The sequence below is a fragment of the Henckelia pumila genome, chromosome 4 (assembly GCF_033568475.1).
Source record: "Henckelia pumila isolate YLH828 chromosome 4, ASM3356847v2, whole genome shotgun sequence".
Taxonomy (NCBI): domain Eukaryota; kingdom Viridiplantae; phylum Streptophyta; class Magnoliopsida; order Lamiales; family Gesneriaceae; genus Henckelia; species Henckelia pumila.
This window is the reverse complement of record NC_133123.1, coordinates 99,865,447-99,937,535: the sequence shown is the minus strand read 5'-3', so window position 1 is coordinate 99,937,535 and position 72,089 is coordinate 99,865,447.

Genomic DNA, 72,089 nt, shown 5'->3' with positions numbered 1-72,089 from the left:
ATCTAAAATCGAAGTATGTTGTTGTTGTATCGATTTAGACTTCTGGTTGTTTTTAGGCCTTCTGAAATCATGACTTGTTATGGCATGTTTCCCTACACCCTATTATTGCATATGTATTTGAAGGCATGTCGGACCAAGCGCGGAATCCTTTCTTTATTTTCTGCAGCCTGAGCATTTTCTGCCCAGGCCTTCCGCGCGCGGGCGAGGCGTTCCTCGCGCGCGCGCGAGGCCTCCATTGGGCCTCTGAATTGTTTGCCCGCGCACGCGCGAGCTTGGTACCTCGCGCGGGCGCGAGCCTTTGGTTGGTCTCGGTTGTTGAAGCCCGCGCACGCGCGATCTTGGTTCCTCGCGCGGGCGCGCTGCGTTTAAAAAAAAAAAAAACTTTGAATTGTTTTACTCTTGGATTCTTGTTCGCCTAATTGTTGTTTAATCCGAGATTAGTGGTTTAGAATCGAGGTCTCACATTAAGTGGTATCAGAGACTTAAGATTCTTGGTCGAACTAGAGTGAGCGGGGTAGATCGAGTCTGTGTGCAATGACTCCTCGCATGTGTTTGAATTATTTAATTGTGTACTTAATTCCATGCGAGCATGCTTTATTGTTTGAGCATTATTTGAATTACATGGTTGTGTGATTTAAATTAATAAAGCATGATCTACTTGAGATATAACTGTTTCTGTTCTCGATTGGTATTCGGTATTCCAAGCGGTTGTAAGGGCACTGTTTGTAGCGATTGAGATATCTTGTGTCCTAACCTTTGATTATCAGATGGGTCATCGTCGAGTGATAAACAGAAACCCACCGCCAGTTGTTCCTGCAACTGAACAAGCTAGTACTGAAACGATTGAGATGAATGCTACAGCGACACCGATGGAAACCTTGCTGAAGAGGTTTCAGTCTTTCAATCCGCCGTTGTTGTTGGGTTCAGAAAATCCAGTTGACTGTGAGAGTTGGTTGGATGATATGGATCAGTTGTTTGATTTCATTGACTACACAGATGACCGCCGAATCAGGTTAGTAATTCATCACCTGCGTGGTGGTGCTAAGAGCTGGTGGATCATGACAAAGAAAGCATTTGAGAGTAGAGGTACAGAGGTTACTTGGACTCTTTTTAAATCTGAGTTTTATAAGCGGTTTTTCCCTATCTCGTATCGTAAGGATAAGGGAGCAGAGTTTGCAAATCTGAGGCAAGGGAATCTGAACATTGAAGAGTACGTGGCTAAGTTCGATAGTCTGTTGCGTTTTGCACCGCTAATTGCCGGAGATGAAGAAGCTAAGGCAGATCAGTTCATCAACGAGTTGAACCCCGATGTCTTCACGTTGGTTAACACCAACAGGCCTAGCAACTTTGCGGATGCCATGAATTACGCAAAGGGAGCAGAAGCAGGCTTGTGGAGGCAAAGAGGTAATCAGGGGGCACCTCAGCAGCAGAGACAGTATCAGAACCAACCATCTCAGTACCAGAATCAGCCACCTCAACATCAGAACCAGCAGCAGAGGTATGAAGGTGGAAACAGTGGGGGAAACAGAAAGGATCAGTACAAGGCAAGAGGTAAACAGTTCAAGAGACAGGGGAACAGTTCATCCAGTTCCAGTGGTTCGAAGCAATTCGGTTCAGGACCGAGTTCTGGGTCATCATCCTTGTACTGCAGCAAGTGTGGAGGAAGACACTCACCGGATCAGTGTGTGGGAGTCTTCGGCAATTGTAACACATGTCAGCAACCGGGACACTTCTCTAAAGTGTGCCCTCAACGTAATAAAGATAGAGCTCAGAGTGGGAGTTCGTCTAGACCTGCAGCTCAGCCGGAGAGGCAGTCGTCTGCAGTGCACTCTTTCCAACCCCAGCAACAGCAGAACAGACAGGGAGGTAGCTCTAGTGCAAATTAGCCTCCAAGACAGCAAGCACGAATCTTTGCATTGACAGAGGATCAGGCTTAGGCAGCACCTGACGATGTCATAGCAGGTAACTGTTCGATTAATCGGTCATTCTGCTCATGTCTTGATAGATACAGGTGCTTCCCATTCCTTTATCTCTGAGAAATATGTGTTATTGCATGCTTTGCCAACTGAATTGTTGCCTACAGTAGTAGCTGTTACTTCACCTTTGGATGGAGGAATTGTTTCTGTCCGACTAGTCAGGAACTGTGAACTTTGTTTCGAGGGGAATTTGTTAGAATTCGACTGTATTGTGCTTGGGTTGTCAGATTTTGATTGTATTGTCGGTATAGATGCTTTGACCAAGTACAGGGCAACAGTTGATTGTTTTCTGAAAGTTGTCAGGTTCAGACCTGAAATGGCAGACGAGTGAAAATTCTTTGGTAAGGGTTCTCGATCTAGAATTCCTTTGATTTCAGTGTTATCTATGACTCATTTGTTACAGAAAGGTGCAGAAGGATTTTTGGTTTATGCGGTTGATGTACTGAAATCTAGCCCAGCTTTGGTTGACTTACCAGTGGTTAGAGATTTTGCTGATGTGTTTCCGGAAGATGTTCCTGGATTGCCACCCATTCGAGGGGTTGAATTCAGCATTGACTTAGTGCCAGGTACTCAACCTATTTCAAAAGCTCCTTATCGTATGGCACTTGTTGAATTGAGAGAGTTGAAGGAGCAGCTTGAGGATTTGATTGCCAAGGGATACATCAGACCTAGTGTATCGCCTTGGGGTGCTCCTGTTCTATTCGTTCGGAAGAAGGATGGTTCTATGCGGCTCTGTATCGACTACCGCCAATTGAATCAGGCTACAGTTAAGAACATATATCCTTTACCCCGAATAGATGACTTGTTTGATCAACTGCAGGGTTCTTCTGTCTACTCTAAGATTGATCTGAGGTCAGGCTACCATCAGCCGAGAGTGCGAGAGGAAGATGTTCCTAAGACCGCATTCAGAACGAGGTATGGTCACTTTGAGTTTATAGTCATGCCGTTCGGTTTGACTAACGCTCCAGCGGTTTTTATGGGTTTGATGAACCGTATCTTTCAGCGTTATTTAGATGAGTTCGTCATTATTTTCATCGATGATATTCTTATCTACTCGAAGAACCGTACTGACCATGCAGAGCACTTGAGAATCGTCTTGCAGATTTTGCGAGTTGAGCAGTTGTTTGCCAAGCTATCGAAATGCGAATTCTGGTTAGATCGAGTTGTCTTTCTCGGTCATATCATTTCTGGAGATGGGATTTCTGTCGATCCCAGCAAAATCGAAGCGGTTATGAATTGGCCTAGACCGACATCAGTACCTGAGATCCGAAGCTTCATGGGTTTAGCTGGTTATTACCGTCGTTTCATCGAGGGTTTCTCGTCTATTGCCAAGCCTATTACCCAGCTGACTCAGAAGAATGCGCCTTTTGTCTGGACTACAGATTGTGAGGCTAGCTTTGTTGATCTGAAGAGGAGACTGACCAGTGCTCCAATTCTTTCTATTCCGAAGGGTACTGGAGGTTTCACAGTGTATTGTGATGCTTCTAACCGAGGTTTGGGTTGTGTTCTTATGCAGCATAAGCATGTGATAGCGTATGCATCGAGGCAGCTGAAACCGCACGAGACTCGTTATCCTGTTCATGATCTTGAACTTGCAGCGATTGTATTTGCTTTGAAGATCTGGCGTCACTATCTTTATGGTGAGTCTTTCGAGATCTTTTCTGATCATAAGAGTCTTAAGTACTTGTTTTCACAGGCAGAGCTGAATATGAGACAGAGAAGATGGTTAGATCTGTTGAAGGATTTCGACTGTGAGATCAAGTATTATCCAGGGAAGTCGAATGCAGTTGCAGATGCCTTGAGCCGAAAGCTTTGTTCTTTATCTCTTTCAACTATCGGTGTTTCTCAGTTGGTCGATGATTGTTGCACTTCTGGTTTAGAGTTTGAAACAGATAGGGAGACTATCAGAGTGTTTGCTATTCAAGCCGAGCCGGAGTTGTTTGTTGCAATCAGAGAAGCACAGAAGTCTGAGCCGAGCATTCAGGTTTCAGTAGAGAAAGTCAAAATTGGGCATCAGTCAGAATTCCAGGTTAGAGATGACGTTTTATTTGTGAATAACCGTATTGTTGTGCCTGATATTTCGGAGTTGAGACAGCGTATTCTCCGAGAGGCTCATTGCAGTCGGTTTAGCATTCATCCTGGAGGTTGTAAGATGTACAATGATCTAAAGAGTCAGTTCTGGTGGAAGAGAATGAAGAGCGACATCGCGAGGTTTGTGTCACGGTGTTTGAACTGTCAGCAAGTGAAAGCAGAGCAGAAGCGACCAGGTGGTCTATTGCACAGCTTATCTGTTCCTGATTGGAAATGGGATCACATTTCTATGGATTTTGTCACGAAGCTACCACGATCCGTTCGAGGATGCGATGCCATTTGGGTAGTAATCGACCGATTGACGAAGTCAGCTTGCTTTATTCCTTACAGGATGACGTATCGTCATGATCAGATGGCTGAGCTTTATGTTAGCAATGTTGTGAGATTGCATGGGGTGCCGAAGTCGATCGTTTCAGACAGAGACCCGAGATTCACTTCGCACTTCTGGCATAGTTTGCAAGAGGCGCTTGGTACTCGATTGCATCTGAGTACAGCTTATCATCCTCAGACAGATGGACAGTCAGAGCGGACTATCCAGACGTTGGAGGATATGCTGTGAGCGGTAGTGCTAGGCTTTGGCACTAGTTGGCAGGATTCTTTGCCTCTTGTCGAGTTTTCTTACAACAACAGCTTCCAAGAGAGTATCGGTATGGCGCCTTTTGAGGCATTGTATGATAAGAAATGCCGATCTTCGTTGTTTTGGGATGATTTATCTGAGTCACCAGATTTGGGGCCGGATATGCTTCGAGATATGGCAGAACAGGTTAAGGTCATTCAGACCAGAATGAAGACAGCTCAAGATAGACAAGCAAAGTATGCGAATGTCAGACGTCGACCTCTGAGTTTTGAGCAGGGAGACCGTGTATTCCTTAAGATTTCTCCGTTCAGAGGCATCGTCAGATTCGGTAAGAGAGGAAAGTTATCTCCGAGATTCATCGGTCCGTACGAGATTCTCGAGAAGATAGGCGATCTTGCCTACAGACTTGCACTTCCTCCGTCTTTTTCTGGTATTCACGACGTTTTTCACTTCTCTATGCTGCGAAAGTATCATCCAGATCCTTCTCATATCCTTCAGCCTGACGAATACGAGTTAGACGAGACTCTGAGCTATTTTTAGCGACCGATTCAGATCCTTGATCGGAAAGAAAAGCAACTCAGGACCAAGTTGATTCTGTTAGTGAAGGTGCAGTGGAGCCGTCACGGTGTTGAGGAAGCGACTTGGGAGACAGATTCTGACATGAGACAGCGTTTTCTAGAGCTATTCGGATGACATGAGTTCTTCTTAATGTCTTTAGTTTTTTATTCTATCTTTGAGTTGTGGTTCTCGTTGATTTCGAGGACGAAATCTCTTCTTAGTTGGGGAGAATTGTGACGCCCCGTTTTTATCTTAAATGAGTTTATTTGAGTTAATCGGAGATTGCAGAGTTCACGAGCCGACTTGATTTTGATCAGGGTCCTTTTTGCAAATTTTGGAAATTTCAGGGACTAAAACGCAAATTTTGAGTTTAATATATTATCTACACTTGGAAAAGACTTGACTTAGTCTTCACTTCTCCTCCTTCTTCCTCTCCATCGATTCCTTCCAGATTCCTTCCATTAAAGCTTGAGGAAACGCTTCTTTAAGCTTTCCAAATCCAGTCCGAGCTCGATCCGTCCGTTGGAATTTATTTCTGAAGGCAGATTATCGATCACAGTAGTGAGAGCTCTGTTATATCGTAAGTTTTTCTACGATCGGATACATTCTAGTTTTTGGATGTTGTTAGAATCGTTCTAGATTCGAGTATGTTGTTCTCTACAGAGTTCTGATCGTTTATTATCTGTCAGTTTTGAAATAGTGCGACGTTCGGATTTGTTATGATTTTTGGAAGCCATTTTCGAAAATCATGGTTTTGAGATTTGTTGGGTTTGTCTTGTTGTTGTTGTATTAGCATTGAATTGAGTTGTTATCAGTATTGAACTGCTGTCTGCGTTGCCGGTTTGTTCAGTTATAGCCGTTATGCCGTCGGTTTGAGTTTTTGGAGATTTTGAACCGTTTTTGAGTTTGAACTTGGCTTGTAAGTTGATCGTGGTTATTGATCAATCATCTCTTGTATCTGAACAGATTCGTTTGGAGTTGTCAAGCCCAGAGTTAGCAGCTGTTTGATCGTTTCAAAGAATTGGACAAAGAACGGTATAAAGAGTTTTCCTTGAACCGTTGCCTTGTTGTTGTTAGATTGTGTAGTTGTTTATACAATCTCTTTTGTAGCTTATCCAGAGTTGGAGCTACTGCATTGAAAGGTAAAAGCAGTCATCGTAGCGGGATAGCATACTCGGGACTGTGGTTCTCGAGTTTTCCCTTTTGAAATCACATACTTGCATCTACACTTGTTCTAGCATGAGGAACTTGTGTATTGTTTGATTGTATTGGTTTTTGTTAAAAGGATAATATTTTATGTTTCTGTTATGCATTCATCTTGAGCCAATCTTGTTTCAGCGGGCAGAACCGCCCTTTTTGTTTAGACGTTTGGGAACTATGATTGAGTGGCCCAGGTCGTAGTCGTTTCGTCTGGTGCTAGCATACTCATTATAGTTGCTCAAAGTCTAGAGGAGTGAGATACGTGGCACCACCTCGATTGGGAGAGTCGGTGAGTTGTTACGTGATCTTATCCTCGGGATCGCAAAGGCACAGCAGCAATCCCTCGTTATCAGATTTGATATCCCTGTTTAAATACATGCATTTCATTACGATGTTATTGATTTCGTTATTGTATTGAAAGCATGTTTGTTACTTGTATTACTTGTTATGTTGCTTTTACTGGGAATGTCGTTCTCACCGGTTATCCGGCTGTTGCTTTGTTTTGTATGTGTACTTGGCAACAGGTGGGGTAGGAACAAGTCAGAAGAGGCATGGTTAGCTTCGAGGGCAAGTAGTAGAAGTGAGACTCGGTTTAGAAGTCAAACTAGCATGTTTATCTAGTTTAAGATTGAAGCATGTTAGAACTCGAACTTCATATGTTTTGTTATTCGAATTAGTTTGTATTCGGATTGTAATCTAAAATCGAAGTATGTTGTTGTATCGATTTAGACTTCTGGTTGTTTTTAGGGCCTTCTGAAAGCATGACTTGTTATGGCATGTTTCCCTATAACCTGTTATTGCATATGTATTTGAAGGCATGTCGGACCAAGCGCGGAATCCTTTCTTTATTTTCTGCAGCCTGAGCATTTTCTGCCCAGGCCTTACGCGCGCGGGCGAGGAGTTCCTCGCGTGCGCGCGAGGCCTTCGTTGGGCCTCTGAATTGTTTGCCCGCGCGCACGCGAGCTTGGTACCTCGCGCGGGCGCAAGCCTTTGGTTGGTCTCGGTTGTTGAAGCCCGCGCACGCGCAAGCTTGGTTCCTCGCGCGGGCGCGCGGCATTTAAAAAAAAAAAAAAAAACTTTGAATTGTTTTACTCTTGGATTCTTGTTCGCTTAATTGTTGTTTAATCCGAGATTAGTGGTTTAGAATCGAGGTCTCACACATGCTGCATAATAATATGACACAAAAATGCAACATATAAGCATGCAAACCCGCTAGCTATCTCAGTCAGTACTCACGTACCTTACTACAGGCAGTTCCTAGCAGTCCCGCTCTAGGTTCCAAGCCTATATCAGTTCTACAATGCAAATACCCATGCATCATTCATTAAGCTTTAAAAGCCTTAACTAAGCTATTGCATACTCCTAAATAATTTAAGGAGACCATAGCTATACCTGCATCCGTCGTCAGCCCGTTGATGGTGACTATCCCGCAACTAGGGGTACACCCCTGCTGCAGCTCCACAGCCTCGTGCACTGCTCCGCTACACGAGCACTGCTCCGCTACTATGTCATACACTATCCGACTATACTAAAATATATTTCCTACTCCAACTCTAAAATAAGAGTACCCAAAGCCCAAAATAGAGCTACTAGGGCGAAGGAGAGGAATTCGGAATTGGCAAGAAATGAGGAGCTCGGACCCTATATTTATAGACGTCGATCGAAAGTTCCGTTCCCTGATCGGAAGCTCCGAACGTGCAGATCGGAAGCTCCGTTCCTCCGATCGGAAGTTCCGATGCCACGTGTCAATCTCAACCACATGCAACCACACACCTGTCATCGACAGTCGATCGGAAGCTCCGATTGCCGAACGGAAGTTCCGATCTCCATGCTTTCGATGTGGTTCCGATTTGGTTCCGTTGTCACCAAGATCGGAAGCTCCGATCCCACTCGAGTCTTGGGGCCTTCTAAGCCATTTTCGAGTGTCTTGGATCCATTTCTGAACTCCGTTAACCCATTTGGAATTTCCTTAATCATGTTTTACTTAATCTAAACCTGATTACACGATTAATTGGCTCATTTAATCGCTAATTCTGGATACGATTTACTACATTCTCCCCCCCTTAAAAGATTTCATCCTCGAAATCTAGGGTAAAACCTCGAGAACGTACAAGAAACCTTGGCTCGAGTGTCTGGTCGAAATATCCTCCGACACACTCATACTCCCGTCGAATTCTCTGCAAGCTTCATTAATGCTGAACCGCATTAACATTTTCTCAGTTGAAAATTAATGCGCTACTGGTCGACAATCGAACATCCTTAACGCTAGCGTATCGTAACACTGATACACCTATCACTCGGACCACGATCTTCCTGATCACGAAGGATACAATGCCCGCTTGGTTAATATCATCGTCCCAAAGTAATTTTAGAATAACGAAGACCAAGTCATAACTTGACTGGTTTACGACAATCGCCGAATCACTAATCAAATTAACCATCTAATGGTTCCAAAATTTCCCGGTGCTCAACACCTTTATTTAGGAAAACACTAATCCCCAACATTGTGCTGACACATTCTAATATGAATCTCGCTTTAAGATAATCCAGTTGACTCAAGTCTTTACTTCAACGTAACTGCTCACAATGTTCCCTAGACTAGTTACCCTCCCCACTCTCCCTGTAGAACAACCGGCTTCCCAAGGAATACTGGGAATTTAAACCATCATGTCTAGTACATTCTACTGTCCATGTTTCTCAGTATAACCTCAACACTGTGCCCTGATGATAACTATCATCACTTGCAATTTATGACGCTATGTCATCTCCTAGCCATTGGCCTGCAAAATCACGCATACATTGCAATGGAAGTCATCACGCCGCTGATGATCTACATCACCTCGATCATAGGTTATTCAACTCATGAATTTCAATCGTTGGACATCCTCTTGATAGTTATACATACTCAAAATCACTGTACGCTCATCAAGACTAAGGCAAGCTCCCACCAATATGCTCAATTGGGACATTCCACAGTGCACAGACATATGGAAACGCTTCCTATTCCATCTCGAAACTCGACAGTCATTGCACCTGGTATAACTCAATTCAGAGTCTCTGATAATACCATCAGCTCATACTAACCTCTCAAGGTTGAACATAATGATCCTGGAACTAAATCCCAACAAATTCTCAATAGTCAATTCACTCCCTTGCTGAACGCATCATCCTTAGCACTGAAAAGACGAAGATTCCTGATGAACACGTCATCCCTGGAATATCGCAATTTGCTTTTTTACCAAATTACTTGTCACCTAACACACGTCCGACTATCGTCCATTGCTAAAGCGCAATATCCTTGACAAATAGTCCACACGGATGTGACTCACGTCTTGAAAAGAACAAACCTGATCCATCACGATCTTGCGAAATCTTCAATTCCCACAACAATCTTGTTGGCTACTAAGTTGAAATTCTACTATCTCTGTCATTTCATAGACACCGTTCATCACACGCTGGAAGATTAGTGACACAACCTGCTGGATCTTGAGGATCAGATCCTAGCTAATGTCACACAGATAGGACAACTGATGTTTATACAAGTACACATTTCTCGTTGGATCTCAACCCAACGGTATACTAAGACATAATCACAAAAGCACTATCCTGGGAGTTACCAATTCCTTCGTTTGTTCCTCCTGTCAAGTTAACATCTAACTCGACCGTACAAGTTAATCATAATCTTTCGATAGATTAGTCCCTGGCAACCTAGAGACCCTAAATCATCCGAATTGTCAAATGCTCTGAGATAGTATTCAGTACTCATCCCATAAGCATTACTTGAAAAAATACTATCCCAAGTATTTCTTAATTGCTACATCCTGATCAACTCTGATTGGCTCAACTAATCGAACTCGTCGATCTACTTAAGCTCGCACACATCTCGTCAGACGACCACTGATCATTCAACCTGCATGGCTTGGTCAATAACTATGACTCAGCTGTCATAAAGAACCATTTCCAAATGGCGTCAGATCATGGTATATAAGTAGTTTACTTGGCACAAGTCCTGCGCCTTTTCAGCATTACTAATTGTTGCTTCGTATTCTGAACTTAATCTTCCTAACTCTGACAGAGTTACCCAATAACCACTAGTAGTCACTAGCACAGATCCCGCGCCACTTTAGTACTACCAATCGTTGTCTTGTTCACCCAAGGCAAAAATAAACTAAGCCCATTCCATCTCATGAAAAATCCTATGCTCAAATTCTGAAAATATCAGACAGTACTTAGCGCAACCACTGGACTCACTATCCTTACCTTGTTCATTCAGAATGAACACCACGGCTCGTCAAGTCCAAGAAGAATAACTAAAGAATCCCAAAGATTTTCACAATCTTCGAACACTCTCCTGATCATATCCCTTGTTAAGATTGTGCAATAGTTCAAGACTAAGGTAGCTTACCTCAATAACCCAATTGGACAACCACCAAGGTTTCACGATCATAGGCCATGCTTCCCTCACATCTCAAATAGTCATGTACAATCTTCAACTTCTGATATAATCCAATACTGATGAAGCCAATCATCAAGGAGTAGTCCTCGTTATTCGAGTCAAAGTCTTGAAACAACATTCCATCCAGTATCTTGGATAATTCCTATCACAAGGAAATTCTAACCACAACTTTGATGATAACCCATAGCCATCGCTGGTAGAATCCATCCACCTACTAGATCCACACATCTAGCAGTAACCCAAAGGTTAAAATCTAACTGCTCAGAATACACACTTATCAAGGAAATCCCTCCAAGACTAGTTCCCACAGCAGAACACTCAAACTATATCTCTGGCACACTAGATGATATCGAACCATTGATATCAAACCTGATATCTAATCCAAGGTCATACCCTGTCGTGACTGTCACCAAATCCCTTGACTGAGTAGCCTTCCCACCGCCATCTCCTGAAGCACGAAGGCTCCCAGGTAACACTGGCATAGGGTTGCGCCCCCTCACGTCTAGTCCTGGTCATAGTCCACAACTCTCGGCATACACTGGACCTGGTATTCCTGATAAAAACTCATCATCACAAGCCTCAACCTAACAAAGGTCAGACAGCCTACTATTCTAAGGAAACAATCTTAGAATGAAGCCTAAACGTTCTAAACCGAACAATACCCTTATGCCCCTAGATGAGTCCACTCATCGCTGGCACTAACATAGTCCACTGACTAACGAGGTCAATCCTAGGAAAACGCCTAGACTAACCACAAGTCAAACCGTCACAGTCGGCCCACTCAAATCCCATGATCTACAGCAGTTGAACACTAATCAACTAAAACAATGCCAATCCTAGCAAAATCACTTGCAATCATTCACGAATTGCTGGATAAATAAAACATGTATCATTGCTTCCATTTATGTACAATTTCTCAATTACAATTCCATGTAATACATACAGTATTCAAAATACAATGAAATGTACAATCAAACTTGAAATGATACAACCAAAGTATGATGATTCATTACAACTGAAACACTGTTTTCAACTACAACAATATAGTATCATCGTACTAGTCTTCGTTTCTTGAGCATGAAGCTTCTCATCGACACACGCATCGATACAAGCATATTCCCGACCAAGTCTCTCTACATGTCCTCCTACGAAGAACTCTGGAGAAATGGCTCGTGATAGCTAACCAGCTATGCTCTGCGTCAGTGCATGTCAGTCGACCCCTTCTGCTCACGATCTACCATCAGCCTTCTTCTTGTAACCAAATCATGCTTCTGAACATGAAGTTTCCCGTGTGCCGACCAAAAGCATCGATACAAGCATACCGGCAAAACCATGTTCTACATGAGGTTAAAGACCTCACACTCGAAACCTGTCATGCTTTAGGCACTCGAGGCATTTTTTGGTGAAGGTCTATCTGACAATATCTCCATCTACGACTGGAGAATCTTCAGAGTAGTGTCATCATGGTATGGACGATACAGATGCAAGCATCAAGTGCATCCCATCCAATGCTCTGCCACTGCCTCTGGCATCCGGTACTCGATCCAAAACTAGGATCCATATGAGTAGAAGTCTTGAGAACTCGGACACGATCCATCACTCCTGTCCGCACTTGCTGGAATCCCATAAGCCAATTCTTCAGAAATCCTGCCGATGATGATAGTCTCTGGCAAACTAATTGCCGCATCATCGCCTCTTCCAAGGTCTCATCAATCCTATAAGGATAACCCAAAGTCTCAATACTATATCCCAAGTCTTTTGCATGCATATGCTCTTATACCAATAAATGTAGTGACCCTAACCGGATCCACTACCTAATCAGAGTTAAGAGCATAATTAAACATGCATTAAATAAATCGCTGCGGAAGACTTAAATAAAAACAGAGCGGCAGAATACAATCGGTTAAATAAATTCGATTATACAACCCAATCGAATAAATAAACCCTAAAGGCAAAAACATACAGCTAATCCTGTTGTCTTCACTGGTCACTGGCTACTCCAAGATCCTGGTGCTCAATCCTGCACCTACACCTGTCCCGTCGAATGGGGTGTCCAGATATACAGAAAAGACTGGACGTGAGCTCTAAGCTCAATACGAAAGCACTGGGTAAAACATACAAATATGATGCATGCAAATGATAGGGTATCCATATCTGTGATAAATGTATATAACTGCTCAGTAATGGCGCCTAGGATATGAGTGGTACAACCCGGGGAGCAAACCCTGCGTACACTGCTCATTCCTACAGGACGTGGACTGTGTCCCCCGATGCTAACTACCCATGACCCGTCAGTCACTGAGCACTAGACATCAACCGTCCAGACAGGGCTGAGCGGCCCTACATGGCTCATCTCTCAAGATGGACAGGAACAATATGATATGCACATGCTGCATAATAATATGACACACAAATGCAACATATAAGCATGCAAACCCACTGGCTATCTCAATCAGTACTCACGTACCTTACTACAGGCAGTTCCTAGCAGTCCCGCTCTATGTTCCAAGCCTATATCAGTTCTACAATGCAAATACCCATGCATCATTCATTAAGCTTTAAAAGCCTTAACTAAGCTATTGCATACTCCTAAATAATTTAAGGAGACCATAGCTATACCTGCGTCTGTCATCAGCCCGTTGATGGCGACTATCCCGCAACTAGGGGTACACCCCTGCTGCAGCTCCACAACCTCGAGCACTGCTCCGCTACTATGTCAAACACTGTCCGACTATACTAAAATATATTTCCTACTCCAACTCTAAAATAAGAGTACTCAAAGCCCAAAATAGAGCTACTAGGGCAAAGGAGAGGAATTCGGAATTGGCAAGAAATGAGGAGCTCGGACCCTATATTTATAGACATCAATCGGAAGTTCCGTTCCCTGATCGGAAGCTCCGAACGTGCAGATCGGAAGCTCCGTTCCTCCGATCTGATGTTCCGATGCCACGTGTCAATCTCAACCACATGCAACTACACATCTGTCACGGACAGTCGATCGGAAGCTCCGATTGCTGATCGGAAGTTCCGATCTCCTTGCTTCCGATGTGGTTCCGATTTGGTTCAGATGTCACCAAGATCGGAAGCTCCGATCCTAGATCGGTGGTTCTGATCCCACTCGAGTATTGGGGCCTTCTAAGCCATTTTCGAGTGTCCTGGATCCATTTCTGAACTCCATTTACCCATTTGGAATTTCCTTAATCATGTTTTACTTAATCTAAACCTGATTACATGATTAATATGCTCATTTAATCGCTAATTTTGGATACGGGTTACTACAAGCATCAACTTCCTTCTCCTTGACTTTCAACTCCTTCCCATTCCTTAGAGTAATTACACTTGCGTTCTCCCTTGGGTTCGGAATTGTTTGAGATGGTAGAGCATTGGAATGTTGTGCTTCCAACTTGTTGATTGCAGTGGCGAGCTGTCCCATCTGGTTATTCATGTTCTAGATACTTGCTCGGGTTTTCTGTTGGAAATTCAGTATTAGTTGCAAGATCCTTAACTATATTCTCAAGAAACTCACCTGGCGCTGTAATCTGAGGACGCTTCTATTCTGGAGGATACTGTGGCCTGTAAGCTTGATTATGCGGCTGTGCCTAAGGTCCAGGTTGATTCTCTTGAGTGTTTCTGTATCTAAGATTTGGATGATCCTTCCAGCCTGGATTGTATGTGTTGGAATATGGATCATACTTCCGCTGTGGTGGTCCAGGAAATCCGCCAGTAGAATTCACCTGTTCAACCGAATCCTCTTGAAGTATGGGACACATGTCAGTAGCATGTCCCACTGCAGCGCAAATACCACATTACTTTGCAGTATGTCCATTCCCTACAGCAATTTTACGCACAAGAGACGTCAGTTCAACCAATTTTTGCTCAAGAGAAGAGACATTTACCTCATTATTCTTCTTAGGTGCACGATCACTTCTGTCGGTGCCAAATTGTTGAGAATTGACAGCCATGTTCTCGATCAAATTCCTCGCTTGTATTGGAGTTTTGTCTACGAAAACTCCTCCACTGGCCGCATCTAGCATACTCCTGTCATGGGGTAACAAAACTTCATAGCAATATTGAATTAACAGGTTTTCACTTATCTGATGTTGCATAAAGCTAGAACATAGCTTTTTGAACCGCTCCCAGTATTCGTGAAGTGATTCCCTCCTTAAATTTTTTGATTCCATATATCTCCTTCCTGATATTTTCTACTCTAGAATATGGGAAATATTTCTCCAAAAAAATCCTCTTCATTTCATTCTAGGTTGTAATGGATCCAGAGGGTAGATACTATAGCCAATCCTTTGCAGCACTATTCAAAGAGAAAGGAAAAGCTCTCAGATGGATCTGCTCCTCTGTTACTCCATTGGGTTTCATACTCATGTATGCCACATGTAATTCCATCAAATTCTTGTGAGGATCATAACCTATGAGACCATGAAAGGAAGGGAGTAAGTGAATTAATCCGGATTTTAATTCAAATGTAGCATTATTTTCTAGAGTAGGAAAAATAATGCATAAAGGCTGTTGATTTAGATCTGGAGTGCCCAATTGTCTCAGGCTCAGATTTGCGTTGGCAGCCATCTCTTCCTTAGGAATTTCAGTCTCAATTTCATCCTCTTCTTGTCTTCTATGAGCTTCTCTCCTTTGCCTATGCAAAGTTCTTTCTATCTCCGGGTCGTATGGAAATTCTTCTTCAAAAGAGTCACCTGAAAGAATGAACGACTGAAGAAGTACTAAAAACAAAGAAAATAAAATAAAATGAGATTAAATAAAATAAAATAAACAGAACACAATAAATTAATCATCGTTCCCTGGCAACGGAGCCAAAATTTGGTAACTCTTAGTCGTGTCGCGTCCAAATTACCCGACTCAACTCAGATAAATAAAATATGCAATAGTGATAGTAGGGATCGTTCCCATGAGGAAAGTAAAATTTATTGTGTTCTAAAATAAAATAAATGGGGGTTTGAGTTTTGAAGTTAACTACTAAAAATTTAAATCAATTTAAAATTAAATTTTTCACTAGCATGCAATATTAAAAATATGAAAAATCAATAGAGTAACAAGCATTGGTATCGATCGACTACACCTTTGAAGTTATTCTCTCGATCATCGATTCCCTAAAAATAATTAATTCTCATTGAATATTCATCATTGAAAATTTAATTCATATCTCACCTTAATTTTAGTTAATTAGACACAAGAGTTCTAAATTAACCCTTACCTATAAATCAACCAGGATACAAGCGATCAACATTTAAACCTATGGTAGCATTCAAACTAGTGAGACTGATGAATCTAGACAACACAAGCACAAGCGGTTGTATTTAATCTAGTCAATTGTTGTTTCTACAATTTAATAAACTCACAAGCGGACGATTATTAATTGAAGTTGCTTCACAAATTAGGTGATTCAAACAATTACGGATTTGAATTATAATTTAGGAGTAGATTGTAAAGAGAAATCCTAAGGTGATCAATCCAAAAAATCTCACATACAAGCATAAAATAATTCAAAACAAGTTTTGATATGCAATTGGAATTAAACAATGAAAAACTGAATCTCACAAATAAATAAACTCAAGGGTTCGTCTTCCTCAACCAAGTTCTAAAGTCTAGCCACAAATATTCATGAAAATTCGCAAGAAAAAAATCAAAAGAAGAGAAGAAGTCTAAGAGAAATTAAAAATAAAACCTAGCCGCCAAGCGTTCTTCCTTGCTCTCTGCGTCTAAGTCTGATGATAGATGGTAAAAATCGGAATAAAGACCTAATAAAAGACTAGAGTCCTTAAAAATAAAATTTCAAAAATTACAAATTCTTTCCCGAACTGCGCAGCTTGCTCGATCGGTTGAGTTTAGCAGATCGAGGGAGAAAAACTCTGTTCAACTCTTCCGCATTTGCTCTTCCTGTCGCTCGATCGGTTGAGTTTAGCAGATAGAGCGAAAAAATCTCTGTTTTGCACTCCAATTCCTGTCTTCATCTCTCTCTTGCTCGATCGGTTGAGTTCCGCAGATCGAGCAAGAATATTTATGTCCATGTTTTCTTCAATATGTTATATCCTACACAATAAACCCGGGAGCATGTAATGTAGACATGATAAATGAAATACGAACAAAATACTGAATTAAAACAAATGAATGCATGCAAAAAAACAACATAATGATATTAAAATATGTAAGGCCCGAGATTATTTAATTTTAATCCGAGAATATTTAATTTGAGAATTTTTGGAGTTTAGATTTAAATTCTAATATTCTTAAATTATTTAGGATTGAAATTGAATTAAATAGAAGTTGCAAGGGTCAATTTGCAAATAGTGAAGAGTTGAAGGGCTAAAGTGCAATTATAGCTTTTTGAGTGGGACACTTGTCTACACATGCATATTCACGTGTATTACCACCATTTTGCATCAGATTTATCAGATTATTCAGTCAAGAAACCGAGAGCTATCTTCTTCCTTGCAAATTTCATCTTCAAACCAAGATATCTCAAGATCCGTCCGGTCAATTTCAATTCCGGGCATAGTTCTACGATCCTCTCGTCAAGAGCTATGAATTGATGTAAGTATTGATGAGATTCAGTATATTTCGAAATTATGTGTGTGAAGAACTCAGAATTTGAGTATGGATATATGTTCTTGAGATTCTATGTGTTGTATTATCGCAATCGGGTCGAATATTGGATGCCGTTTCTATTTCATATGAATTTTTCAGCATGTATTTCGAAATGGTAGCTGCTGATATGCTGGTATATTGATGTATTTTGGCTGGTATATCATGTATTTGAAGTAGATATGAATGATAGATTGGTTGGATTTCAGTTTCGGTTACTGATTCCGTACCGTTACGCCGTCGGTTTGAAAAATGATCAAGTTTGAGTCTAGATTGTTTGAGCTGAGTATTATGTGAGTTCTTGTTGATGTTCTTAGACATGTTTGATGTATTTTCAGATTGAAAACAGGGGACTTCAAGTTAAGAATCACGACTTCAAAACCAATCGACGGAAGAACAAGGTTTGTGACTTGTTAGCCTTGAAGATTGAGAAGAGAATGACAGATTTTGATTGTGTTCTTGTTGTGCAGCTATATCAGATTTGAAGAGCTTTGAAACCAAGTTTGAAAGGTATAAGACAACCTTTGAATAAGGGCTTGTACATTCAAGAGATTTTGCTTGAATGCCCTTTCAAAACCACATACTATGTGCTTATATTTGTTGTATTTGCACATTTACTTGCTTGTTTGACTTAGCTTGTTATTAGTTGGCTTTTACTCTTATGCTTCTAGATTTTGATGCATTCATCTTGAGCCAACAACCCTTTGAGATTTGAAATGGCAGATTCGCCAAAAGAATACGGATATTTGGATTTATATAAAGGAACCTAGGAGATAGATCAACTCCTATGGTTAGAAACTTGATATAGTATGTCAAAGTCCGGGAAAAGAGCTCAACGCCACCCCTAAAGGGAGAGTAGGTGGGAGATTTGTTGTGTTCTTATTCCCCGGGATCCCAAGAACTGATATAGAACTTGATAGCAGATTTTTTTAAAATCATGCATTGCACTAGATTGGTTTAATGCTTGTTGAGAGGTTTATATGAGTATTTCTTTGAACTATATGTTATGCATGATCTAGTTGTTTTATACTGGGATTCAATTCTCACCGGAGATATCCGGCTATTTCTATGTTTGTATGTGTGCATGGGAATAGATGGAGCGAGCACAGGACAAAGAAGGTTGTAAGAAGAACGAGATCAAGATTAGCATGTGGTGATTTCGGGTATAAGAAGTAGAGTTGTTGTCAACCTTTGTATTTAGATCTTGTCTATGTTTTGTTATAAACACTTGCATATAAAGACTTGTATGAATGGCAAGAATAAGAACATTTGAGCATATAGATATGTATGTTGTCAAGAACAAGAGTATGTAAGATCTTATGGTTGTATGTCAAGTTCCTTGTTTAGTTACTTGGTTAGTTCATGGATTTGCATGTTTTCATCTAGATTTTGATGTTAAATTCATGCTATATATGTTTTTCAATGTTTGAGGATCAAAACAGGGACAAAGACATCATTTTTCAGCTGTTTGGAAGGCAAATCAGAGGGCCAGGCGCGCCCGCCCAGCCCAGAGGCGCGCCCGCGCCTAACCAAGGCACCTTGGGTGCCTTGGACCGAGCCCTATGCGCGCCCGCGCCACATGAGGCGTGCTCGCGCGTCAAGGTCTACTAAAAAAAAAATAAAAATTTGTTGATCTTTTGCGACGTGTTTTTGCGTCGCCAAATGTATGGTTTTGCGTCGCCAAATGTCCTGTATTATTTATTTGATTTTTAAGCAGATTAATATTCTGATTGAATATTTCTTGTTATTAATCGCCCTATAAGATGAGATTAGCACCCGAGGTCCCCACAACAAGTGGTATCAGAGCGTAAGTTCTGGACTGATTAGAGAGAAGCGAGCGGGGTAGATCGAGTCCTCTTGATTGATTGATTTTGCTTGCATGATTTAATGTTTTAGATTAAATTGATCACATGATTATGTATATTGATTTTATAAGCATGATTTATTGCTTTATCAAGTATGTATTATTTGAGAATGAATTAGAACCGGTTTTGGATCAGAACTTGATCTCTAGAGAAGGCATGAAAATGCTAATCAGAGGGGGGCTGAAACAGAATGGGTGAGTCTGATATATTGATACTTTTGTGTGCTAATCCTTTTGAATATCAGATATGCCTCCTCGTCAAGCGCCGGTTAATAGACAGACATTGGTCGTTCCTCCGCCAGAACAGGCAGATGTACCACAGGCCGCAGAAGCTCCTAGACCAGAACAGGGTAGTACATCCAATGATCCAATGGATGTTACAGCAATACCTATGGAGACTTTACTGAAAAGGTTTCAATCCTTCAAGCCGCCTACTTTGAAAGGAACCGAGAACTCAGTTGAATGTGAAGGCTGGTTAGAGGATATGGAAATGTTGTTTGATTCCCTAGATTATACAGATGACAGAAGAGTCAGATTGATTGGGCACCAACTACACGAGGTTGCCAAGAGTTGGTGGATAACAACCAAGAGAGCTCTTGAAAATCGAGGTACACCTATCACTTGGAAAGTATTTACAAAAGAATTTTATCAAAGTTTCTTTCCAGTGTCGTACAGAAAGGACAAGGGTGCAGAGTTTGCAAATCTGAAACAGGGGAATCTGAATATAGAAGAGTACGTTGCCAAGTTTTCTACATTACTAAAGTTTGCTCCACATGTAGCTGGAAGTGAGGAGGCCAAAGCTGATCAAATCATCAATGGACTGAATCCAGATGTCTTTACACTTGTGAACTCTGGGAGGCCGAATAACTTTGCTGATGCACTTGATAGAGAAAAGGGAGCGGAGGCTGGTTTGATTAAACAGCGAGGAGTATCGTTTGTTGCACAGTCTCAACGACAACCACAACCCCCAGCTCAGTTTCAACAATCATCTCCTAGATTTGAGGGAGGTAGCAGCAGCGGTGGTAAGAAAGATTATCTGAAAGCAAAAGGAAAGCAGTTTAAGAAGTCAGGAAGTGGTTCATCCAGCTCTAGTGGGCCAAGACAGAGCAGTGCTGGACAGGGTTCAGGCTATACAGGAATGTATTGCAACAAATGTGGAGGAAGACATCCTAGTGATCAGTGCAGAGGTGTGTCTGGGAATTGCAACATATGTCATCAGCCAGGACATTTTGCCAAGGTGTGTCCACAGCGTGGTCTTGTGAGGTCTCAAGGTGCGGGGTCATCACGATCAGTGGCTCAGCCTGAAAGGCAAGCATCTACTGTACACTCCTTCCAGCCATAGCCTCAGCAACATAATAGAGCAGGAGGTAGCCAAACAACGAATCAACCTCCAAGACAACAAGCTCGAGTATTTGCCTTGACTGAAGAGCAGGCTCAGGCAGCACCTGACGACGTTATAGCAGGTAACTATACTCTCTGTGGTTATCCTGCTTATGTGCTCATAGATACAGGTGCATCCCATACGTTTATATCTGAACAATTTGCTATATTACATGCATTTCCTGTTGAGTCATTATCTGCTGTAGTATCTATATCTTCACCTTTGGGGAGCGGTATAGTATCAGTGAAATCTGTCAAAAATTGTATACTACAGTTTGAAGATAATGTGATAGAGATAGACTGTATTGTGCTTGGGTTGTCAGACTTTGATTGCATTATCGGAATCGATATGTTAACCAAGTACAGGGCTACCGTAGACTGTTTTCAGAAAGTTGTGAGAGTCAGACCAGAAATGGCAGGGGAATGGAAATTTTACGGTAAAGGTTCGAGATCTCGAATACCTTTGATATCAGTTCTATCTATGACTCGTTTATTGCAGAAAGGGGCAGAGGGATTCCTTGTTTATGCAGTAGATATGTTGAAAACTAGCCCAGAATTGGCAGATCTGCCAGTGGTTAGTAAGTTTGCTGATGTCTTTCCAAACGAAATTCCAGGATTACCTCCAGCTCGGGAGATAGACTTCAGTATTGAATTGATGCCAGGTACGTTACCGATTTCTAAAGCACCTTATAGAATGGCACCAATAGGGTTGAAAGAATTAAAAGAACAACTTGAAGATCTTTTAGCAAAAGGGTACATTAGACGGAGTGTTTCACTCTGGGGCGCTCCGGTTCTATTTGTACGAAAGAAAGACGGTTCAATGAGACTTTGCATTGACTACCGGCAATTGAACAAGGCAACGGTAAAGAATAAATATCCATTGCCTAGAATAGATGATTTGTTTGATCAGTTGCAGGGTTCCTCAGTGTATTTCAAGATTGATTTAAGGTCCGGATATCATCAGTTAAGAGTTCGGGATGAAGATATATCGAAGACCGCATTCAGAACGAGGTATGGTCATTTTGAGTTCATTGTTATGCCGTTTGGTCTGAATAATGCTCCAGCAGTATTTATGGGTCTTATGAGTAGAGTATTTCAGAAATATCTCGATGACTTTGTTATTATTTTTATTGACGATATTCTGATTTATTCTAAGAATCTGTGTGATCATGCCGAGCATCTCAGAATTATTTTAAAGACTTTGAGAACAGAAAATTTGTATGCCAAACTGTCAAAGTGTGAATTCTGGTTGAAGAAAGTGGTCTTCCTGGGGCATATTATATCCGGAGATGGAATTTCGGTTGATCCTAGCAAGGTTGAAGCTGTGATCAATTGGCCTAGACCGACATCTGTACCAGAGATACGGAGTTTTATGGGCTTAGCAGGTTATTATCGCAGATTTATTAAAGATTTCTCCAGTATTGCCAAGCCTATTACTCAATTGACTCAGAAAAATGCACCGTATATCTGGACTGAAGCATGTGAAGCCAGTTTCCTTGAGTTGAAGAAGAGATTGACGAGTGCACCAGTTTTGACTATTCCTTCAGGTACTGGTGATTTTACTGTATATTGTGATGCTTCTCACAGGGGATTAGGTTGTGTGCTTATGCAGTGAGGACATGTCATTGATTATGCCTCGAGACAGCTGAAACCACACGAGACCAGATATCCTATCCATGATCTGGAACTTGCAGCCATCGTATTTGCATTGAAGATATGGCGACATTATCTATACGGTGAGAAATTTGAGATTTATTCTGACCATAAAAGTTTAAAATATCTATTTTCACAGTCTGAGCTGAATATGAGGCAACGAAGATGGCTAGATTTACTGAAAGATTTTGATTGTGAGATTAAATATTATCCGGGAAAGTCCAATGCAGCTGCAGATGCCTTGAGTAGAAAGGTATGTGCCTTATCCTTATCTACGATAGGTATCACTAAATTGGTAGAAGATTGCTGTGTTTCTGGATTGATATTTGAAACAGATATGAAGTTTATCAGAATTTGTGCACTTCAAGCTGAGCCAGAATTGTTGGTTAGAATCAAAGAAGCACAGAGAAATGATCAGAGTATTCAAAAGTCCGTTGACATGGTCAGATCAGGGCATCAGTCTGAATACAAGGTTAGTGTAGATGGTGTTTTATATGCGAATAACAGACTTGTTGTTCCAGATATTTCAGATTTGAAACAGTAGATATTGAAAGAGGCTCATTGCAGCAGATACAGTGTTCATCCTGGTGGCAGAAAAATGTACAATGATTTGAAAACTCAGTATTGGTGGAAACAGATGAAATCTGATGTTACAGAGTTTGTATCTCATTGTCTGAATTGTCAGCAAGTAAAGGCCGAAAGAAAGAAACCAGGTGATTTATTACATAGCTTACCTATTCCAGAATGGAAGTGGGATCATATTTCTATGGATTTCGTTACGAAGCTACCACGTTCATCCAGAGGTTGTGATGCTGTTTGGGTAGTTATCGACAGATTGACGAAATCAGCCTGTTTTATTCCGTACAGAATGACATACAGACACGACCAGATGACAGAGATTTATGTCAGAGAAGTGGTAAGATTACATGGTGTGCCTAAATCTATCGTTTCAGATCGAGACCCTAGATTTACATCGCACTTTTGGCACAGCTTGCAACAAGCTCTTGGTACTCGATTGCATTTGAGTACTGCATATCATCCTCAGACTGACGGACAGTCAGAGTGGACTATCCAGACACTCGAGGATATGCTTAGAGCTGTAGTGCTAGATTTTGGCACTAGTTGGCAAGATTCATTACCACTTGTGGAGTTCTCGTACAATAACAGCTACCAGACTAGTATTGAGATGGCTCCATTTGAAGTATTGTACGAAAAGAAATGCAGATCTCCTCTTTATTGGGATGATATTTTAGAGACACCTGATATTGGGCCAGATATGATCCGAGAGATAACCGAGAAAGTAAAACTGATTCAGAAAAGAATGAAAATAGCACAAGATCGACAAGCCAAATATGCAAATGTCAGACGCAGGCCTTTGTGTTTTGAACAGGGGGACAGAGTGTTTTTGAAGATCTCACCTTTCAGAGGCACTGTCAGATTCGGCAAGAGAGGGAAGTTATCTCCACGATTTATCGGTCCTTACGAAATTCTTGAGAAGATAGGCAATCTTGCCTATAGACTTGCTCTTCTTTCAGCTCTTTCTGGAATACATGATTTCTTTCATGTTTCTATGCTGCGGAAGTATCAGCCTAATATTTCTCATGTTCTCCAGCCAGATGAAGCAAAATTAGATGAGACTCTGAGTTACTTTGAGAAGTCGATACGGATACTTGATCAGAAAGAAAAACAACTCAAAAACAAGACTATTCCTCTCGTGAAAGTTCAGTGGAGTAGACATGGAGTTGAAGAAGCAACTTGGGAAGTCGAATCAGATATGAAACAACGCTTTCCAGACCTATTTCACTGATGTGAGTCTTCTTCAGTATTTCTGTTATTTCTTTCTCTTATATGCGTACAGATTGCATGAGATTTCGAGGACGAAATCATATCTTAGAGGGGGAGAATTGTAAGGCCCGAGATTATTTAATTTTAATCCGAGAATATTTAATTTGAGAATTTTTGGAGTTTAGATTTAAATTCTAATATTCTTAAATTATTTAGGATTGAAATTGAATTAAATAGAAGTTGCAAGTGTCAATTTGCAAATAGTGAAGAGTTGAAGGGCTAAAGTGCAATTATAGCTTTTTGAGTGGGACACTTGTCTACACATGCATATTCATGTGTATTACCACCATTTTGCATCAGATTTATCAGATTATTCAGTCAAGAAACCGAGAGCTATCTTTTTCCTTGCAAATTTCATCTTCAAACCAAGATATCTCAAGATCCGTCCGGTCGATTTCAATTCCGGGCATAGTTCAACGATCCTCTCGTCAAGAGCTATGAATTGATGTAAGTATTGATGAGATTCAGTATATTTCGAAATTATGTGTGTGAAGAACTCAGAATTTGAGTATGGATATATGTTCTTGAGATTCTATGTGTTGTATTATCGCAATGGGGTCGAAGATTGGATGCCGTTTCTATTTCTTATGAATTTTTCAGCATGTATTTCGAAATGGTAGCTGCTGATATGCTGGTATATTGATGTATTTTGGCTGGTATATCATGTATTTGAAGTAGATATGAATGATAGATTGGTTGGATTTCAGTTTCGGTTACCGATTCCGTACCGTTACACCGTCGGTTTGAAAAATGATCAAGTTTGAGTCTAGATTGTTTGAGCTGAGTATTATGTGAGTTCTTGCTGATGTTCTTAGACATGTTTGATGTATTTTCAAATTGAAAATAGGGGACTTCAAGTTAAGAATCACGACTTCAAAACCAATCGACGGAAGAACAAGGTTTGTGACTTGTTAGCCTTGAAGATTGAGAAGAGAATGAGCAGATTTTGATTGTGTTCTTGTTGTGCAGCTATATCAGATTTGAAGAGCTTTGAAACCAAGTTTGAAAGGTATAAGACAACCTTTGAATAAGGGCTTGTACATTCAAGAGATTTTGCTTCAATGCCCTTTCAAAACCACATACTATGTGCTTATATTTGTTGTATTTGCACATTTACTTGCTTGTTTGACTTAGCTTGTTATTAGTTGGCTTTTACTCTTATGCTTCTAGATTTTGATGCATTCATCTTGAGCCAACAACCCTTTGAGATTTGAAATGGCAGATTCGCCAAAAGAATACGGATGTTTGGATATATATAAAGGAACCTAGGAGATAGATCAACTCCTATGGTTAGAAACTTGATATAGTATGCCAAAGTCTGGGAAAAGAGCTCAACGCCACCCCGAAAGGGAGAGTAGGTAGGAGATTTGTTGTGTTCTTATTCCCCGGGATCCCAAGAACTGATATAGAACTTGATAGCATATTTTTTTAAAATCATGCATTGCACTAGATTGGTTTAATGCTTGTTGAGAGGTTTATATGAGTATTTCTTTGAACTATATGTTATGCATGATCTAGTTGTTTTATACTGGGATTCAATTCTCACCGGAGATATCCGGCTATTTCTATGTTTGTATGTGTGCATGGGAATAGATGGGGCGAGCACAGGACAAAGAAGGTTGTAAGAAGAACGAGATCAAGATTAGCATGTGGTGATTTCGGGTATAAGAAGTAGATTTGTTGTCAACCTTTGTATTTAGATCTTGTCTATGTTTTGTTATAAACACTTGCATATAAAGACTTGTATGAATGGCAAGAATAAGAACATTTGAGCATATAGATATGTATGTTGTCAAGAACAAGAGTATGTAAGATCTTATGGTTGTATGTCAATTTCCTTGTTTAGTTACTTGGTTAGTTCATGGATTTGCATGTTTTCATCTAGATTTTGATGTTAAATTCATGCTATATATGTTTGTCAATGTTTGAGGATCAAAACAGGGACAAAGACATCATTTTTCAACTGTTTGGAAGGCAAATCACAGGGCCAGGCGCGCCCGCCCAGCCCAGAGGCACGGCCGCGCCTAACCAAGGCACCTTGGGTGCCTTGGACCGAGCCCTATGCGCGCCCGCGCCACATGAGGCGTGCCCGCGCGTCAAGGTCTTCTAAAAAAAAATAATAATAATAATTTGTTGATCTTTTGCGACGTGTTTTTGCATCGCCAAATGTATGGTTTTGCGTCGCCAAATGTCCTGTATTATTTGTTTGATTTTTAAGCAGATTAATATTCTGATTGAATATTTCTTGTTATTAATCGCCCTATAAGATGAGATTAGCACCCGAGGTCCCCACAAAATATGCAACACAAACACGACTATCAGTCATATTCAATTCAAACTGCAAAAACAGATATTTCAAGCTTTTGTGATCAGAATAAATTTCAAACTTCTCACCATATAAATAATGTCGCCAAATCTTCAATGCAAATACAATGGCTGCCAATTCAAGATCGTGAATTGGATATTTGGTCTCATGTGGCTTTAGTTGTCTAGAGGCGTAAGCAACGACATGTCTTATCTGCATAAGCACACATCATAATCCAATGTGCGAAGCATCACAATAAACAACAAAATCACCTGTACCTGAAGGAATCGTCAAGACTGATGCACTCGTCAATCGTTTCTTCAACTCAATGAAACTGGCCTCACAAGCTTCTGTCCAGATGTAAGGTGCATTCTTCTAAGTAAGCTGAGTAATAGGCTTCGCAATGCTAGAGAAATATTTAATAAATCTGCGATAATAACTGGCTAAGCCCATAAAACTCTGTATCTCTGGTACAGATGTAGGTCTCAGCCAACTGATCAATGCCTTAACCTTGCTTGGATCAACAGAAATACCTTCTTCGGATATAATATTCCCAAGAAACACAACTTTCTTCAACCAGAATTTACATTTAGATAGCTTGGCATACAACTTCTCTGCTCTCAAAGTTTTCAAAACAGTTCTAAAATTCTCAGCATGATCACAAATATTCTTGGAATAACAAACTCATCAAGATATTTTTGAAATACCCTATTCATGAGTCCCATAAATACTGTTGGAGCATTTTTCAGACCAAACGGAATCACTATAAACTCAAAATGATCATAGCTCATTCTGAATGCAGTCTTGGGTATATCTTCATCTCAAACTCTCAACTGATGATACCCGGATCTCAGATCAATTTTTGAGTATACAGACGAACCCTGCAACTGATCAAATAAATCATCTATTCAAGGCAAAGGATAACGATTCTTTACCGTTGCTTTGTTCAGTTGCCGCTAGTCAATGCAAAGTCTCATTGATCCATTCTTTTGTACAAATAGAATCGGAGCGCCCCAAGGAGAAACACTCGGTTTAATGTACCCTTTGAGCAGTAAATTTTCCAATTGATCCTTCAACTCCTTCAATTAAATAGGTGTCATTCTGTAAGGAAATTTTGGATATCGGTTGCGTACTTGCCATTAGTTCAATACTGAAGTTTATCTCCCGAGCTGGAGGTAATCCTAGAATTTCATCTGGGAAGACATTATAAAATTCGCTAACCACTGGCAAATCAGCAAATTTTGGGCTAGTTTTCAGTACATCTACTGTGTAAACAAGGAATCTCTTTGCTCCTTTCTGCAATAAACAATTCATAGATAGAACAGATACCAAAGGAATTCGAGATCTCGAATATTTTCCATAGAACTTTCATTCCTCTACCATTTCAGGTCTGAATCTCACAACTTTCTGAAAACAATAAACTATAGCCATGTACTTGGTTAACATATATATACCGATAATGCAGTCAAAATCTGAAAAACCAAGCACAATACAATCTATCTCGATCACATTACCTTCATACTACAGTATACAATTTCTGACAGATTTCACGGACACAATACCACTGCCGAAAGGTGAAGAAATAGATACTACAGCAGATAATGTCTCAACATGTAATGCATGTAATATAGCAAATTGTTTAGAGATGAATGTATGTGATGCACCTGTATCTATTAACACATAATCAAGATGATCAAAAATAGAACAATTACCTGTTATAGCATCATCAGGTGCTGCCTGAGCCTGTTCCTCAGTCAAGGCAAAGACTCGAGATTGTTGTCTTGGAGGTTGGCTCACAATCTGGCTTCCCCCTACTGTAGTCTGTTGTTGTGGCTGAAATGAATGCACTGCAGATGATTGTCTATCATCCTGAGGAACTGGTCTAGAGGAACTTGCACTTGGTGCTCTTTCAGAATCACGTTGCGAGCAAACTCTAGCGAAATGACCAACTTGATTACAAATATGACAATTTCCATAAACCCCTCTACATTGATCACTAGCATGACGACCTCCACACTTGTTGCAATACACTCCTTAAGAACTAGATTTTTGTCCAGATCTAAACTGTTTCGAGCCACTAGAACTAGAAGATCTAGTGCTTGATCGTTTGAATTGCTTCCCTTTAGATTTAAAGAAATTTTTCTTACCGCTGCTACTACTTTCTCCCTCAAATCTAGGCGGTAGTTGTGGAACTTGTGGCTGCTCCTTGGATGGTTTAACTAGCGGTGGCACAAATGGTGCTCTTCTTTGTCTGATAAAACCAGCTTCCGCCCCTTTTTGCTTGATTAAGTGCATCTGCAAAGTTATTGGGTCTTCCAGCATTAACCAATGTAAAAACATCTGGATTCAAGCCATTTATAAACTGGTCCGCTTGAGCTTCGTCATTCTCTACTATGTGTGGAGCAAACTTCAGCAGACTAGTGAACTTAGCCACATATTCCTCAATATTCACTTGTCCTTGTTGCAAGCTAGAAAATTCCGCTCCTTTGTCTTTTCTGTAGGAGATTGGAAATAAACGTTGATAGAATGCAGTTTTGAATACAGACCAGGTAACAATCGTACCTCTATTTTCCAGAGCTTTCTTTGTTGTAATTCACCAACCTTTTTCAACTACATGAAGTTGATGTGCAACAATTCTAATTCGACAATCATCAGAATAATCCAGAGAATCAAACAACTGATCAATGTCTTCTAGCCAGTTCTCACACTCAACTGAATTATCAGTACCCTTCAAAGTCGACGGTTTAAAGGATTGAAATCTCTTTAACAAAGTCTCCATCGGGGTTGCAGTCGCATCCATAGGATCAACAGATGTACTACCCTGAGCATATCGGTGCTTGACGAGGTGGCATATCTGATATTCAAACAGATTAGTGCACAATACACTATCATATTTAGCAATTCTATTTCCATCCTTCTCTGATCGGGTTCGCATAGAAATGCCAATTCTGATCAAGGACAAATTTTGGAAATATATCTCAAATAAAGCATGCATTAACAATTAAGGCACATATCTTGCACAATTAAAGCATGCTCGCATGAAATTCACATAATTGCCTATAGAATTCAATCTCATGCGATATAACTAAATCAAACAGACTCAATCTACCCTGCTCATCTATCTCAGTCTGAGAAACTTATGCTCTGATATCACCTGATGTGGGGACCTCGGGTGCTAATCTTGATTCTTTTTGGGTAATTAATAAATAAGCATGATTAAATAAAATTGATATAAATTAATCAAAGACTGAAAAAAAAATTTTAAAACAAATACACAGACTCCGTGCACAGATCCGTGCATTAACCTGTAACCAAGAATTCATAGCTGCAAGGTACATGGACTCTGTCACACCTCCGTGCCTGGGTCCATAGGAATCAAATACACTAAAACTCCAAGTTTCTGTTTTCAACACGGACTCCGTGCACCCAACGTGCCTAGGTCCGTGCATAACATTTCAAAATTTTCATGTTTCTGACTCGGCTACAGACCACACAAACCCATGCACGGATGCATGTCCGAGGTCCGTGCACAGCTAAAATAAAAGCTATTTCAAACACGAAAGTACACGGACCCATGCACGGAGGCATGTACAGGGTCCGTACCCTGCTAAAAATTTGCACATTTCAAATGTTGTCCAATTTCTGAAAATGCAATGAACATAAATCATTTACCATCTCAAAACATGCTACATCAATTCTGAATATGCACATACATATATATCAAGTGTCAAGCATAATACCATGCCTTTCTTACATCAAACTAGTACTCTAAAATACAACAAAAGATTCAAATAAACAAGAGGTTCACAAGTATTCTTCAAACTACAACAAGTTCTTGTCCTCTAACAAACTTGACAAAGATCTAAAGTTCATCATTTCTGCTACAACCCGAGTCCCACATCTACGACACTCTCTCTCTCTCTCTCTCGCTACCCACATCGATATTGGTCAGCTCCTACCCCACCTATTTCCATGCACACATACAAAACAAGAAAACAGCCGAAAAACTCCAGTGAGAATCTAATTCTCAGTATAAAAGACATATACATGTAGTACAGATCTCACATCAACTCAAAATATATCAACTCAAGATATAGAGTAATACAACACATGTATCGCAAATTGATTCAATTATTGAGATTCGTATCTGATCCCTGCCATCAAAATTTGTATCCGATCTTGATATGGATATCCATCTATCGTAGTTCGTATCCGACTCGACAACTAAGGTTTGTATCCGACCTTGGCACTAGAATCAACAAACTTATCATTCAATAGACAATAAATAAATTGAATCAAGGACATCAAGTTCTAGCTCAAGAACATAAAGATAACAAGTATGTGATTTCTAGTGAAAACTCAAGAATCTTGAATCTCGAGTATCAAATCCATTACGATCGTTGTCATCTTATACCTTTTCTTTAAAATCGTAGATGCTCCAATCTTAACACTACAAGAAGAAGATCTCATATCAAATTCTGCTCAAGTTTATAATTCAATCTTCAAAGTAGAATGGCTTCAAACCTTGCTCACGTCTTAACCGATTCGAAGGCTGAATTTTCGAGCTCGTCAAGCTTCAACAAAAATCTGAAATGAAGTATAAACAAGCTATAAAGATCAACAAGCACTCCAATCTAGCTCAGCTCAATCGTATAGATTCAAACTCAACCATTTTCAAACCAGCGGCGTAATGGTAGAAACTCGGTAACTGAAACTCATTTCTAACAAATCTATCAATCTTATACATCTCATATTCATAACATATCAGCATAATATCATCAATAAACCAACATATCAGATGTTAGGAATCTCTAAAATAGGCTGGAAAATCATAGCTAATTCAAACGGCATTCATTCTTTGATCCGGCTTTGAAAAGACGACTATCGAAAGCTTTAAAACACATACATATATTCAAATCCTGATTTCCCAACCATCATAATTTCGAAACCAGAAGAAAGATAATAAAACTTACGTCACTTTGTATCTCTTGAAGAGAGGATCGCAGAACTATGCCCGTAATGGAAATCGAATGGCCGAATCTTGAGAAATAAAAATTTGAAGATTAAGTTCAAAGAAGAAGATGAAGTCTCGACCTTTGCTGCTGAAATTCTGAAGAATGTGATGATATGCACGTTTGAACATATCAAGATATCATGTGTCCTCCACTAACATGCAAAATTGCACTTTGGCCCCCGATTTCATCACTTTTTGCAATTCAGTACTCGGCCCTTTTTTAAGTCAATTTAAATCCTAAATAATTTAATAATATTAGAATTTAATCCTAAACTCCAAAATTCTCAAATTAAATATTTTCGGATTAAAATTAAATAATCTCGGGCCTTACAATCACTGTCTCGGGTAAACCGCACATGTTGCCCCGTGGGTCCAGTGGGTGTCACACGGTACCCGATCGTATAATAATAACAACCCTAGGGAAGAGCAACCCTAGATCAACTGGCTATCTTAAAAGGATACAGGCTCAACATGGTATGCAAATTCCGCATACAAATCATGAAAAGTATATCATGTATATCATGACAGATAATAATGCAACACATAATTATGTAGCACATAAACATGTATATTTAGCTGACTATCTCATTCTGTACTTACGTACCTTAGTTATACTAGTCAAGCTACACATGCTCTAATGTCCAAGCCTATAGTCCGCACTACAATGCAAAGTATGAAAGAGTGGGTGCCCGGTTAGCCAACTTGTGGCTAAGGGTTTTTATGACTCTATGTAAAACAATCTTTTGTTTAATATAATTTACACTTTTATAATGGCATTGACTTTATCTTTCTTCATAATGTTATATTATTATATACTATTGTTGTTTTGATAAAGACCTTGAATATACTATAGTGTATGTAAGATGTGGTAGCACATGAGGATGGCTATCATGAAACACATCTTATAGTCACTGTATATTCTAAACTGTTCCTAGTAAATTGAGCCGTCCGCAAATAAGGATAAGGATCGCTCGAGATTGAGACTAGCATTTGCGATGCCGAGTACCACGTTTCATTGGTATGGAACATAGAGATGTTCAAAGCATGCAAATGGATATTCATATGATGAATGATCGAACTAACCTATCCGAACTTTCCAAGTGGTTATCATTTATCGAGTGGATAAAGTCCGCGGTTTTGGTTGTACATAATTAGTCCTTATTACTTGAAACATCATTGAGGCTCTATATGCTAATACTGTACTTTGACTCATTTACCAACTCTATTGGGGTCATCAGGTGTCGGGATTGGGTACAGTTACGACACATATAGGAGTCGATGCTTTGTTGTCAAGGATTCACCACATACTTGCGAGTGTGGATATCCTATGCAATCTGAGGAGATATTAGTGTGACGAATCTCTGGCCAGAGTACATGATGTGTTTTAGGTTACTTGGTGTTTCTAGTAACACATGCGATGTCACTAATAGATCTCCAAGATGTTATGCATAGTTATCGAATCTCGAACGACTCTCGATGCACCAATGGTTGTTGATTCGATTGGGATATTTGGTTGAAGGGACCGTACTGTACGCTAACTAAAATGTACTGGTTCTTGCAGGCACTATCTGTAGTGACCCTGCATGGAATCACCTACTAACTGGCAACTAATAGCATGCATTAAACTTAATACAGCAAAATACTTAACAGAGTAAAAACGTGCGGAAACTTAACCATAATTTACATATCATCTTAGCAATATAATTCAGGCTTAATACTGTAATGATACAACCAAATCGAAATCTTAAACAGTAAACATTATACAGCTATATCGAATCCTGCTGTATAATAAAATCCTCAAGGCTCCTGCTCCCTAGTCCTGCCTTGAACTACCAGCTCCGTCCATCCTGCGACCTGCCACATGGAATAGGGTGTCCAAGATAACAACTAGGACGTGAGCGCTACGCCCAGTACATAGACATGAGTAAACATATGTATATAATGCATGCAACATGATGACTGGTAAAAGATCATCTGAAAAGTCATGCTCAGAACCGGCGCCATATGAGTGCTGCCACCGCACGGATCAACCTCTGGGTGCAACCACACTCGTCTAGTACACCAGAGTAGACAGACATAAATGCCCCCGCCGTCGCGGTACTCTCAGTGACAGACTATCGAGTATAGAGCTGAGCGGCTCTATAATCAGGTATAACAGGGAATAGGCTCAACGTGTATATGCACATGACATATGAGTATAGAAAACGGTAAATCATACATCATGCCATATAATAATGCCAAATAAGTGCAACATATAAACATGTATACTCGCTGGCAATCTCAGTCAATGTGTACGTACCTCTAGGCTAGTTCAAGTATAATAGGATCCTAGGTTCCAAGCCTATATTCAAAAGTTCACCGTATCACTACATAAATTCTATAAGCCTTAACTAAGCTAATAAGTACTCCCAAAACTTAAATAGATTCCCGAACCATACCTTCGTCCGTAGTTAGCCCTTTGAAGTCGCTAGTCCCGGATGACTATAACCACACCTTGGTTATTCCAGAACCTCTATTATAACCGATAGGGCCCTCAAGTGTATATCTCACACTATTTAACTGAAGAAGGAAACTCGGGAATTCGTAATTGAAAATGAACTCTGAACGGCCCTATTTATAGCCAAATTTCTCGGCCAGGATCGGAACTTCCGATTTCGGGATCGGAGCTTCCGATCCAGCTCATTGCATGCATGTCTGCCACGCCAGGATCGGAACTTCCGATCTACGATCGGAGCTTCCGATCTGCTCTATGATCGACACTTGTCAAAACTCGCGACTGAGTCATCGATCATTTCTGGCAGCTGGGGATCGGAACTTCCGTTCTAGGATCGGAGCTTACTATCCGGGATCGGAGCTTACTATCCGGGATCGGAACTTACTATCCGGCCCAAAATTAAAAAACTCAAATTTTACTTCTGAAGTCCAATAACACTCCGAAATTGGTTAAATACCAACCCTTAATCATGTTTAACATATTATTATCTTAAAATGGTATCTGGTTTACTACACTATCAGTAATACCTAGGGAATCATGGGGCGATGTTTCTAGGCGCTCTTACATTGATTCGATGGGTAAGTCGGAAATTATTGTTCCGAGTCACAAGGAGTTGTGAGCCCATGGCTAGCTGTATTCCTGAACCATTGAGGGTTACACAAGTAATAGATTAGTAAAACCCTGTAGAGATAGTTAAATTTAAAGAGTTAAATTTAATGAAAGAGAAGTTGGACTTCTTAATTAAAAGGGAGTGGGATTTCCTAAAATGACATAGGGATAGGCATTTTTGGAAATCACTGAATTCGGATTCAGAAAAATTATCTTGACTTTAAAAGATGCAGAAATGGTTTCTGTGCAGATTGGTAAAATCAGTTTATCAATCGGAGTCACGATGAATTTTATATTAATTTCTATAACAACGGGCTTGGCTTGTTGGGCTTAAGTTATGGATTGTGGGCCCTAAGGGGTTAGAGTCCTAATACAATTATAACTTAATCTAGTCTAGAAATTATCTATAAATATGTAAGCAGTGTTCGAAATTCATAGAGATTCAGTCTTGCAAATTTCGAACACTACATATATTTTCTAAGGGATTTTCGAAAATTCCCTATCTCTTTTTGAGAAAATTCGGACTGTGATTTTTGTGAAAAATTACAATCCGAATTAACAGATCAAATCTGTTTATTCTCTACGTAAAACTTCTGATTGATTTCTAGTGCAGTCAATCATAGGTTTCTATTTTTCGTTCGTGGACCTAATTCCGGAGATAGATCGTGACAGTCATCGGTTCCCGGGATTTACAAGAAGAGCAGATTAAATTCTGTTGGAGTCCACAATCAAGCCTTTGCTTGACGAGGTAAAAATTTAACTGTGATTTTATTTTTACTTGAACAAATTTAATCATAAAAGTTTTGATACCCATATATGAAATCGTTCCATATAATAAAATAAAAATTTTAAACTTTCGCTGCACCAGGTATCAATTCTTGATTGATCTGAACACGTTTTCCAATAGTGGTATCAGAGCCAGGTTGCTCAGATCAAACGATTAAATTAATATATTGTACAAAATTTTTAAGCCTCGGTTTTTTAAACAAAACAAAAATTTTTAAATTGAATTTTAATGGGCAAATCGGGCAGCGTCAATCGCTGCTTGGATCGCTGCCCAGGGCAGCGCTGGGCACTGCCCAAGGGCAGCGAGTCCATCGCTGACTCGCTGCCGAGGGCAGCTGCCCGGGCCCCTTTTTGGGGCGCGGGCTGCCCGGGACAATCCCGGGCAGCCCGGAAAAATTATTTTTAATTTTTAATTAAAATTTTAATTTTTTTGAAATTCTAGTTTTTGATCCGATCGAAAAAAATTTTTGATTGGTTCTCGAGGCATCGGATCGAATTGTTCGAGTCCGAAAATTTTAAAAATTGATTTTTGGATAAATTTGAATTTTTGGAAAATTTATAAATTTTATCCGTTAAATTAAATTTTATGAAATTAATTATTTTGGTACAATTGATGATAAGATATGATCTTATGGATGGATAAGATAAAATATGATTTTATCTTTTAAATTATGATGCCTTTGCATGTTTATCCAATTATTTAATTATTGAATTAATTATTGGATAAAGGATGATCGATTGCCATGACCAATGTTTTAGGTGTATGTTAGGTAATTTACATTTGTCTTATTGTTGTTGGATTTTATTAATGGGCTTGGTTTATAGCCCAATATGATTGTCATATGTAATAAAAGTGGGCCTGGTTTATGGCCCGTTCCCACCTCAAAAAATGTATCCCATATTTGTCATCGAAATTTATTGTAAATTTATTAAACTTAGTGGGAGACAAAGATTTGAAGAAATGGTGGGCCCAGCAGACAATGAAGACCGAATAAATGAAAATTGGAAGCTCAATGTAATAGGATTGCATTGCATACTTGCATATCACCTAGGATTGGACTTAGACTCGCGATTGGAAACCACGGGTCGATTAGTTAATGGGATCGATCATCCTTAAATAATATTTGATATTATTGATGTATGCATGTTTAGACTAAATTATATGAATCCCGCAAGCATACATAAATTGCATGATGAGAAAAATTTTAAAAATTAAAAATCCCTCATTTTAAATATGATTTAAAATTGATATCAAGATTAATAAAAAGGGAATTTAAATATTGTTTAAATATTCCTACCTTCCATCAACGATCAATGTATGAGATGCTACCCGCGGATACGGTCCGGCTCATATTATTGGGGGGGCCCGTTCGTCGGAAAGCTGTACATTGGATCGACACATGTTGTAAGTTGGGTGGAACTCCCATGGGATTGGCTCATATTATTGGGGATCCACATGGCGACCGTCCATCACAACTTAATATTGACGGGTTATCTTGACATGTCACAATAAACGGCGTCATATTATTGGGCCCTTATTGGACATGAGGTAAAAACATGGGGGTTACTTTGGAAGTAATTGGGCTCTACCTTTTGAAAATTATGGTTGGCTGATATTATTCGGGATCATGATTTGTCAATTGGACTCCATGTTCTCACTAAGGAAAACAGTTTCCCGTTTTCACTAGAGGGTAGTGAAATCGTTAAAATAGTGGGAGTGTAATTCATAAAATTAAAATTCGCCATATTTTATGTCTTAGTAAATTAATTAAACAAATCACTGATTATTGTCTGTTTCCCTTTCAGTATTTCATTACGATGAATTCGCAAAATCCACTATACTCAATTCTCGAACAAAACAAATTTACTGGCGCAAACTATACGGAATGGTTCCGTAAATTAAAAATTATTCTAACTTCGGAAAAAGCTTTCTACTTGTTAGAGAAGCCGCCTCCGAAGGAAGCCCCGGCTAATACAAGTCCGAAAGAGTTGGCCAAACTTGATCTATGGTGGGACCATGATATCAAGGCCAAATGCTACATGCAGGCTTCGATGTCTGATGAACTTCAAAGGAGATTCGAGGATGCCATGAATGCTGCTGACATTCAAAAGAACCTCAAGGAACTCTTTGGAGCTCAGTCAAGTTCGGAGAGGTATGCCACCGTCAGAGAGCTCCTGAAGTGCCGCATGCGAGATGGGACTTCGGTCCGTGAGCATGGGGTACACATGATTGGGCTCATTGAAAAGTTGGTAACACTCGATTTGACATTGGAGCATGAGCTAAACGCGGACTTATTACTTCTATCACTTCCTTCATCGTTTGACGGTTTTGTGATGAACTTCAATATGAACAAGATAGAGGCCACCCTTGAAGAGATGGTCAATATGCTTGTCACATATGAAGCCACACTAAAGAAGGATAAACCGGTACTCTTGGTTGGCTCCTCTTCTAACTCTAAGAAAGGACCAAGTGGAAAGGGTAAGAAACGTTTTGCCCTGCCCAAGAAGATTGTACCAAATAAGAAGGGAAAGGCCAAGGCTTCAATTGGGATAAAAGATGAAAACTTTTGTCATTACTGCAAGAAACCCGGTCATTGGAAACGTAACTGCAAGGAATACCTCGAACAGTTGCGAACTGCAAAGGGTATGTTTTACATTGAAATAAATGTTTCGCTTAATACTTCTTCTTGGGTATTGGATACCGGATGTGGATCTCACATTTGCAATGATTTGCAGGTGATGACAAGAACTCGTAAGCTAAGGATGGGTGAGACGCAGCTAAGGCTCGGGAATGGTTCTAGAGTCGAAGCCAAAGCTATAGGAGACATTTATTTAGTTTTGCAGAACAATTTTAAGTTATTTTTTAGAGTGTTTTATATGTTCCGGATTTGGTCAAAAACATTATATCTATTTCTATGCTTGATAGAGATGGTTTTTCTTGCAATTTTGTGAATGGGATTTGAAATATTTACAAGAATGAATGTTTGATTGGAAATGGACAACTTGAAAACGATCTATATAGTTTAAAATTAAAAGACATTCCAATTAATTATGTTGATAAACCGGTAACAACAATTAAAAGTAAAAACGATAGTCAAAACCCGGCAAACCTTTGGCATGCTAGGCTAGGTCATATTTCCTCCAGGAGGATGAACAAGCTAGTGGGAGAGGGCATGTTTGATATGTCTGATATTAACTCTCTACCTATTTGTGAGTCCTGCCTAAAGGAAAAAGTGACTAAATCTCCTTTCAAAGGGAAACCTGAGCGTAGTCAAAATCTATTGGATTTGATCCATACAGATGTTTGCGGTCCATTTAGGATTGGTACTAAATGTGGAAACACCTACTTCATTACCTTTACTGATGATCATTCTAGGTATGGGTATTTATAATTAATGAAATATAAGTCTGAAGCATTTGAAAGGTTCAAAGAATTCAAGGCTGAAGTAGAAAACAAACTAGGTAAAAGTATTAAGGCACTTCGATCGGATCGAGGTGGAGAATACTTAAGTACCGAGTTTTTGGACTATCTAAAAGAGAATGGGATTCTCTCTCAGTGGACTCCTCCTATGACACCTCAGCTGAATGGTGTTTCGGAGCGTCGCAATCGAACTTTGTTAGACATGGTTCGATCCATGATGAGCTTCACTGAGCTCCCACCTTCGTTTTGGGGCTACGAGCTTGAAACGGCGGTATTTTTGTTAAATAATGTCCACACTAAAGCAGTAGATAAAACACCATACGAGTTATGGAATGGCAAAGCTCCTAAGTATTCATACTTGAGGATTTGGGGATGTCCTGCTTACATGAAGCAGACAGTGGGAGATAAGTTGGATAGTCGATCCACCTTATGTTATTTTGTAGGGTATCCAAAGAATTCAATCGGATATTATTTCTATCATCCTACTGAAACAAAAGTGTTTGTTTCAAGGAATGCCACCTTCTTGGAGAAGGAGTTCTTATTGGATAAGAAAGGCAAGATGATGGAACTCAAAGAAATTCGAGAAGAACCCGAGATACAAAATAGCGATCCTACACCTCAAGAATCATCACAAGACACGCCTATTACTAGGAGATCCGAGAGGACATCTAGGCCTCCTATTAGATATGGTCTTCTTCTTGAAGGGGATCAAAGTGAACCCGACATTGGATATGATCCAAGAAACTTCAAGGAAGCAATTTCTGATGCGGATTCGAATTTATGGCTTGAAGCTATGCAGTCGGAAATAGATTCGATGCATTCGAACCAAGTTTGGTCTTTAGTAGATCTGAAAGAGTGGGTGCCCGGTGAGCCAACTTGTGGCTAAGGGCTTTGATGACTCTTTGTATAAACAATCTTTTGTTTAATATAATTTACACTTTTATTAATGTCAATGACTTTATCTTTCTTCATATTGTTATATTGTGATATACTATTGTTGTTTTGATAAAGACCTTGAATATACTATAGTGTATGTAAGATGTGGTAGTACATGGGGATGTCTATCATGAAACACATCTTATAGTCACTGTATATTCTAAATGGTTCCTAGTCGATTGAGCCGTCCGTTAATAAGGATAAGGATCGCTCGAGATTGAGACTAGCATTTGCGATGCCGAGTACCACGTTTCATTTGTATGGAACATAGAGATGTTCAAAGCATGCAAATGGATATTCATACGATGAATGATCGAACTACCCTATCCGGACTTTCCAAGTGGTTATCACTTATCGAGTGGATAAAGTCCGCGGTTTTGGTTGTACACCATTAGTCCTTACTACTTGAAACATCATTGAGACTCTATATTCTAGTACTGTGCTTTGACTCGTTTACCGACTCTATTGGGGTCATCAGGTGTCGGGATTGGGTACAGTTACAACACATATAGGAGTCGATGCTTTGTTGTCAAGGATTCACCACATACTTACTAGTGTGGATATCCTATGCGATCTGAGGAGATATTAGTGTGACGAATCTCTGGCCAGAGTACATGATGTGTTTTAAGAAATGGTTTCTTAGTAGCACATGCGATGTCACTATTTGATCTTCAAGATGTATTGCATAGTTATCGAATCTCGAACGACTCTCGATTTACCAATGGTTATTGATTCGATCGGGATATATGGATGAAGGGACCGTACTGTACGCTAACCAAAATCTATTGGTTCTTGCAGGCACTATCAGTGATACCTAGGGAATCATGGGGCGATGTTGCTAGGCGCTCTTACCATGATTCGATGGGCAAGTCGGAAATTGTTGTTCCGAGTCACAAGGAGTTGTGAGCCCACGGCTAGCTGTATCCCTGAACCATTGAAGGTAACACAGAGTAATGGATTTTTAATCCCCGTTGAGATAGTTAAATTTAAAGAGTTAAATTTAATGAACAAAGAAGTTGGACTTCTTATTTAAGAGTAGAGGAGTAAGATTTCCTAAAATGACATAGGGATGTGCATTTTTGGAAATCACTGAATTCGGATTCAGAAAATTTATCTTAACTGTAAAAGATGCAGAAATGGTTTCTGTGAACATTGGTGAAATTGGTTTATCAATCTGAGTCACGATGAATTTTATATTAATTTCTGAACATGCGGGCTTTGCTTGTCAGGCTTGAACTTATGACTAATGGTCCCTAAGCTGTTAGCAGCCCACATTATAAATAAGTTATTGCAGTACAGAAATTACACAACAGAGGCTCACAATTTTCGAAAAACCCTAGTTGTTTTTATTAAAAGTGGCCGCCCCCCTCCCTCTCTCTGTCAGGAAAATCCAGCCTGTGAATTTTGAATTTGCAGTCTGGTTTAACGGATCAAATTCGTTAATTCTCTTCGTAGAAACTTCTGATAGATTTTCTAGTGCAATCTATCAGAGGGATTAAATCTCTGTTCGTGGACCTGATTGAAGAACAATTCGTCCATCAGTTCCTGGGATATACAACAAGAGCAGAGTAATCTGTTGGTGTCCATAATCTCGTTTTGAGATTGGAGGTAAAAATTTAATTGTGATTTAATTTTTACACACACAATTTAATCGTAAAGTTTTGATACCCATTATGGAATCGTTCCATATAAAAATTTTTAAACTTTCGTTGCACCGGGTATCAATTCTGATTGATCTGATCACCGTTTTCCAACAGTGGTATCAGAGCCAGGTTGCTCAGATCAAGCGATTAAATTAATCGATTGTACAAAAATTTTTAAGCCTCGGTTTTTGAAACAAAATAAATTTTTTAAAAAAAAAAAAAAATTTCAGGCAAAACACGGGCAGCGATTGGATCGCTGCCCGGGGGCAGCGATGGTTGCTGCCCAGGGCAGCGCTCGGCACTGCCCTAGGGGCAGCGACGGGCTGCCCGGACCGAGCCCTTTTGGGGCGCGGGCAGCCCGGGAGCGTCCCGGGCGGCCCGGGAAAAATTAATTTTTTTTATTTTAAATTAAAATTTTAATATGTTAAAATTCTATTTTTGGTCCGATCAAAAATTGTTTTTGATTGGTCCACGAGGCGTTGGATCGAATTGTTCGAGTCCGAAAATTTTAAAATTGATTTTTGGATAAATTTGAATTTTTGGAAAATTTATAGATTTTATCCGTTAAATCAGATTTTATGAAATTAATTAATTTTGGTACAATTGATGATAAGATATGATCTTATGGAAATATTGAGTAAAATATGATTTTATGTATAAAATTGGATTTTATATGTAAAATATGATTTTATTTGATAAAAAGATAAAATATGATTTTGTATGTAAAATAAGATTTTATATATGGAATATGATTTTATCCTTTTAATTTAAATTGTCATTGCATGTTATCCAATAAATTAATTTTGAATTAAATATTATTGGATAAGGATGATCGATTGCCATGACCAATTTTGTAGGTGTATGTTAGGAATTTACATTTGTTTTTATTGTTGTTGGATTTATTAATGGGCCTGGTTTATGGCCCAATATGAATTGTCATATGTAATAAAAGTGGGCCTGGTTTATGGCCCGTTCCCACCCCTTAAAATGTATCCCCTACTTGTCATGGTTATTTATTGTAAATACATTAGGCTTAGTGGGAGATGAAGATTTGAAGATGGAGGTGGGCCCAGCAGACAATAAAGACTGAAGAAATGTAAATTGGAAGCTCAATGTAATAGGATTGCATTGCATACCTGCATATTACCTAGGATTGGACTTAGACTCGTGATTGGCAACCACGGGTCGATTAGAAATGGAATCGATCATCCTATATAATATATGATATTATAGTTGTATGCATGTTTTAGACAAAATTGTATGAATCCCGCAAGCATACAAATTTTTAAAATGATGAGACAAATTTTCAAAATTAAAATCCCTCATTTTAAATATGATTTAAAATTGATATCAAGATAAATAAAGGAAATTTAAATATTGTTTAAATGTTCCTACCTTCCATCAACGATCAATGTATGTGATGCTACCCGCGGATACGGTCCGGCTCATATTATTGGGGGGGCCGTTCGTCGGAAAGCTGTACATTGGATCGACACATGTTGTAAGTTGGGTGGAACTCCCATGGGATCGGCTCATATTATTGGGGGATCCACATGGCGACCGTCCATCACAACTTAATATTGATGGGTCATCTTGACATGTCACAATAAACGGCGTCATATTATTGGGCCCTTATTGGACATGAGGTAAAAACGTGGAGGTTGCTTTGGAAGCAATTGGGCTCTACCTTTTGAAAATTATGGTTGGCTGATATTATTCGGGACCATAGTTTGTCAATTGGACTCCATGTTCCCACTAAGGAAAATAGTTTCCCGTTTTCACTAGAGGGTAGTGAAATCGTTAAAATAGTGGGAGTGAGATTCATAAAATAAATTTCGCCATATTTTATGTCTTAGTAAATTAATTAAACAATCATCGATAATTGTCTGTTTCATCTCAGTATATCATTATGATGAATCTTCGTAATCCACATGTTTCAATTCTCCAACAAAACAAACTTACTGGCGCAAACAATACAGAATGATTCCATAAGTTAAGATTGTCCTAAGTTCGGAAAAGATTTTCTAAGTGTTAGAAAAGGCTTCTCCGAAAACAGCCCCGGCTGATGTAACTGCCGAAAGGTTGGCCGAACTAGAGAAATGGTTGGACCATGATCTCAAGGCCAAATGTTACATGCAAAATTGGACAAGTCTAAACAAGTTTGCCATCACTGCAAGAAACCCGGTCATTGGAAACGTAACTGCAAGGAATACCTCGAGCAGTTGTGAACTGCAAAGGGTATGTTTTACATTAAAATAAATGTTTTTCTTAATACTAATTCTTGGGTATTGGATACCAGATGTAGATCTCATATTTGCAATGAGTTGCAAATGATGACAAGAAGTCGCAAGCTTAGAATGGGTGAGACCCAGCTGAGGCTCGGAAATGGTTCTAGAGTTGAAGCTAAAGCTGTGGGAGATGTTTATTTAATTTTGCAGAACGATTTTAAGTTACTTTTGAGAGATGTTTTATTTGTTCCAGATTTGATTAAAAACATTATTTCTGTTTCTATGCTTGATAGAGATGGTTATTCTTGCAATTTTGTGAATGGGATTTGCAATATTTACAAGAATGAATGTTTGATTGGAAATGGACAACTTGAAAACGATATATATAACTTAAAATTAAAAGACGTTCCAATAAATTATGTTGATAAACCGGTAACAACAAACAAAAGGAAAATCGATAGTCAAAACCCGGCAAACCTTTGGCATGCTAGGCTAGGTCATATTTCCTCAAGGAGGATGAACAAGCTAGTGGGAGAGGGCATGTTTGATATGTCTGATATTAACTCTCTACCTACTTGTGAGTCCTGCCTGAAAGGAAAAATGACTAAATCTCCTTTTAAGGGGAAACCTGAGCGTAGTCAAAATCTGTTGTATTTGATCCATACAGATGTTTGTGGTCCATTTAGAATTGGTACTCAATTTGGCCACACCTACTTCATTACCTTTACTGATGATTATTCTAGGTATGGGTATTTATATTTAATGAAATATAAGTCTGAAGCATTTGAAAAGTTCAAAGAATTCAAGGCTGAAGTATAAAACAAGCTAGGTAAAAGTATTAAAGCACTTCGATCGGATCGAGGTGGAGAATACGTAAGTACCGAGTTTTTGGACTATCTGAAAGAGAATGGGATTCTCTCTCAGTGGACTCCTCCTATGACACCACAGCTGAATGGTGTATCGGAGCGTCGTAATCGAACTTTGTTGGACATGGTTCGATCCATGATGAGCTTCACTGAGCTTCCACCTTCGTTTTGGGGCTACGCGCTTGAAACGGCGGTGTTGTTGTTGAACAAACGTCCACACCAAAGCAGTGGACAAAACACCTTACGAGTTATGGAATGGCAAAGCTCCTAAGTATTCGTACTTGAGGATTTGGGGATGTCCTGCTTACGTGAAGCAGACAGTGGGAGATAAGTTGGATAGTCGATCCACCTTATGTTATTTTGTAGGGTATCCGAAGAATTCAATCGGATATTATTTCTATCATCCTGCTGAAACAAAGGTGTTTGTTTCAAGGAATTCCACCTTCTTGGAGAAGGAGTTCTTATTGGATAAGAAAGGCGAGATGATGGAACTCGAAGAAATTCGAGAAGAGCCCGAAATACAAAATAATGATCCTACACCTCAGGAACCAATGATGGACACGCCTATACCTAGAAGATCCGAGAGGACTTCTAGACCTCCTATTCGATATGGTCTTCTTTTTGAAGGGGATCAAGATGAACCCGACGTTGGATGTGATCCAAGAAACTTCAAGGAAGCAATTTCTGATGCGGATTCAAATTTATGGCTAGATGCTATGCAGTCGGAAATAGATTCGATGCATACAAACCAAGTTTGGTCTTTAGTAGATCCTCCCGATGGAATTGTTCCAATAGGGTGTAAATGGATCTACAAGAGAAAGCTTGGGCCTGATGGTAAGGTATTGACCTACAAGGCACGATTGGTGGCGAAAGGTTATACTCAAAGACAAGGAGTTGACTATGATGAAACCTTTTCACCAGTTGCAATGTTCAAGTCCATAAGAATCCTTATTGCCATAGCTGCTTGGTATGACTATGAGATATGGCAAATGGATGTGAAGACTGCATTTCTTAATGGAAACATTAAGGAAGAGATCTATATGACGCAGCCTGAGGGATACACATCCATGGGAAGCGAGCATAAGGTATGCAAGCTTCAGAGATCAATATATGGTCTAAAACAAGCATCAAGAAGTTGGAACCAGAAATTTGATGAAATAATAAAGGATTTTGGTTTCATCAAGAACCCGCAGGAACCATGCGTGTACAAGAAAGTAGTTAAGGATGCTGTGACATTCTTAGTACTTTATGTTGATGACATCCTACTCATTGGGAATGATGTAGGGATGTTGCAGTCAACAAAGATATGGTTATCAAGTAGATTCTCGATGAAGGATTTGGGTGAGGCATCCTATATTCTAGGGATACAGATCTATAGAGATAGATCTAAGAGAATGATAGGACTCACTCAATTAACTTACATCGAAACCATATTGAAAAGGTTTTCAATGGATGGGTCCAAGAGAGGACATCTACCTATGTGTCATGGAGTTTCTCTATCCAAGTCTATGTGTCCCAAGACTGATGAAGAGATAGATAAAATGACACATGTACCATATGCGTCAGCCATAGGTAGTATCATGTATGGGATGATATCTACCAGACCGGATGTAGCATTTGCTCTGAGTGTCACGAGCAGATATCAAGCTAATCCCGGTCAAATGCATTGGAAAGCCATGAAGGACATTCTTAAGTACTTACGAAGGACTAAGAATATGTTCATGGTATATGGAGGATGAGAACTAAAATTGGAAGGCTATACCGACTCTAGCTTCCAAAGTGACGTGGATGACTCGAAGTCAACCTCTGGATTTGTGTTCATGCTCAATGGCGGTGCTGTCTCTTGGAAGAGTTCCAAGCAGGACACCACAGCGGATTCCAACACTGAGGCAGAATACATTGCGGCATCAGCTGCTGCTAAAGAGGCAGTTTGGATGAGGAATTTCGTCCAAGAGTTGGGCGTTATTCCTGAAGTTGTTGGTCCAGTCCCGGTGTACTGTGACAACACGAGTGCCATTGCTCAGGCAAAGGAACCAAGGTCTCATCAAAGATCCAAACACGTACTGAGAAAATACCACATCATCCGGGAGATTGTGGAAAGAGGAGACATCAGTGTCGAGAGAGTGGCCTCTGCAGAAAATATCGCTGATCCACTTACTAAGCCCTTGCCAGGACCATTATTTGACAAACATCGCGAAGCAATGGGTCTACGTAGTATGACTAGTTGGCTTTAGGGCAAGTGGGAGATTGAAAGAGTGGGTGCCCGGTGAGCCAACTTGTGGCTAAGGGCTTTGATGACTCTTTGTATAAACAATCTTTTGTTTAATATAATTTACACTTTTATTAATGGCAATGACTTTATCTTTCTTCATATTGTTATATTGTGATATACTATTGTTGTTTTGATAAAGACCTTGAATATACTATAGTGTATGTAAGATGTGGTAGTACATGGGGATGTCTATCATGAAACACATCTTATAGTCACTGTATATTCTAAATGGTTCCTATTCGATTGAGCCGTCCGTTAATAAGGATAAGGATCGCTCGAGATTGAGACTAGCATTTGCGATGCCGAGTACCACGTTTCATTGGTATGGAACATAGAGATGTTCAAAGCATGCAAATGGATATTCATACGATGAATGATCGAACTACCCTATCCGGACTTTCCAAGTGGTTATCACTTATCGAGTGGATAAAGTCCGCGGTTTTGGTTGTACACCATTAGTCCTTACTACTTGAAACATCATTGAGACTCTATATGCTAGTACTGTGCTTTGACTCGTTTACCGACTCTATTGGGGTCATCAGGTGTCGGGATTGGGTACAGTTACAACACATATAGGAGTCGATGCTTTGTTGTCAAGGATTCACCACATACTTACTAGTGTGGATATCATATGCGATCTGAGGAGATATTAGTGTGACGAATCTCTGGCCAGAGTACATGATGTGTTTTAAGAAATGGTTTCTTAGTAGCACATGCGATGTCACTATTTGATCTTCAAGATGTATTGCATAGTTATCGAATCTCGAACGACTCTCGATTTACCAATGGTTGTTGATTCGATCGGGATATATGGATGAAGGGACCGTACTGTACGCTAACAAAAATCTATTGGTTCTTGCAGGCACTATCAGTGATACCTAGGGAATCATGGGGCGATGTTGCTAGGCGCTCTTACCATGATTCGATGGGCAAGTCGGAAATTGTTGTTCCGAGTCACAAGGAGTTGTGAGCCCACGGCTAGCTGTATCCCTGAACCATTGAAGGTCACACAGAGTAATGGATTTTTAATCCCCGTTGAGATAGTTAAATTTAAAGAGTTAAATTTAATGAACAAAGAAGTGGGACTTCTTATTTAAGAGTAGAGGAGTAAGATTTCCTAAAATGACATAGGGATGGGCATTTTTGAAAATCACTGAATTCGGATTCAGAAAATTTATCTTGACTGTAAAAGATGCAGAAATAGTTTCTGTGAACATTGGTGAAATTGGTTTATCAATCTGAGTCACGATGAATTTTATATTAATTTCTGAACATGCGGGCTTTGCTTGTCAGGCTTGAACTTATGACTAATGGTCCCTAAGCGGTTAGCAGCCCACATTATAAATAAGTTATTGCAGTATAGAAATTACACAACAGAGGCTCACAATTTTCGAAAAACCCTAGTTGTTTTTATTAAAAGTGGCCGCCCCCCTCCCTCTCTCTGTCGGGAAAATCCAGCCTGTGAATTTTGAATTTGCAGTCTGGTTTAACGGATCAAATTCGTTAATTCTCTTCGTAGAAACTTCTGATAGATTTTCTAGTGCAATCTATCAGAGGGATTAAATCTCTGTTCGTGGACCTGATTGAAGAACTGTTCGTCCATCAGTTCCTGGGATATAAAACAAGAGCAGAGTAATCTGTTGGTGTCCATAATCTCGTTTCGATATTGGAGGTAAAAATTTAATTGTGATTTAATTTTTACACACACAATTTAATCGTAAAGTTTTGATACCCATTATGGAATCGTTCCATACAAAAATTTTTAAACTTCCGCTGCACCGGTTATCAATTCTGATTGATCTGATCACCATTTTCCAACAAGATCCTCCCGATGGAATTGTTCCAATAGGGTGCAAATGGATCTACAAGAGAAAGCTTGGGCCTGATGGAAAGGTATTGACCTACAAGGCACGATTGGTGGCAAAAGGTTATACTCAAAGACAAGGAGTTGACTATGATGAAACCTTTTCACCAGTCGCAATGTTCAAGTCCATAAGAATCCTTATTGCCATAGCAACATGGTATGACTATGAGATATGGCAAATGGATGAAAAGACTGCATTTCTTAATGGAAACATTAAGGAAGAGATCTATATGATGCAGCCTGAGGGATACACATCCATGGGAAGTGAGCATAAGGTATGCAAGCTTCAGAGATCAATCTATGGTCTCAAACAAGCATCAAGAAGTTGGAACCAGAAATTTGATGAAACAATAAAGGATTTTGGTTTCATCAAGAACCCGGAGGAACCATGCGTGTACAAGAAAGTAGTTAAGAATGCGGTAACATTCTTAATACTTTATGTTGATGACATCCTACTCATGGGGAATAATGTAGGGATGTTGCAGTCAACAAAGATATGGTTATCAGGTAGATTCTCGATGAAGGATTTAGGTGAGGCATCCTATATTCTAGGAATTCAGATCTATAGAGATAGATCTAAAAGAATGATAGGACTCACTCAATCAACCTACATCGACACCATATTGAAAAGGTTTTCAATGGATGGGTCCAAGAGAGGACATCTACCTATGTGTTATGGAGTTTCTCTATCCAAGTATATGTGTCCCAAGACTGACGAAGAGATAGAGAAGATGACACACATGCCATATGCATCAGCCATAGGTAGTATCATGTATGGGATGATATCTACCAGACCGAATGTGGCCTATGCTCTGAGCGTCACGAGCAGATACCAAGCCAATCCCGGTCAAATGCATTGGAAAGCCGTGAAGGATATTCTTAAGTACTTGCGAAGGACTAAGAATTTATTCATGGTTTATGGAGGGAGAGAATTGAAGTTGGAAGGCTATACCGACTCTAGCTTCCAATGTGACGTGGATGACTTGAAATCAACCTCTGGATTTGTATTCATGCTCAATGGCGGTGCTGTCTCTTAGAAGAGTTCCAAGCAGGACACCACAGCGGATTCCACCACTGAGGCAGAATACATTGCAGCATCAGCTGCTGCTAAAGAGGCGGTTTGGATAAGCAAATTCATCCAAGAGTTGGGTGTAATTCCTGAAGCTGTTGGTCCAGTTCCGGTGTACTGTGACAACACGGGTGCCGTTGCTCAGGCAAAGGAACCAAGGTATCATCAGAAGTCCAAACACGTACTGAGGAAATACCACATCATCCGGGAGATCGTGGAAAGAGGAGACATCAGTGTCGAGAGAGTGGCCTCTACAGACAATATCGCTGATCCGCTTACTAAGCCCTTGCCAGGACCATTGTTTGACAAACATCGCGAAGCAATGGGATTACGTAGTATGACTAGTTGGCTTTAGGGCAAGTGGGAGATTGAAAGAGTGGGTGCCCGGTTAGCCAACTTGTGGCTAAGGGTTTTTATGACTCTATGTAAAACAATCTTTTGTTTAATATAATTTACACTTTTATAATGGCATTGACTTTATCTTTCTTCATAATGTTATATTATGATATACTATTGTTATTTTGATAAAGACCTTGAATATACTATAGTGTATGTAAGATGTGGTAGCACATGGGGATGGCTATCATGAAACACATCTTATAGTCACTGTATATTCTAAACTGTTCCTAGTCAATTGAGCCGTCCGCAAATAAGGATAAGGATCGCTTGAGATTGAGACTAGCATTTGTGATGCTGAGTACCACGTTTCATTGGTATGGAACATAGAGATGTTCAAAGCATGCAAATGGATATTCATATGATGAATGATCGAACTACCCTATCCAGACTTCCCAAGTGGTTATCATTTATCGAGTGGATAAAGTCCGCGGTTTTGGTTGTACATAATTAGTCCTTATTACTTGAAACATCATTGAGGCTTTATATGCTAGTACTGTACTTTGACTCGTTTATCGACTCTATTGGGGTCATCAGGTGTCGGGATTGGGTACAGTTACGACACATATAGGAGTCGATGCTTTGTTGTCAAGGATTCACCACATACTTGCGAGTGTGGATATCCTATGTGATCTGAGGAGATATTAGTGTGACGAATCTCTGGCCAGAGTACAAGATGTGTTTTAGGTTACTTGGTGTTCCTAGTAACACATGCGATGTCACTAATAGATCTCCAAGATGTTATGCATAGTTATCGAATCTCGAACGACTCTCGATGCACCAATGGTTGTTGATTCGATCGGGATATTTGGTTGAAGGGACCGTACTGCACGCTAACTAAAATCTACTGGTTCTTGTAGGCACTATCAGTAATACCTAGGGAATCATGGGATGATGTTGCTAGGCGCTCTTACCATGATTCGATGGGTAAGTCGGAAATTGTTGTTCCGAGTCACAAGGAGTTGTGAGCCCACGGCTAGCTGTATTCCTGAACCATTGAGGGTTACACAAGTAATGGATTACTAAAACCCCGTAGAGGTAGTTAAATTTAAAGAGTTAAATTTAATGAAAGAGAAGTTGGACTTCTTAATTAAAAGGGTGTGGGATTTCCTAAAATGACATAGGGATGGGCATTTTTGGAAATCACTGAATTCGGATTCAGAAAAGTTATCTTGACTTTAAAAGATGCAGAAATGGTTTCTGTGCACATTGGTAAAATCATTTTATCAATCGGAGTCACGATGAATTTTATATTAATTTCTATAACAACGGGCTTGGCTTGTTGGGCTTAAGTTATGGATTGTGGGCTCTAAGGGGTTAGAGTCCTAATACAATTATAACTTAATCTAGTCTAAAAATTATCTATAAATATGTAAGCAGTGTTCGAAATTCATAGAGATTCAGTCTTGCAAATTTCGAACACTACATATATCTTCTAAGGGATTTTCGAAAATTTCCTATCTCTTTTTGAGAAAATTCGGACTGTGATTTTTGTGAAAAATTACAATCCGAATTAACAGATCAAATCTGTTTATTCTCTACGTAAAACTTCTGATTGATTTCTAGTGCAGTCAATCAGAGGGTTTCTATTTTTCGTTCGTGGACCTAATTCCGGAGATAGATCGTGACAGTCATCGGTTCCTGTGATTTACAAGAAGAGCAGATTAAATTCTGTTGGAGTCCACAATCAAGCCTTTGCTTGACGAGGTAAAAATTTAACTGTGATTTTATTTTTACTTGAACAAATTTAATCGTAAAAGTTTTGATACCCATATATGGAATCGTTCAATATAATAAAATAAAAATTTTAAACTTCCGCTACACCGGGTATCAATTCTTGATTGATCTGAACACGTTTTCCAACAAAGTACTCATTCATCATAACCTTATTATAAAAGCCTTAACTAATCTAATAGCTACTCCCAAAATCTATTCAGAGTCTAGATTTATACATGCGTCTGTCATTAGCCCTTTGATGTAAATGCCCCAGAACTCGAGCACAACTCTGCTGCGACTCTCAGATGCCTCGCCAAGAATCCGTCCCATGCCTAGGAAGACTGGAAACCCTTAAACAATTCAAGAGATGAGATTGGAATGTTGGAAATGAGCAAGAAATTGTGATCTCGAACCCTATATTTATATGCCACGATCGGAAGCTCCGATCGCATGATCGGAAGCTCCGATCTGCGCATGCATGCCACGTTTTGGATGGCTATGATTGGAAGCTCCAATCGCACGATCGGAAAATCCGTTCTCCTGCATGCAGCTACGTGTTCAAACCACCTTGACACCTGTTTTTGGTCGAGATCGGAAGCTCCGATCGCAGGATCGGAAGCTCCGATCTACCCGGAAGCTCCAAAATGTTTATCATGCTTCCGAACTGGTTTTGAACCTCCGGGACCCCCGAGACCTACCCTACCATTTTTGGACGTTCCAGATCTGATTTTCAACTTATTTTCACTAATAAATGACTCCTTAAATATGTTTTGACACTTTTAAAATTATATGTCATTTTCTAACATGCTTAAAATCACTTAATCTTGTAAAATAGAACCGGGCTACTACATTATCCCCCACTTAAGAGATTTCATCCTCGAAATCAATAATAATTACATACTGAACTTAATAAGAATCCGCATCTTAAAATTATATCAAAATATTTTACAAGATTCAATCTTGATCTTAAGAAATAATCAGCAACTTCGATTGTTCTGACGGTGTCAGACGATGACAAACAATCCCCTAGGCACTAATCCAATACCAATATCAAATTCATAAGAACATTCCTTCTGGTAATTATACCCCTTTTCTATAACTGTGAAAAATATCAAGACTCGGTTAGCCTCCCCCAATAGATTGTCTGGAATAAACCTCCCAAAAATCACCGGTGTAGGTCGCGCTTCCTATCCCGTATTGATCAACCGAGCACAGTCCTCAGCACCTAGTATAATCCACCATCCAACACTGAATCTCTGAGGAAACAAGTCCTCTCTGGCATTATTTCAAGTCACTGACTTTCTGAATCATTCTAGAGAAAAGTCTAGAAATAATCATCTGAAAACTAGCACAACCCTAATCCCTGGTTATGCAAATATCTACTAATTCATCACAGTTGAATATCGATTAGGAATACTTGGAATCTATTCTAGAAAATCCCAAATAATAATTCCATAGAACGGTCAGAATACAATTTATTACCATCCTGATATCTCACAACAGAGCTATCAAGAAGAAAACTCAAATACATCATTCATCAAAATTATCCTGAGTGTCATCATTCTTCTTAGACTGTGTCTGAGCTTCCTGCAAAGAAAATATCTGACCCTGCATCCGAGACTGCTGACCATCTCCATGATACCTACTTTGGTTCCTCTACTGCACTGATGCCTCAGACTATCTACTAACTTGAGATCCCATCCCAGATACTTGCCCACTCTGTTTACCACACTTGGGACAATCTCTCCTGAAATGATCAACACTTCCACATATGAAACAAGCTCCAGCAGCTACTCTACAATTCTCAATGGGATGGTCTCTGCCACAATGATCACACTGCAACTTCTTCTTGTCCGACTAATGAGTTTCACCCGATCCTAAAGCAGATCCGTACTTCTTAAACGACTGAGTGTGGGGACCCTTACATCGATTACTATCCTCCGCCTGATGACATCGGCTAACTAATCCCTCATAAGTCATGTCATTACCCACAGCTACTCGGTCATGGATCTCCGGATTAAGGCCTTGGAGGAACAGATTATACTTTGCCTCCGTGCTCTGTGCTATCAGAAATCTGGTGGCAATAGGGCAGCAACTCAAATAACTTCATCTGGTGCTCATTGATCGACATAGATCCTTGCCTCAAACCCAGCAACTCGCTTGTCTTCGCCAGTCGGAGTGCAGGAGGAAAATACAGCTTATGAAAAGCTGTGCGGAACTCTTCCCAAGTAGCTACTCCTCGAGCAGAAATAAAGCGTGCAGATGCAAAACTCCACCACTTCCGAGCTCGTCCTTCCACAAGGAAATCAAGAGTCTCCATCTTCTGCTCCTCAGTGCATTGAAACTCCCGGAAACAGACCTCCATACGTCGCATCCTGTTCTTTGCATCCTCCGATGACTCTCCTCCGACCAAAGGTCTTGTAACGCCCCAAAATTATCTTAATTGAGTTTATTTGAGATAATAAGATATTATAGAATTCAAGAGCCGATTTGTTTTTGATCAGGGTATATTTTGCAATTTTCGGAAATTTCAGGGACTAAAATGCAAATATGAGATTTTATATAATATCTAAGCTCCTTTGACTTGTTCTTTCACTCAATATTCTCCTCCATCTCGCCTATCCTCCATTGAAGCTGGGAAATGCTTCTTCAAGCTTTTCAGATTCCGGTTTCTACTCGATCCGTCCGTTAGAATTTATTTTCGAAGGCAGATTCGCGATCACGGCAGCGAGAGCTTCGTTATATATTAAGTTTTTCTCCGATAAGTTGCACTTATATTTTTGGATGTTGTTAGAATCGATTGAGTTTTGGTTATGTTGTTCTTGAGATAGTTCTTATCGTTTATTTACAGTCGGATCGGAAAAAGAGCGTCGTTCGGAATTGTTATGATATTTGTAGCATATTTTCGAAAATGGAGATTTTGAGATTTGTTGGATTGGAATTTTTATTGATGTTTTAGCATTGTATTGAGTTGATTGCGATGCTATACTCCTGTCTGTGTTTCCGATTTGATCAGAATATAGCCGTTATGCCGCCGGTTTGAGTTTTAGGATTTTGATTTGTTTGAATTATCGAACCATTGGCAGTTGGGTTTGATTGTAGTATTTGATCATCTTTTTCCTCCGTACATATTCGTTTGAATTTTTTGAGCCCATAGTTAGAAGAATTCGATCGTTGAAGAGTTAGACGAAGAGCGGTAAAGAGTTTTAGCTTGAGCATTTGTTTTAGTGGTTGTATGGATTTTGATATAACCTTTTTTTGTAGCGTATCCAGAGTTGAAGCTATTTGAATCGAAAGGTACAAAAAGACATCGTTTTAGCAGAATAGCACACTCAAGACAGAAGGTTCTTGAGTTTCCCTTAAATCACATACTTGCATCAATACTTGTTCTAGAATGGGAAACTTGTATTTTGTTGATTTAACTCTTGTTATTAATTGATTTATGGTTAATGCTTTATGTTTTTCTATATGCATTCATATTGAGCCTAAATCTTTGATTTCAGCGGACAGAACGGCCCTTTTTGTTTAGAATTTTGGGGGCTATATTGCGAGTGGCCTGGGTTGTAGAAGTTCACCTAGTGTCAGCATACTCCTTATAGTCGCACCAAAGTCTAGAGGATGGAGACACGGGGCACCACCTCGATCGGCAGAGTCGGTGAGTTGTTACATGATCTCATCCTCGGGATCCCAAAAGCATAGCAGCAATTCCTTGATTATCAGAGTTGATATCCCGATTTTAATGACAAGCATTTCATGCGTATTAACATTGAATATGTTGTCTGTATTTCATGTTATTGAGATATTACTTGTTATTGCATGTTATGTTGCTTTTACTGGGAATATCATTCGCACCAGAGTTATCTGGCTGTTACTTTGTTTTGTATGTGTAATTGGCAATAAGTGGGGCAGGATCGAGTCTCCGGAGACTTGGTTAGCATCAAGATTGAGAGATAGAAGTGGGACTCGGTTTAGAAGTCGAACAGCATGTCAATCTAGTTATATGTTGGAACATGTTTAGAACTCAAACTTTGTTGATTATGTTGTATCGTTTATGCAAGTATTGAGGTTTGTATGTTGTTGTTTCATGTATTTTGTACCTCATTATGTATTGAATGGATTTATGTAGTTGAAGTTGGTAAGTTTATTTCTGAAAATCTGCTCAGAGTTGCACTCGCTCGATCGGTAGAGTTTGACCGATCGAGCGAGATGTCTGTAGCCTCTTTTCTATTTTTCAAAAACTTGCCCACTCGATCGGTTGAGTTTTACCGATCGAGTGGAGCTAGTCCTTGAGGCGGACAGCAGCAGGGCAGAACTTGCCCGCTCGATCGGTTGAGTTTTACCGATCGAGCGAGGCACTGTTCACCTGGAGTTAAATTTTTTTTATTTGACTTATCTATTGGTTATCTTAGCTTATTGTTTTAAGTACTCAAGATTAGATTTTTAGAACCGAGGTCTCACATTAAGTGGTATCAGAGCGATAATTTATTGGTTGAACTAGAAGTGAGCGGGGTTGATCGAGTTCTCTTGAATTGGCTCCTCGCATGTGATTGAGTTATTTATTTGATTATTTAAATTCCATGCAAGCATGCTTTATTATTTGAGAATTAATTGAATTACATGATTATGTGATTTAATTTATAAAGCATGGACTACTTGAGATATAAATATTTTTTTATCGACTTGTATCCAAAATTCTGAGAGTTTGAAGGGCACCAAATTGTAGCGATTGAGATATCTTGTGTCCTAATATTTGATTATCAGATGGGTCCTCGTCGAGTAATTAACAAAAATCCACCGCCAGTTACTCCTCCGAACAAGCAGGCTAGTACCGAAACTGATCAGATGGAAGCCACAGCAACTCCTATGGAAACCTTACTGAAGAGGTTTCAGTCATTTAACCCGCCAATCTTGCAGGGTGGGTGCAGAGAATCCAGTTGACTGTGAGAGCTGGTTGGACGATATAGATTAGCTTTTTGATTCTCTCGACTATTCTGATGACCGCAGAACCCGGTTGGTTATTCATCATCTTCGGGGTGTTGCTAAGAACTGGTGGATCACGTCGAAGAGAGCCATTGAAAATCGAGGTACAGCTATTAACTGGAATCTTTTCAAATCTGATTTTTATAAGCGGTTTTTCCCAGTTTCGTACCGAAAGGATAATGGAGCCGAGTTTTCCACTCTGAGGCAAGGGAACTTTAATATCGAGGAGTATGTAGCCAAGTTTGATAGTTTGCTGAGATTTGCACCGCATATTGCCGACAACAAAGAAGCAAAAAGTCGATCAGTCATTAAAGGTTTGAACCCCGATATCTTCACGTTGGTAAACACTGCTAGGCCTTATAATTTTGCGGATGCCATGAATCATGCAAAGGGAGCTGAAGCAGGTTTGTTGAGACAGAAAGGAGCACCGTTTGTGCCTCAGCAGCCGAGACAGCCTTAGAACCAATCGTCTTAGTATCATAATCAGCCATCGCAGTATCAGAACCAACCACAGAGGTCTGAAGGAGGAAGCAGTGGGGGTAATAGAAGGGATCATTTCAGAGCTAAATGGAAACAGTTCAAGAAGCCGAGGAACAGTTCTTCTAGCTCCAGTGACTCCAAACAGTTTGGTTCCGGACAGAGTTCTGGATTTTCATCTATGTTCTGTAACAAGTGTGGAGGTAGACACTCCCAAGAGCAGTGTGCATGAGTTTTCGGGAACTGAAATATCTGTCAGCAGCCAGGACACTTTGCTAAGGTGTGTCCTCAGCGAGGTAAAGATTTAGCTCAGAGTGGGAGTTATTCTAAACCTACATTGAGCCTGAGAGGCAGACTTCTGCGGTTCACTCTTTCCAGCCTCAAAAATAGAATAGACATGGAGGTAACCCGAGTGCGAACCAGCCTCCGAGACAGCAGGCTTGATTCTTTGCTCTGACTGAGGATCAGGCTCAGGCAGCACCTGACGATGTAATAGTAGGTAACTGTTTGATTTTCGGTTATTCTGCTCATGTATTGTTAATACGGGTGCGTCTCACTCATTTATATCTGAGAAATTTGTTTTGATGCATGTCTTTCCTTGTGAGCCTTTGCCTACTGCAGTAGTTGTTACTTCATCTTTGGGTGGGGAAATTGTGTCCGTAAGATTGGTTCGGAACTGTGAACTTCGTTTCGAAGGTAATGTGATTATTTTCGATTGTATTGTGCTTGGGTTGTCAGATTTTGACTGTATTATCGGTATAGATGCTTTGACCAAGTACAGGGCTACTGTTGACTGTTTCAAAAAGTAGTCCGTTTTAGACTGGAGATGGCAGAGGAGTGAAAATTCTTCGGTAAGGGTTCTCGATCCAGAATTCCTTTAATATATGTTTTGTCGATGACTCGTTTGTTACAGAAAGGAGCAGAGGGATTCTTGATCTATGCAGTGGATGTCCTGAAATCTAGCCCATAATTGGTTGACATACCAGTGGTTAGAGAATTTGCTGACGTCTTTTTGGACGAGATTCCTGGATTGCCGCCTATTCGATAGATCGAATTCAGCATTGATTTATTGTCAGGTACACAACCGATTTCCAAAGCTCCTTATCGTATGGCACCGGTCGAATTGAGAGAATTGAAAGAACAGCTTGAGGATTTGATTGCCAAGGGATACATCAGACCTAGTGTGTCGCCTTGGGGTGCTCCTGTTCTCTTTTTATGGAAGAAGGATGGTTCTATGCGGCTATGTATTGATTACCATCAACTAAATCAAGCAACGGTAAAGAACGGGTATCCCTTACCTCGAATAGATGATCTTTTTTATCAGCTGCAGGGTTCTTATGTCTATTCGAAGATTGATCTGAGGCTGGGATATCATCAGCTGAGAGTGTGTGAGCAAGATATTCCTAAAACTGCATTCAGAATGAGGTATGGTCATTTCGAGTTTATAGTCATGCCGTTCGGTTTGACTAATGCTCCAGCGGTTTTTATGGGTTTGATGAACCGTATCTTTCAGCGTTATTTGGATGAGTTTGTTATTATCTTCATCGTTGATATTATTTTCTACTCAAAGAATCGTACTGACCATGTCGAGCATTTGAGGATCGTCTTGTAGATTTTGCGGGCTGAACAGTTGTTTGCCAAGCTGTCTAAGTGTGAGTTTTGGTTGGACCAAGTTGCCTTTCTCAGTCATATTATTTCAGGAGATGGGATTTATGTTGATCCCAGCAAGATCGAAGCGGTTATGAATTGGCCTAGACCGACATCAGTGCCTGAGATCCGAAGCTTTATGGGTTTAGCTGGTTATTATCGCCGATTCATCAAGGGATTCTCATCTATTGCAAAGCCGATTACCCAGCTAACTCAGAAGTATGCGCCTTTTATCTGGACTGCAGATTGTGAGTCTAGTTTTGTTTATCTGAAGAAGAGACTGACCAGTGCTCCGATTCTATCTATTCCATCAGGTACTGGAGGTTTTACCGTGTATTGCGATGCTTCTAATCGAGGCTTGGGTTGTGTTATTATGCAGCATAAGCACATGATAGCGTATGCATCGAGGCAGCTGAAGCCGCATGAGACTCGTTATCTGGTTCATGATCTTGAACTCGCTGCTATCGTATTTGCTTTGAAAATATGGTGTCACTATCTTTATGGTGAGTCTTTTGAGATCTTTTCTGATCATAAGAGCCTTAAGTATTTGTTTTCACAGGCAAAACTGAATATGAGACAGATAATATGGTTAGATTTGTTGAAGGACTTCGACTGTGAAATCAAATACTACCCGAGAAAGTCGAATTCAGCTGCAGATACCTTGAGCCAAAAGCTTTGTTCTTTATCTCTTTCTACTATTGGTGTTTCTCAATTGATCGATGATTGTTGCACTTCTGGGTTGGAGTTTGAAATAGATAGGAGGACTATCAGAGTGTTTGTTATTCAAGCCGAGCCAGTGTTGTTTGTTATGATCAAGGAAGCACAGAAGTCTGATCCGAGCACTCAGATTTCAGTAGAAAAAGTCAGATCTGGGCATCAGTCTGAATTTCAAGTTAGAGATGATGCTTTGTTTTTGAATAATCATATTGTTGTGCCCGATGTTTCGGAGTTGAGGCAGCGTATTCTTTGAGAGGAACATTGCAGTGGGTTCAGTATTCATCCTGGAGGTCGGAAGATGTACAACGATCTGAAGAATCAATTCTGGTGGAAGAAGATGAAGAGCGATGTTGCGAGATTTGTATCCAGATGTTTGAACTGTCAGCAAGTGAAAGCAGAGAGGAAGCGACCGGGTGGTCTATTGCACAGTTTAGCTGTTCCTGGATGGAAGTGGGATCACATTTCGATGGATTTTGTCACGAAGCTACCGCGATCTGTTCGAGGATGCGATGCTATTTGGGTAGTGATCGACAGATTGACGAAGTCTGCTTGCTTTATTCCGTACAGGATGACGTATCGTCACATTCAGATGGCTGAGTTGTATGTTAGCAACGTTGTGAGATTACATAGTGTGTCGAAGTCGATTGTTTCAGACCGAGACCCTAGATTCACTTTGCACTTTTGGCAGAGTCTTCAAGAGGCACTTGGTACTCGATTGCATCTGAGTACAACATATCATCCTCAGACTGACGGACAGTCAGAGCGGACTATCCAAACTTTAGAGGATATTCTTCGAGCAGTATTGCTAGACTTCGGCACTAGTTGGCAGGATTCTTTGCCTCTTGTCGAGTTTTTTTACAACAACAGTTATAAAGAGAGTATTGGTATGGCACCTTTCAAGGATTTGTACGGTAAGAAGTGCCGATCTCCTTTGTTTTGGGACGATGTGTCCGAGTCACCTGATTTCGGACCGGATATGCTTCGAGATATGGCAGAACAATTAAAGATCATTCAGACGAGAATGAAGTCAGCTCAAGATAGACAGGCGAAGTATGCAAATATTAGACGTAGACCTCTGAGTTTCGATCAGGGAGACCGAGTATTCTTGAAGATTTCTCCTTTCATAGGCACTGTCAGATTTGGAAAGAGAGGAAAGTTATCTCCGAGATTCATTGGACCGTATGAGATTCTCGAGAAGTAAGGCGATCTTGCCTACAGGCTTGCACTTCCTCCATCTTTATCTGGTATTCACAACGTTTTCGACGTCTCTATGTTGCGGAAGTATCATCCAGATCCTTCTTATATTCTTCAGCCTGACGAGGCCGAGCTTGACGAGACTCTGAGCTACTTTGAGCGACCGATTCAGATCCTTGATTGAAAGGAGAAGCAGCTCAGAACCAAGTCGATTCCTTTGGTGAAAGTTCAGTGGAGTCGTCACGGAGTTGAGGAAGAGAATTGGGAGACAGAATCCGACATGAGATAGTGATTTCCAAAGTTATTTGGATGACGTGAGTTCTTCTTACTATCTTAGGTTCTTTATTCTATCTTATGTGATTGATTCTTATTGATTTCGAGGACGAAATCTCTTCTTAGAGGGGGATAATTGTAACGCCCCGAAATTATCTTAATTGAGTTTATTTGAGATAATAGGAGATTATAGAATTCAAGAGCCGATTTGTTTTTTATCAGGGTCTATTTTACAATTTTTGGAAATTTCAGGGACTAAAATAAAAATATGAGATTTTATATAATATCTAAACTCCTTTGACTTGGTCTTTCACTCCATCTTCTCCTCCATTGAAGCTTGGAAACGCTTCTTCAAGCTTTTCAGATTCTGGTTTCTGCTCGATCCGTCCGTTAGAATTTATTTTCGAAGGCAGATTCGCGATTACGGCAGCGAGAGCTTCGTTCTATAGTAAGTTTTTCTCCGATCAGTTATACTTCTATTTTAGGATGTTGTTAGAATCGATTGAGTTTAGGTTATGTTGTTCTTGAGATAGTTATTATCGTTTATTCTCAGTCGGATCGGAAAAAGAGCGTCAATCGGAATTGTTATGATTTTTGTAGCATATTTTTGAAAATGGAGATTTTGAGATTTGTTGGATTGGAACTGTTATTAATGTTTTAGCATTGTATTGAGTTGATTGCGATGCTATACTACTGTCTGTGTTTCCGGTTTGAACAGAATATAGCTGTTATGCCGCCGGTATGAGTTTTAGGATTTTGATTCGTTTGAATTGTCGAACCATTGGCAGTTGGGTTTGATTGTAGTTGTTGATCGTATTTTGCCTCCGTACAGATTCGTTTGAAGTTGTTGAGCCCAGAGTTAGCAGAAGTTGATCATTGAAGAGTTAGACGAAGTGCGGTAAAGAGTTTTACCTTGAGTGTTTGTTTAAGTGGTTGTATGGATTTTGATATAACCTCTTTTTGTAGCGTATCCAGAGTTGGAGCTATTTGAATCAAAAGGTACAAGCAGACATAGTTTTAGCGGGATAGCACACTCAAGACAGAAGGTTCTTGAGTTTTCCTTAAATCACATACTTGCATCAATACTTGTTCTAGAATGGAGAACTTTTATTTTGTTGATTTAAATCTTGTTATTAATTGATTTATAGTTAATGTTGTATGTTTTTCTATATGCATTCATATTGAGCCTAAATCTTTGATTTCAGCGGGCAGAACAGCCCTTTTTGTTTAGACGTTTTGGGGGCTATATTGCGAGTGGCCTATGTTGTAGAATTTCACCTAGTATCAGCATACTCCTTATAGTCGCACCAAAGTCTAGAGTATGGAGACACGGGGCACCACCTCGATCGGAAGAGTCTGTGAGTTGTTATGTGATCTCATCCTCGAGATCCCAAAAGCATAGCAGCAATTCCTTGATTATCAGAGTTGATATCCCGATTTTAAAGACATAAATTTCATTCGTATTAACATTGAATATGTTGTCTGTATTTCATGTTATTGAGATATTACTTGTTATTGCAAGTTATGTTGCTTTTACTAGGAATATCATTCTCACCGGAGTTATCCGGCTGTTGCTTTGTTTTGTATGTATACTTGGCAACAGGTGGGGCAGGATCGAGTCAACGGAGACTTGGTTAGCATCAAGATCGAGAGATAGAAGTGGGACTTGGTTTAGAAGTCGAACAACATGTCAATCTAGTTATATGTTGGAACATGTTTAGAACTCGAACTTCCTTGATTATGTTGTATCGTTTATGCGTGTATTGAGGTTTGTATGCTGTTGTTGCATGTATTTTGTACATCATTATGTATTGAATGGATTTATGTAGTTGAAGTTGGTAAGTTTATTTCTGGAAATCTGTTCAGAGTTGCACTCGCTCGATCGGTAGAGTTTGACCGATCGAGCGAGATGTCTGTAGCCTCTTTTCTGTTTTTCAAAAAACTTGCCCGCTCGATCGGTTGAGTTTTACCGATCAAGCGGAGCTAGTCCTTGAGGTGGATAGCAGCAGGGCAAAACTTGCCCGCTCGATCGGTTGAGTTTTATCGATCGAGCGAGGCACTATTCACCTGAAGTTTAAAAAAAAAATTTATTTGACTTATCTATTGGTTATCTTAGCTTATTGTTTTAAGTACTCGAGATTAGATGTTTAGAACCGAGGTCTCACAGGTTTAGTGATAAATATCTTGGATGCATGAAAGGCAAACATGACTATATTAAAATTGTACCCTCTTTTAAATAACAAACAGATTCTATAATGTTGTCCTGATCTTTTGAAAAAGTAAGTTTTCGGATATTCATCTATAACTAACTTGAAATTAGCAACAGATAATCACGAGAATAAATAATTAATCACAAGGAAACCTTCAAAAAACTTGTTTTTGACAATTCACGAAGATAATCAATTGAAAAACGCCACAAACTGGTTAAACTTTGACAAGTTTGATTTGATAAACAACGCATAGCTTTGGCATAATTCTAGAAAGAATTATAATTGATAAAAATCAATTTCCATAATTTTCATTCTATTGTATTTTTAATAATGAATGTATATGTTGTATTTATAATATAACTACAAAATAATAAAGGATAATGCAAAATAAAACTAAAGATATCAAAAGATATCATCTAAAAGTTTCCTAATAGACTTATTACACTCAAAAATAGCACAAAATATAAAAAATACTAAAAAAACCGAAAACACACACTACATGCCGAGTGTATGTAAATCACTTACGAGCGCCTAGGCGCTTGGATCTGGTGCTTAGGCGCTGAAGCTGTTACAAATTGTGCATAATTCTTGAAAAATTCATATCTCAAGTTCTAGTTTTCGGATCGGGCTGAAATTTTAACCGTTGCTTTATAACATCTTAAAATACATTCTAAATAGTGGAGATTGGATTTTGATCTCTTTAGAGTCTCCAATAAATTTCAGTCCTCCACCTTGAGTTCCATGCATTCCAACTTGGCTCCCTTGCTCCCCAACTTGATTGTAATGGATCCCAATTCCTTCTAATCTCGATGGCAAATTATGAGAAAAATCTTGGAACAATATGAATCTTCGATATACTTCTAGATTCATATCATTTAGGCCACATCTGCAGGAACCTATGCATACTGAAACGCCTGCGATCATCATGGTGATGGTGATGACGGTCCCGACGATGCTCTCGATCGCCCTGATCACCCCAGCGTCTACCTACACAGCCATGGCTACTTTCTTCACCATAAGCCTCCATCTACACGATGATTTAAGGTTAATCCAAATTTCAACAATCTAGATCCCAAGATTAATATGCATGCTCTGATACCATAAATGTAGTGGTCCGCCACGTGATCATCTACTAATCAGAAACTTAAGCATGAATTTTACTTAATTAAACATAATCAGAGAAATAACAGCGGAAAATCTTAAAGATATACAACCCAAGATAATTAAATCTTAAATACAACCAAATCGAAGTAAATACCTAATAAAATCTTAATCTAGAAATCTCTGGTGACCCCTATTACCAAGCCTTGGTCACTGACCAACCACTGATCTCGCTCTTGGTCCACCTGCAAACCTGCCCCGTTGAATGGGATGTCCGAGATAAAAGCAAGGACGTGAGCGCTAGCGCCCAGTACGTAAAGTATCGAATATATAGGTCTATATGATGCATGCAAACGCTGCCCCGTCGGTCTAATGGGTGTCACACGGTACCCGATCGTATAATAATAACAACCCTAGGGCTGAGCGACCCTAGATCAACTAGTTATCTCAAAAGGATAACAGGCTCAACATGGTATGCAAATGCCGCATACAAATCATGAACAGTATATCATGCATATCATGACAGATAATAATGCAACACATAATTATGCAGCACATAAACATGTATATTCAGCTGGCTATCTCAGTCTGTACTTACGTACCTTAGTTCTACTAGGCAAGCTACACCAGCTCTAATGTCCAAGTCTATAGTCCGCTCTACAATGCAAAGTACTCATGCATCATAAACTTATTCTAAAAGCCTAAACTAATATAATAGCTACTCCCAAAACATAATCAGAGTCTAGACTTATTCTTGCGTCCGTCGTCAGTCCTTTGATGTCAATGCCCCAAAACTCAAGCACAACTCTGTTGCGACTCCCAGACGCCTCGCCAAGACTCCGTCCCATGCCTAGGAAGGCTGGAAACCCTTAATCAACTCAAGAGACAAGATTGGAATGTTGGAAATTAGCAAGAAATTGTGATCTCTGACCCTATATTTATAGGCCATGATCAAAAGCTCTGACCTGCGCATGCATGCCACGTTTTGGATGGCTACGATCGGAAGCTCCGATTGCCTGCATGCAGCTACGTGTTCAAACCACCTTGACACCTGTTTCTGGTCGAGATCGGAAGCTCCGATCGCAAGATTGGAAGCTCCGATCTTCCTAGAAGCTCCGAACTATTTATCATGCTTCCGAACTGGTTTTGGACCTTCGGGACCCCCGGGATATACCCTACCACTTTAGGACGTTTCGGATCTGATTTTCCATTTATTTTAACAAAATAATGACTCCTTAAACATTTTTTGACACTTTTAAATTTATATGTCACTTTCAAACATGTTTAAAATCACTTAATCTTGTAAAATGGAACCGGGCTACTACATGAATATCTCGCATCTAAGAAATCTGTTTGAGAAATTGAAATTGTCTTATCTATCTTACTCACGTCAACTCTCTCTTACAACAAAATTTATCAGATATTCTAGGATCAAATCAAGGGTTTCAAATCCCTCAACGCTAAAAATTGATGCCTCAAGAAAAAGGGTTTGATGGTTTGAATCTGTAGATTCAAACAAAGTTTGAGTTGTGAAAGTTTGATAAGAACTGTGATCTTATCTTGTTGTGAACTAGTATTTCGGAGTTAGGCATTGGATAAGTCATAATATTGGAGTGGATGTGTTACAAGACATTGTAATTGTGACGTCTCGTATTTTTGTACATTTTCAAGAATTATGATGCTGAAAAATGCTAAATCCTTTTTTTTTTTTGTAAACATGCATCATGCTTGTAGGTACAAATTACCATGCGTAAAATTGAAGTTTGACCAAAGAAACTCAAAATCTCATGGTTCAAATCTCGTTTAAACTATCTCTAGTAGCCCGTAACCAAGTAAAGTAATTAAGAAAATAATCGCAATTAAGAATCCTAAATTCAGACGCCCTGAAGGGAAGGATCGGAGGCTCCGAACGAGATCGGATGATCCAAAGCCAGGATCGGAGGCTTCAAACGTGTTCGAATGCTCTGTCGGCAGGTTTGGACAATCCGATCAGGATCAAGTATTTTGTCATTGATTATGTTAGAAAATTTACGTCATGGCTGACGTGCGGATGTGACTTCGGATGACCCGAAGTCCAGATCGGACGGTCCAATCATGTTCGGACGCTCCAAAGCCGGTTCGGACGGTTCGAACACCGTCTATAAATAGAGGTGCCAAGATTCATTTTCAGACACACCAATCACCTCTCTTCTCTTGATTATTTAGTCTTTTATCCTAGATCTAGGGAGATCTAGGCTTTCTTTGGGAAATCCGGAAGTGGCATAGCAAACCAGGCATCGTAGCGGAGCTGTGGCCTATTTTTTAGGCAAGCGACAGCAACGGGCTGACGACGGACGCAGGTATAGCTTTTGCTTCCTAAAAATATTTAGGAGAATGCAATAGCTTAGTTAAGTCTTTTGGAGTAATATAATGATAGTAGTATCGTTTCGCAGTGTAGTGCGGACTATAGGCGTGGACCTAGAGCTGGTAGAGCTTGCCTAATAGTTGAGGTACGAAAGTACTGTTCGAGATATCCTGACTGAGTATGCATGTATTATGTGACTGCATGATTTTTATGACATGATTTTATGTTGCATGCATTTTGCATATTGAGCTTATATATATCCTTGAGATATCCTGTAGTAGGGTTTTACCATATCTTGTTAGTGGATGGACTTCCATCGATTTGGGTCCGGAGTATCCATTGGTATTTGGTATGGGAGCTGTAAGACCCGAAAATATTAAGTTTTTAATGACGGGATTTAAGATTTAAATTCTGAATAAGAGAGAAAAATTAATTTAAGAATTTATGAAATTAGAGATTTCAATTTTGGGTCAGAAATATTTAATTTGAGGATTTTCGGATTTTAAGATTTTAATATCCGAAATTCTTAAATTAAAAGATTAAAAATATTTGAATTGATATTTATGGAATTTAAGATGTAATTCCAAGAGTATAAATATCAAGTATTTAATTTAAGGATGAAATCCGAGCAAGGACCCATTTGCAAATATTGAGTAGTTCAAGGACTAAAATGCGATAAGGTCCGAAATGATTTAATTTTAATCCGAGAATATTTAATTTGAGAATATTTAGAGTTTAGACTTGAATTCTAATATTCTTAAATTATTTAGGATTGAAATTGAATTCAGTCGCTTGTCCAGGGACTCATTTGCAATTAAGCCAAAGTTTAGGGACCAAAGTGTAATTTTGCTTGAAACTTGCAATGTATAAACGTCTAAAGGGAGGAATTATCAGATTCTTAGCCCACAAAATTCAGAAATGGCCGAGAGGGTGGAAAAAGAAGGGTTAAGCCATTTTCAACCTTTTAAGTTTCGATAAAAATCCGCCCAGTAGAATTTCCGATTGATCGTATATTTGCGATCACAGCTCCGAGTGCTAAATTTTGACGTAAGTTTTATCAAGTTCTACCATGTTTGAATTTTATGATGTTGTTAGAATTAAGATTTGATTGTATAAACATGTTCTAGCATATACGACGATAGCATATTTCAGACGGATCGAGAAAACATCGTCGTTTGAACATGATTTCGATTTTTGAAAGAATTATTGAAATTATGAATTTTGGGAAATTTTTGTACGTGTATGTACTGCTGAGAATTAGTGATGATTATTGGTTTAGATGGTTGAATTAATAACGATAATGCATTTGGAAAGACCGAAATCGTATCGTTACGCCGCCGGTTCAAGATTTTGAGTTGATATGCATTATGAATGTCTAGAGCTGATCTTTAAGCTTATTATGGATGAATTGAATATGTGATGATGTTGAGAATGAAGATATAATGATATTTGAATCGAAAGATTTATCGGACTCGAATAGTTTGTAAGAGTGGGTGCCCAGTGAGCCAACTGTGTGGCTATGGGCTTTGATGACTCTTTGTATAAACAATCTTTTGTTTAATATTATTTACACTTTTATTAATGGCAATGACTTTATATTACTTCATATTGTTATATTGTGATATACTATTGTTGTTTTGATAAAGACCTTGAATATACTATAGTGTATGTAAGATGTGGTAGAACATGGGGATGTCTATCATGAAATACATCTTATAGTCACTGTATATTCTAAAACCGTTCCTAGTCGATTGAGCCGTCCGATAATAAGGATAAGGATCGCTCGAGTTTGAGACTAGCATTTGCGATGCGGAGTACCACGTTTCATTGGTAGGGAACATGGAGATGTTCGAAGCATGCAAATGGATATTCATAGGATGAATAATCGAACTACCCTATCCGGACTTTCCAAGTGGTTATCACTTATCGAGTGGATAAAGTCCGCGGTTTTGGTTGTACACCATTAGTCCTTACGACTTGAAACATCATGGAGACTCTATATGCTAGTGCTGTGCTTTGACTCGTTTACCGACTCTATGGGGGTCATCAGGTGTCGAGATTGGGTACAGTTACGACACATATAGGAGTCAATGCATTGTTGTCAAGGATTCACCACATACTTACGAGTGTGGATATCCTATGCGATCTGAGGAGATATTAGTGTAACAAATCTCTGGCCAGAGTACTTGATGTGATTTAAGAAATGGTTTCTTAGTAGCACATGCGATGTCCCTAATTTGATCTTCAAGATGTATTGCATAGTTATCGAATCTTGAGCGACTCTCGATATACCAATGGTTGTTGATTCGATCGGGATATATGGATGAAGGGACCGTACTGTACGCTAACCAAAATCTACTGGTTCTTGTAGGCACTATCAGTGATACCTAGGGAATCATGGGGCGATGTTGCTAGGCGCTTTACCATGATTCGTTGGGCAAGTCGGAAAGTGTTGTTCCGAGTCACAAGGAGTTGTGAGCCCACGGCTAGCTGTATCCCTGAACCATTGAGGGTCACACAGTGTAATGGAGTTTTAATCCCCGTTGAGATAGTTAAATTTAAAGAGTTAAATTTAATGAACTAAGGAGTTGGACTTCTTAAATAAGAGTAAGGGAGTAGGATTTCCTAAAATGACATAGGGATGGACATTTTTGGAAACCACTGAATTCGGATTCAGGAAAATTTATTTTGACTTTAAAATGTGCAGAAATGGTTTCTGTGCACATTGGTGAAATCGGTTCATCAATCGGAGTCACGATGAATTTTATATTAATTTCTGAACGTGCGGGCTTTGCTTGTCGGGCCCTAGCTTATGACTAATGGGCCCTAAGGTGTTAGTGGCCTGCATTATAAATAAGTTATTGCAGTACAGAAATTAGACACAACAGCTCATTATTTTTGAGACAGAAATTTCGAACCCTCCTCTCTCTCAAAAGGTAATCGGCCGACCCCTCCCTACCTCTGCCCGAGAAATTTCGGTCTGTGATTTTGAATCGCAGTCAGGAATAACGAATCAGATTCGTTTAATCTCTTCGCAGAAAACTTCTGATAGATTTTCTAGTGCAATCTATCAGAGGGATTTAAACCCTATTCGTGGACCTGATTGAAGGAGTTCATCGGTTCCTGGGAGAGACAACAAGAGCAGATTAATTCTGTTGGTGTCTATTAATCTCGCTTCGAGATTGAAGGTAAAATTTAATTAATTGTTATTTGAATTTTACACACACAATAATTTAGTCGTTGAATGGTTGATACCCACACCATGGAATTGTTCCATGATAAAAATTTTAAACTTCCGCTGCACCGGGTATCAATCGTGATTGATCTGACCGCCAGTTTTCCCAACATGCAGTTCCCAACTGCTCAAGATATTCCTTGCAGTTGCGCTTCCAATGACCCGGCTTCTTGCAGTAATGGCAAACATCCTTGGATTTTCCATTGTTTGAAGCCTTTGTCTTTTGCTTCTTCTCGGGCTCGACTTTCTTGGGTGGGGTAGAACGTTTCTTGCCCTTCATACTTGGCCCCTTCTTAGCAGAAGATGAGGAGCCCACCAAGAAAGCTGGCTTATCCTTCTTAAGTGTGGATTCATATGTAACGAGCATATTGACCATCTCTTCAAGGGTGGCCTCTATCTTGTTCATATTAAAATTTATCACAAATCCATCAAATGAAGAAGGAAGAGACAGAAGCAATAAATCCACATTGAGTTCATGCTCCAACACCAAATCTAGGGTCGCCAACTTCTGTATGAGCCAAATCACTCGTACCCCATGATCACGGACCGAAGTCCCTTCACGCATGCGGCACGTCATCAACTCCTTAACAGTAGCGAACCTTTCAGCCCTCGACTGAGCCCCAAAAAGTTCCTTGAGTTGCGCATGAATGTCAGCAGCATTCACCGTGTCCTCAAATCGCCTCTGGAGTTCATCAGACATCGAGGCTTGCATATAGCATTTGGTCTTGATGTCATGGTCACACCATGCATCAAGTTTGGCCAATTCCTCCGGACTTATGTCAGCTGGTGCTTCCTTCGGAGGTGCTTTCTCTAATACGTAGAGCATTTTCTCCGAAGTTAAGACAATCTTCAACTTCCGGAACCATTCCGTATAGTTGGCGCCAGTCAACTTGTTTTGTTCGAGGATCGAGAATAATGGATTTCGCGAATTCATTGTATGAAATACTGAAAAGAAAAACAGACATATATCAATGATTGTTTAACAATTTACTAAGACATAAAATAGGCGAATTTAATTTTATGAATCTCACTCCCACTATTTTAACGATTTCACCACCCTCTAGTGAAAACGGGAAACTTTTTCCTTAGTGAGAACATGGAGTCCAATTGACAAACTTATGGTCCCGAATAATATCAGCCAACCATAATTCTCAAAAGGTAGAGCCCAATTGCTTCCAAAGCAACCCCCATGTGTTTACCTCATGTCCAATAAGGGCCCAATAATATGACGCCGTTTAAAGTGACATGTCAAGATGACCCATCAATATTAAGTTGTGATGGACGGTCGCCATGTGGATCCCCCAATAATATGAGCCGATCCCATGGGAGTTCCACCCAACTTACAACATTTGTCGATCCAATGTACAGCTTTCCGACGGACGGGCCCCCCCAATAATATGAGCCGGACCGTATCCGCGGGTAGCATCACATACATTGACCGTTGATGGAAGGTGGGAACATTTAAACAAATTTAAATTTCCTTTATTTATCTTGATATAAATTTTAAATCATATTTAAAATGAGGGATTTTTAATTATAAAAATATTTGTCTCATCATATTCATTTTATTGCATGCTTGCCGGATTCACGCAATTTATGTCTAAACATGCATACAATCATAATATCAAATATTATATAGGATGATCGATTCCATTTCTAATTGACCCGTGGTTGCCAATCACGGGTCTTAGTCCAATCCTAGGTAATATGCAGTATGCAATGCAATCCTATTACATGTGCTTCCAATTTACATTTCTTCAGTCTTTATTGTCTGCTGGGCCCACCGTCTTCAAATCTTGATCTCCCACTAAATCTAATGTATTTACAATAAATAACAATGACAAGTAGGGGATACATTTTAGGGGTGGGAACGGGCCATAAACCAAGCCCACTTTTATTTCATATGACATTCATATCGGGCCATAAACCAGGCCCATTAATAAAACCAACAACAATAAAAACAAAATGTAAATTCCTAACATACACCTACAAAATTGGTCATGGCAATCGATCATCCTTATCCAATAACATTTAATTCAAAATTAATTTATTGGATAACATGCAGTGGCAATTCAAATTTAAA